This window comes from Camelina sativa, chromosome 20, assembly GCF_030686135.1.
Source record: "Camelina sativa cultivar CO46 ecotype springtype chromosome 20, ASM3068613v1".
Taxonomy (NCBI): Eukaryota; Viridiplantae; Streptophyta; class Magnoliopsida; order Brassicales; family Brassicaceae; genus Camelina; species Camelina sativa.
Genome location: NC_141899.1, coordinates 34407530 through 34478755, shown reverse-complemented (window position 1 = coordinate 34478755; position 71226 = coordinate 34407530). Strand labels below are relative to the sequence as shown.

General features: G+C 35.5%; 7 protein-coding genes and 3 pseudogenes across 8 annotated transcripts in view; 1 reads left to right on the top strand and 9 right to left on the bottom strand.

Annotated features, from left to right (window-relative positions):
- The window catches only part of LOC104771929 (protein TORNADO 2), a 1768-nt gene extending 898 nt beyond the window's left edge, over nt 1–870 (bottom strand). The window contains exon 1 of the mRNA XM_010496549.3: nt 110–870. Coding sequence (XP_010494851.2) covers nt 110–607 — 498 coding nt within the window. The 5' untranslated portion in view covers nt 608–870. The remainder of the gene's footprint in view (nt 1–109) is intronic.
- Nucleotides 871–5859: 4989 nt separating this feature from the next.
- LOC104771928 (transcription factor bHLH71) lies at nt 5860–7932 on the bottom strand. Its single transcript, XM_010496548.3, has 3 exons — nt 7333–7932; nt 6647–7114; nt 5860–6182 (listed from the first exon to the last, which is right to left on the bottom strand). Exons 1-3 carry the CDS (start codon nt 7690–7692, stop codon nt 6024–6026), a joined length of 987 nt encoding a protein of 328 aa, XP_010494850.1. The 5' UTR covers nt 7693–7932; the 3' UTR covers nt 5860–6023.
- Nucleotides 7933–10807: 2875 nt separating this feature from the next.
- LOC104772915 (pentatricopeptide repeat-containing protein At5g46680) lies at nt 10808–12391 on the bottom strand. The gene has a single exon (XM_010497468.3). The coding sequence runs from the start codon at nt 12258–12260 to the stop codon at nt 10854–10856; it is 1407 nt and encodes a 468-aa protein (XP_010495770.2). The 5' UTR covers nt 12261–12391; the 3' UTR covers nt 10808–10853.
- A 2511-nt stretch (nt 12392–14902) lies between these two features.
- LOC104771927 (RING-H2 finger protein ATL30 pseudogene) lies at nt 14903–16088 on the bottom strand (annotated as a pseudogene).
- Nucleotides 16089–18703: 2615 nt separating this feature from the next.
- LOC147919845 (uncharacterized) lies at nt 18704–19087 on the bottom strand. The gene has a single exon (XM_087504131.1). It carries the CDS (start codon nt 19085–19087, stop codon nt 18704–18706), a length of 384 nt encoding a protein of 127 aa, XP_087360257.1.
- A 3285-nt stretch (nt 19088–22372) lies between these two features.
- Nucleotides 22373–23392, bottom strand: LOC147919844 (uncharacterized). Its single transcript, XM_087504130.1, has one exon. It carries the CDS (start codon nt 23387–23389, stop codon nt 22373–22375), a length of 1017 nt encoding a protein of 338 aa, XP_087360256.1. The 5' UTR covers nt 23390–23392.
- A 9608-nt stretch (nt 23393–33000) lies between these two features.
- Nucleotides 33001–35396, bottom strand: LOC104771926 (AT-hook motif nuclear-localized protein 8-like). The gene is made up of 5 exons (XM_087503431.1): nt 34518–35396; nt 34370–34425; nt 34037–34168; nt 33773–33934; nt 33001–33626 (listed from the first exon to the last, which is right to left on the bottom strand). The coding sequence occupies exons 1-5, from the start codon at nt 35068–35070 to the stop codon at nt 33339–33341; spliced, it is 1191 nt and encodes a 396-aa protein (XP_087359557.1). The 5' UTR covers nt 35071–35396; the 3' UTR covers nt 33001–33338.
- Nucleotides 35397–36104: 708 nt separating this feature from the next.
- Nucleotides 36105–39853, top strand: LOC104771925 (casein kinase II subunit beta-1-like; annotated as a pseudogene). The gene is made up of 12 exons (XR_015593982.1): nt 36105–36254; nt 36965–37032; nt 37161–37331; nt 37471–37580; nt 37664–37829; nt 37950–38132; nt 38222–38330; nt 38420–38513; nt 38701–38919; nt 39162–39284; nt 39365–39435; nt 39517–39853. The product of XR_015593982.1 is annotated as a casein kinase II subunit beta-1-like (transcript).
- Nucleotides 39854–68222: 28369 nt separating this feature from the next.
- LOC104772912 (BTB/POZ domain-containing protein At5g47800 pseudogene) lies at nt 68223–69271 on the bottom strand (annotated as a pseudogene).
- Nucleotides 69272–69444: 173 nt separating this feature from the next.
- Nucleotides 69445–71226, bottom strand: part of LOC104771922 (AP-2 complex subunit mu) — a 4179-nt gene continuing 2397 nt past the window's right edge. The window contains exons 6-13 of the mRNA XM_010496541.3: nt 71196–71226; nt 70964–71102; nt 70769–70885; nt 70606–70696; nt 70372–70514; nt 70161–70275; nt 70029–70073; nt 69445–69834 (exon numbers count right to left, since the gene is read on the bottom strand). The exon at nt 71196–71226 is cut by the window's right edge and continues 18 nt beyond it. Of these exons, the coding sequence (XP_010494843.1) occupies nt 69754–69834; nt 70029–70073; nt 70161–70275; nt 70372–70514; nt 70606–70696; nt 70769–70885; nt 70964–71102; nt 71196–71226 (762 nt within the window). The 3' untranslated portion in view covers nt 69445–69753. The remainder of the gene's footprint in view (nt 69835–70028; nt 70074–70160; nt 70276–70371; nt 70515–70605; nt 70697–70768; nt 70886–70963; nt 71103–71195) is intronic.

Here is a 71226-nt window from a genome sequence, read left to right as displayed (position 1 = left end):
TTACCACCCCATACTTTTTTTTCTTATCAATTTACACCCTACCTTCTCTTGGATGAATGAACAATCAATGTTTCATAGCAAAAACCAAAAAGAGAAGAAAAGAACTTACTTGAATGGGACTAAGAGGAGCATTGAAGAAATCTAGAGCCATAGTGAATCTCTGGTTTAGTTCAGGGCAGATAGTAGTAGTACTCAAACAAGTACGGATCCTTTCCCATTTATAAGATCTCTGAACTCTTCTACGTAACCAACCAGAGAAATCTTGAAGACTATACTCAAGATAAGCTCTACTTGGCTCTGGATGACCCGCGCCTCTAATGGTTACCATGTAAATAAACCCGACAAGAACACCTAAAAGTACAATGAGAACAAGCATGGCGATTAAGTAAACAACAAGAAGCCACGTGATTCTCCAAAACCCTCCAATGAAACCAGCGAGACCCACTAGGAGGATTAAGATCCCGAGGATTATAACTGGCCATTGAAGGAGCTTGACGCAGGAGTTTACTGTCCCCATGGCTAGCCAGATTCCGGCGCCGATGACCGGAATGGAGAGGAGGACGGAGATGAAGTTTATGCAACCGATTACATTGTTGCTCAAAGGCATCTTCTTGAGGGAGAGGAAACTATTAACTCTGTTTTTTGTGTTCTTGAAATGGATTTTAGGGTAATAACTTTGAGAGAGGGAGAGAGAAAGAGATAGATAGTGTTCAAATTAACAATAATAAGAGAGATAGAGAGACATAAAAGAAAAAGATTCACATGTGTGAAAAGTGAATAATGTTATATAAATATTTTTTGATTTGAGGGGATTTAGGCAGGGTAATGGTAATAATAACTTAGAGAGAGAGAAAGACTTACATGTGGGGTGAAAATGAAACATGCTATATAATAAATTAACTAAGTATTTGAAAAGGAAAAAAAGTGGATTTATCATTTCTTAAATTAGGTATATTGACTATATCTTTCTTAAAAGAGAAAAAGAAATCCAAACTATAGATTACATTTTTGAAAATATCAAAATTACATATTGCATTTTTGAAAATATATTAAAAAATTAGTGTATAGTTTTCAAATTTTGATTAGCAAAGGTGAATACAAGATAATGTTGATTTTAATGAGTTTTTTTTTTTTGCTAAGATTTTAATGAACGAACTAATCATAAGAAAAATTTCAGAAGATAAGTAGATGACACACAAATTGACAAATACTTAAGTGTATTTATTAAGCTTTCATTATTATTGTATTTAAGATGAGTAAAAGATCATTATTTAATAAATTGAACAAAATTCTTTTTTTTTTTGGTTAAATAATTTCAATAAGCTTATTCTAAATTTGAAAACTAATCCGTATTTTTTTTTAAATCTTGTTTAAGTTTTCGCTTACATTTATGTTTTTAGAAATTTCTGAACAACTTATACTGATAATTTAAAAATTCACGTTAAAAAATATTAAAATTAATTAAAAAAAACCTAGTCAGAATTGCGTCGTTGTGCTAATTGCTGAACATCCTTCATCAATTCTCTCTAGCTATTTTTTATTTTAGATGTACCATTCTTCTCTACAATAAAAATAATAACTTTATTTTAACCATATAATCATCAAACCATAAAAATCATTAACTTTACATATTACCTATAGGATCATTGTTTCAGATGTTTGACATGAGGAACCATTTCATCGCGAGGTATTTCCCTATTTGTTTCAAAAAAAAATCAACACCACTGTTGATCTCTTCTGCTGTATTGATCTTCTCATTTTCTTTTTATAAAAGTAGGCTTCTATCTCGCACCTGCTGTTTGCGGATGATAGTCTGTTCTTCTGCAAAGCTACTGATCAGGAATGTAGGACGGTTATGGAGATAATGGGGTCTTATGGCAGAGCCTCAGGTCAAGAGGTCAATCTGGCAAAATCATCTATTATGTTTGGCAAAAAGGTTACTCCGGAGATTCGCTCCCGGATAAAGTCAGTTATTGGGATTTCTACGGAGGGTGGTATGGGCTCTTACTTGGGTATTCCTGAGAACCTTCAAGGTTCGAAAACTAAGGTTTTTAGCTATGTTAAGGATCGGCTAGATGATCGTGTAAATGGCTGGTCTGCCAAATGTTTGTCGAAGGGTGGCAAGGAAATTATGATTAAATCCGTGGCGTTGGCTTTACCTACCCATGTTATGTCGTGTTTTAAGCTTCCTCAGGAACTAACATCTAAATTGACAAGTGCAATTTCCACTTTCTGGTGGAAATCAAATGATAAAGCTCGTGGTATGCATTGGGTTGCGTGGGATAAATTATGTGCAGATAAAGCTGAAGGGGGACTGGGTTTCCGAGCTCTAGAACAATTTAATGAGGCTATGTTGGCCAAACAATTTTGGCGTCTCATTCACTACCCACAGTCTTTAATGGCTCGGGTGATGAAAAGTCGATATTTCAGGAACAAACACCCTCTTATGGCACAAAAACCATATAATCCGTCCTTTGCTTGGAGAAGTATTTATTCCATTAAGGGTTTGGTGCAGCAGGGGGCTCGTTGGGCGGTAGGCTCTGGCCATTCCATTTCGGTTTGGCGAGATCCATGGATACCGGATGTTTGCCCTAGACCGGCGAATGGTCGAGGGAGGTTATGGCTCCCCAGTTTAATGGTTAATCATTTAATTAACCCGGAGACTAAGGATTGGCATTTACCTACTTTGGAGGAGTTTTTCGATCCGGGGGATATTCAACTAATTCGGAGTATGCCAGTTAGTAGAACTACTCAACCGGATAGATTAATATGGCATTATACTAAATCGGGGAAATATTCAGTCAGATCGGGATACCGATTGGCTAGGGAATTATTAAAGGATGTTGAATTTGGGCCGACGTGTACGGCTTTACGGGCTCATTCTTGGAAACTTGATGTACCCTCCAAAATCCAACATTTTTTCTGGCAGATTGGCTCGGGTACTCTACCTGTGTTGGAGCGTCTCGCATATCGGGGTGTTCGGTGTGATACCGTGTGTAAGAGATGCGATTCGGCGGTGGAAACTATAAACCATGCGCTCTTTGAGTGTCCTAGGTCTCGATGTATTTGGGAGGTGTCGCCTTTACGGCTGGATCAAGGGGGCTTTCCATACACATCGATTTATGCGAATTTAGATTTCATTTTTTGGCGGGCATCTTCGCAATCTGGGGCTTCGGATGTGGGCATTCAACTTCCCTGGATTATTTGGTCCATTTGGAAAGATAGGAATAAAAAGGTTTTCCAGGGTATTGAGGGTGAACCTCTAGGGATTTTGAATCAGGCGACTACGGATAAATTATTGTGGGAGGAGGCCAAATCTTACTCAGTGAATTATCTGGTCCCCCCGTCTTTTACGGAGGATAGGGGATCCTCTCCCCGATGCCAAGTGGATGGTTCTTGGAAAAGTACAGACCCCTACCAGGGTTTGGGCTGGTGGTGCTGCAGTGGAGAGCTTACAACAATCCTGTTGGGAGCACGGAGTCATCGTCGGAGTCCTTCTCCTCTACATGCAGAACTACAAGCGTTGATCTGGGCTATGGAGTCTTTACTGGTGGCTGGAGTCGATTGTCAGGTTTTTGAGACGGATAGTGTGGAGCTAACGGCGATGGTGCAGGCACCGGAAGACTGGCCGACTTTCTCTAATCTGCTGGAGGATTTCTCATTGCTTCGAAGTTCCTTTCCCTCCTTCTCCCTCTCCAGGATTCCTCGCGATGACAATGTCAGGGCCGATTGCCTCGCTCGATCTTCACGAACCCTACCTTCAGTTTCTACCTTTGTAAACTCGTATCCTCCTGTTTGGGCAACCAATCATGGAGTTCTCTTTTAATTTTAATATAGTTTGGTTGAAAAAAAAAAAAAAAGTAGGCTTATATGATGGAATGAATTTGAAAGTTGATATTTTTTGCTGAAATAAAACAAACAAGTAGACGTATTGAATTTAATCCTACCGCCGAAAAAAACTAGTTAAACACAAAAATATTTCCAAACTTCTAATCTATTAAAGACAAGAAAAGTTAAATTTGTAAACTTTTTATAGATTATCTTCAAATTAATAGACAATCTAACCACATTAATGAGATGACTAAGATTTTCACTACTAACTTTTATTTATAAAAATTATATATTTGTATGGTTCAAATTAATTTATTATTGCAATTTTATTGTATTTTCAAGAACAGGAAATAATATGTATAACCTTTTAAAAAAAACTTAACATACAAGTATATAATCTCAGTATAACAAAAGCTATATACTAGATAGAAGTCAACTGCTAGTAACCAACCACAAGAAAATCTTCACAAAACCTAAAAGTTATTGTGTTATTCATTCAGTTTTAATTTCAATTGTTATGAGCATATTTTTCTACTCTTATATTTCATAAAAGGGTGGTGGATGCTCTTATGAGTTGAACAAATTTTTCATGAGAAAATAAAAATAAAAGGTACCTTGGGTTCAAGAGGAGATGGGAACTTTATTTGCGAATGCATCTCTTGTGAGGAAAAGCCAATGCAAATATCTCGTTCCATCGGAAAGGATCATATTTCTTAATCCTCATTATTAGATGACAATCTTAGTGCGATGTCTAATCCAGCATTAGGCTTCATTAAAAAGTGTTTTGCTAATGATCATTTAACCTATTGTTTCAACTTTCAACAAACAGTTATACAAATTTTATCTCATTTTCAAATTAAAGAAACTATAAAGGTACATACTGATAAAATCTAAACAAAAAACTATATCCATCTCTTAATCTCGTTTTATATAGACATTGATTGTATATATGCATACTGTCCAAAAACAAAATAAATTTGTTTCCATTTAATAATAAACAACACAAAACCTTCGTCGTACGAACCAGATAGTATATGAGAAAAATGTGAACAGGTTGACCAAACTCACATATATAAAATCCAAAAGTGACATGACAAAAGAAAAGAATTATTGTGAATAGTTCAAATAATATTTGGAGATAAGAAAGAGAATCTTTATTACGTGAAGAAAAGTCAAGATTTCCACTTCTTTATACGAGTACAAGAATACAACAAGATCATTGGGTTTCGAGTGGAGTAGAAAATGATAAGCAATGAACAGAACAACTTAAATAATGAAAAAGTTCATCGTGTACGTGTATGAATGAGACTGAATGAGTGCAGGATACACAAAACAAAGCCCATATCATAAACTATTAACATGGGCCACTGGTCCATAAAATAGAGTTGTCGATGTAGATGGTAATGGAAGATAAGCAACCGAACACAAAAATCTCACTCGCAATGATGGTGGGGTGTCCCAAATCTTGTGTAAACAGTAGATTTTAAATTAATTTATCACATCATGATTTACATACGATAACACCACGTACGTAAAATACTTATTTAGAATCAGTCGTTTGCATGTTAGAACTTAGAACTTAGAACTTAGAATCTTAAATTGGATAACTATTTCCAAAAAATATCATCTCTTTAGCCCTCGGAATTTCATATATAGGAAATACTTCAGAAGATAGCCTATCTGAAAAATGTGATGATCGATAAATAAATTAAATTCAAAGCAATCCAAAAGGACCAAAACCCTATACAAAGTGTGACAAGTGTACTAATTTATACTCCCTCCGTTTCATAATATAGGATGTTTAGAGGATTATTTTTGTTTCATAATATAAGATGTTTCTAATTTTCTATGCAACTTTTAGATTAATTTTATATTTTCTATTATGCAGTCTTGGGTATGATTGGTTAAACTTTTTAAAAGTAACTTTTTCTTAATATGTGTGTTTCTACTAAAACATCCTATATTTTGAAACGGAGGGAGTACTTACTATCAGAAATGCATGAAAAGAAGAGTCAAACAACGAACATATTAAGGGCCACTATAATCCACATAATTCACATTTAGCCTTTACAAGAGTCAGAAAAGAACCTAGGAAATTAAAAAGAAAGAAGTGAGTTTTCTTTATTCTGAACACAAAAAGATGTAAAAAATAAAACTAAATGTTAAAAAAAGGAACAAAAAAAAAAGCTTTCTCAGAGAGAATGAGTGGCATTTGTGTGATTCAAAGAGAAATCAAAGGGTAGTTCTGACATTGATGAGCAACAAATAGGCTCCTCTTCAATGATACTTAGCATGTGGTGAACTGCTCCTGCAATGTCATCTACTGAACTTAGCTGGCAACTCTCTTCCACCTTTTACAATCCAATTAAAACAAATGATTACAATATTAACCTAAAATAACATTATGTGAATTTGTAAAAACAAAGGGTTTAAATCGTTATTAACTCACGTGGCAATAATTGAACCTGTTTTCAAGAAATAGGTGAAAAATAAGAAAAATAACTCCACCAAGTATGGTAATAAATGTTGGACCAAATCTAGTTAAGAGTTCATAGACATTCCTTTTATATGCTCTGTCCCTTGGACCGCACATAATCTACCCGTCTTGCTTTAAATACCTAACATACATTCTCAAAACCACCCCTCAAATTCGGTTTAGTCCGGTTTAATTTGGTTTTTTGTATACTAAGATGATAAGAACTTATATAACCCTAGTACTGATAGAGTAAGTAGCAGAAATGTGAAATGCTAAACTTGCATTTGAAGTTTTGAACTAATCCAGTTTAGTACGGTTAATTATAAGTTGATTTATTACCTTAGCGCTGATGGAGTAAATAGCGTAAGTGTCCATTGTTGTGACGCTAAGGTGAAGAACCGAGAGTGAAAGCGATTGTAGAGCAGCCACCAGCCTCGAAAGCTGCGGTGGCCTAGCAGTGGCCATCGTGCTCCACCGGAAACCTCTCCTCCTCGACAAGATTCTGATGTTAGCATGAGTTTCGATTAGAGTCACCTCGAGATCTTCCAAAGCGGTTTTCACCGAGCTTGTTGAGCCGTTCCTACTCTCTTGGCTCGGATCGTAAGAGTGAAGAAAGAACTGTGATATCGACAGCGGAGACTGTTGATGAGGATTCTCTGGTTCGCCGTTTGAGTCTTGACTTGTTGAAGTAGTAACCGACTGGTTTAGTTTAGCATTATGAAGCTTTTGAGCTTCAAGAGATAGTAATTTGTGTTCGAGTTCTTTGATGAAATCTATGGCTCCACCTACTATTGAAGCTTGATCACCCTTTCAAGAAAATAAACCCACCAAAAGTATAAGTGAACCCAAAAAAAAAAAAAAAAATTAAAAACACTTTTGAAAGATTTTAACCTTTATAGTGAATCTTTCATAAAAGAAAAGATAAAATTTTAATATTTTTCTGAATTCTCAAAAAAATTGAAACCCTAGTTTAAAATTCGTAAACTTCTTAATAAGAAATATGAAATTATCCATAAGAACTGAACCTTGTGAGCAAAAGGTTGAGGCATGAGAGATCGTAAGACAGAGAGATGTTGATTCATTTGTCTTCTCCTGTTTCTTTCGACGGCAATGTGAGTCATTCGTTGGTTCTCAGCTTCTTCTTCGTTTTTGCAAACCCTAGGTTTCCTCCTCCTCCGCTTCTTCCCTCGATTCGTGGCCGGTGGTGGTCGCGGTGGTGGAGGTTCTTGATGAGATATCTCATCCATAATTGTGTTCTTGGATATGATGACATCATTTCCCGGCAGTGGCTCGAGGTCAACGAGAGACTTGAATGGAGTTGGTGAAAGAGTTTCGGAGAGCAAAAAGTTTAAGAGACCATTTGATGATAAAGCTTCTAGAGTCATTGCTCTTGACGTCGTTTATTCCCTTATTGAATTACCAAGTATCATTGATTTATATAGCAACACTCCAAATCTCTAATTTCTAATATTTGAAAAACATATATATTAAGTTTTTTAAAAAAACTTGCGGGCGAAAACGACATTTTTCGGAAAATTAAAAGGCAATGATTAAATGAGAAAAAAAAATGACAAATGTTGAAGCTATGGTGCTCTGAGTGTGTACATGTGAGACATTATTTGATTGTGATCGGTACTATCATGGAAGGGTTAATTATCAACTTTGCTGAATCACATACTTTTCATTATTTTGTAATAGTTTGACCATTGATAAAAACATGCATATATAATCACATAAATCATTTTTATGTATCCACATATTATCAGTTCGTAAATTTTAGTTAACTTATTACAAACCTAAATTATAATAGGAAGATCATATGATTTCTCAATATACAAGAAAAGATAACTTACTAAAATCTGAGACATCTATCCATTATTTTATAATTTAAACACTCATTTTTAATAAGAATTCGGAAATGAAATTCATAAAGTAGATAATGCTTGACTCTAAATTCAACTGATTTATGCTACTATTGACTTCCGGTCATAAAAGATGTATAAGAGTCCGCAGAATAAAAATGACACAAGCTGTGTAAATTGTAATCATCTTCCAAAATGTATATGTATGAATTCTTATTTTTCTTTTCCAATTCATAGTGTATATATAAAGATATATAAAATGCACATGTATACATTTTCATAGATCAGAAAAGGATTTGAGAAGGAAGGAAGAGCAATGGAGTGCTGGTGGCACGTGAGATGGGTCAGAGAGAGTCTAAGGTCTTGTTATTTTCTCGAAACTCTGGACCATTCTCTCTTTTTCACTTAATTTACCCTTTTTACTACCCTAAAAACCCTCTAGCTATTCTTACAGTTTTTCAAGTAGCAATCCCCTAAAGAATCTTATACATCATCATACATAATTCTTGGTAGTTGCAAAATTCAGAAATCTATACAGAAATGCTAACGCAATTGTTGCATTTTCAAACTCTATATATGGGAGCTTCAAATCTTAGCAAATATGATATTTTTGAGAATTACTGTTTGTATATCAAATTTAATATTTTTGAAGACAAATTAGGATGCAAATATTCGACTCAAGAAGGAAAAACAAATGGGACCAAAACCGGTTCGGTATTTAGCAATGTTGGGCCGTGGGGACCGGACAATAACATACACAAAAAGAGACAAATGAGTGCTGGAAGAAAGCAAAATTTCACATTTCCTATTTATATACTCCTCTTGAATATATTTTTGTGTGCTTAAATTCTGTATAATATCTATAAGATATATATTTTGTATATGTATGATATTGGGAAAAGTGATAAATTATTAATTGCAATTGTATGCTTATAATTAAAAAAGGACTGTCTCCATTTCATCAGTCAGTTTTGTTTGCACATTAGAAGGACCAGAGAAGAACCTATGAAGAAGGTAAAAAACACAACCCGTGATTACACACAAAAAAAATATCTCTATTCATTTTTATTTATTTGATTTAGTTTTAAACTATCTGTACTTTTCTGTGTTTTTTCTGATACAAATGGTCAGATCTCTCAAAAACAAAAACAAAAACAAAAACAAAAAACGTTAACTTTCACGAATTAGACAATAGGTCCGGACACAAGATCTATCAAATAATTTTGGTAACAGAAACAAAACACCCCATGCAAAATTCTACAATTGATCAAACATACAAAGCCAAGTACTTAACAACTAAATAATTAGACCACAACTACTAAAATTTGTTTATTCCTTTTACACTCAACAATGGCCGTTGCTCTAGTATCCATTAAATAACGAGAATATTAACTTTCACGAATTTGACAATAGCAAACGTAAACCAACAATATTGTTTTATAGCATACGAAAATATAACAAGAGTGTGTTTCTTTTAAGAATCAGATTAGTGGCTTGGATTCTTTGGTTAGTAGTACATAGTGTGTGTGTGTGTTTTTATTTCATTTTTATTAAACTTATTAATCTTATTTAATAAAAATGAAATAAATATACTTATTTTGGTTAGAATTGTATAACTAAAATTAGAATTGTATATTGAAATGTATTTTTTTTTTTGAAATGCATATTTGCATATAATTAACTAAATAATAAATTTTAATGGAGTTTGATTGATTTGGTTCGGTTGCAAAAGCTAACTATAAGTATATACACACTTAAAAATTAACAATCAGTCTCTCTATTTATTTGGTTAACCAAACGATTCAAACCTACAATCTGGAAATTTATTTGACAAGAAACAAAGACCGTTTGCTTACCAAGTTCCAAAGTCTCTATCTATTCTCAAGAATTTATCTTGAAGATTCCTGTGAATGTTTTTCCAAACCTATAAAACGTGTCTACTCTAATCTGATTCGTTGCATCAACAAACAAACACGTGTTCATGTCTCTTAACATTTCTGATAAATGCATCATCTCTAACATGCAATAGATCTTTGTACTTATGTATATAGAGATTAAGAGTAAACAAAGTGTATCAAATTTACGAAGTCCGAGAAAGAGAGAGACAATAACAACAAAGAGGACGAAGAGCAGAAACTGTTGTTTTGTCAGATATGTCCACGTCGAGAGAGTAGACTCAGTCTTATCTTTAGTCCTCTGCCAAAAGAAAATTTCTTACTGTTTTCTGTTAAAAACAAAAAGAAACCCAAATAGTAAAAAGTCGTCTAGAGAAGGTTCAAAGTTCAAAGTTTAGATTTTTAACTGTGTTCAGAAGCAGCACATGAGTAACATGGTTTCATTTTGGGACCAGTTGTTCCAAAAGTGGCGTCTTTGGTCATCTTTCCTGAAGTTGCTTTGATCTCTTTAGAGACTCCGAACCAAAACTAATCAAATAACTAAATTAAACACCAAGATTATACACTGCCTTACAAGTTATCAAACTTAGCTATAGTTAGGAGCTCTTAAACATATAACTAAATCTCTAGTACTCTCACTGGTGTTGTTAAACAAGGTTTGGTTAATATTCTCTAATTTCATGAGGGTTTATTGACCGATAACACTATTTTACCTAAAGTCCAATAACATTTAGGGTCATGGATGAATCAATAATTTTCTTCTATATAAGATACACTTTCTAATGTCTATTAAGGATACATTAATGCATTGGATTCAATAGCTGCTTTGATTTTAAAATGTGTCTTCCTTGCAGCCTGGTAAGATACCGTCGTCCGTAAACCGGACAACACAGCTCGTCTAGCCGATGACGGAATCTTCATCCCTTTATTGTAACAAGACAAGAGCAGCTTCGAAGCACATACAAGCTGCCCATCTTTACATAGATTATGCACAACAGAAGTATAAGTAAACTCATCTCTAACTTCCATCGACGCAAACAACCTCATGGCACGATCTACATGACCCGCTTTGCACAACCCATCAATCATACAGTTACAAGTAACAACACTAGGCAGCGTCCCCATCTCTCCCATACATGCCATATGCTTCTCAGCTCCTCCTGTATGACCTATGTTTAACAAACCATTGACTATAATCGTATGCGTGTATTGATCAAGTTTCAATCCTTTAACCTCAATCTCCTCCAATAAATCCTCCACCGCATCCAAATTCCCATCTTTAAAATAAAGATTCAACAACGTGTTGTACGAAACAATGTCTTGACTCCGTGTACCGCTTCTAACCAGCTCTTCCATACACTCGTAAGCCTCCTCTGCTCTTCCTGTTTTAATCAAAGCACTAACAACCGCACAGTTCGCATACCCGTCAAAGGTATACCCTTCTTTCTTCATTTTCATAAACAGTTGAAGCCCTTTCTCAATCCTCCTAGTCTTAAAATACATTTTAAGCATTGTTGTGTACGTAACCGCATTAGGAGTGTAACCTGATTTCTTAAGCTCTCTCAACATCCAATTTAAAGAACCAACCCTTCTAGCTTTACAAAGACCGTTAATGAGAATGTTATAAGTCATAAGCTCTGGTTTAACTCGAGTCCTCAGATGCTTAAAGAGCTCAATCGCGTTACCCGTGTGACCACTTTTGCAAAGCGCATCAAGAAGGATGTTATAAGTATCAACACCAGGAACCAACCCAGCTAACTCTATATCCTCGTTAAGAATACGAAACGCTTCTCCGTGTTTCCCTAATTTGAAGTAACAAGACATCAAAGTGTTATAACTCCACATATCAGGAGACAAACCTGAGTGAAGCATTTCGTCGAACAGTTGGAGTACACGATTTAGCATCAACTGTTTAGCAGCTCCGGAGATCAATGAATTGTAAGTAGCAACGTCAGGTTCGATCCCAGCTTCTCTCATACGACGAGTTACAGCGTAAGCTTCATCGATTCCGACGAAACGTGAGTACCCTTTGATCAAAGTGTTGTAAGTGATAACGTTGGGGAGAACACCTAATCTGATCCCGTCTACGAGTAAAGATTCAGCTTTCTCCAAGTTTCGGAATTTGCAGAGAGAGTCGAGGCATATGTTCATTAGCTTCGTTGAGATTCTTGGGAATTTCATCAATCCACGAACCATTTGTTCGAGAGATGAGCAACTATAAATCGAATCCACTACATTGTAAAGAAACTTGAATTTGGAAACAGAGCTTGACGAACAAGAAAAAAAAGAACAAAATGAATCTTTGGTCTTTTCAATAAACAACGTCGTATAATACTTAAGTAGAATACGTCGTCGTTTGTCAACCAATCACACTCGTAACTGGACGGCGTCGTATTTTACTAACAAAAAAACATTTGTTGTGAATTTCAACGGAAACATTAGTCGGTTTTTATACATCTGAAAAAATTGGTATTGTATTGTACTATTCAAATAAACTATCTTAACTTTTATTAATGGTGTCAAAATTAGTATTGACTAATTTAACCATTTATTAACTGTAAAAAATAACGACGTAGACGCTGACGGTGCATGATTAGAACGCTGATAAGACATATTATAATTATGAAAATTACCTTTGACAAAATTAATATTATCTTCTTAACCAAATAATATTATTTGGGTAAATCTTTTTAAAAAAATATCTATTAAATCATGAAATCAATAATTTTATAAATATATTGCATAACTAAGTTCAATGAATATTTATAATTACATCTCTTATAAATTATTACATCATTGACTTTTTTAAGCAAAATTTATTATTTGGATAAAGCAAAATAATATTATTTGGATAAAACAATTACAAAAAAACTTTTCTTAACACATGAAATCAATGATTTATCAACCTATTGCATAATTAATTTCAAAAACATTTCTTAATCAAAACACATAGCCAATGATTTTTTTTTGTCAACAACTTTAATTGATCAGCTTAAATAAGCCAATGTGAAGAAACATTGTTTACATACTGCTTTTGTCAATAATTTCTGATAAGTTTGATACCATTTATCAACTAATTAAGAAATATTCTTTTGATTTTCTTTAAAAAATCATTGATGTAATAACTAATAAGAGTCATAATTAAGAATATTTTTGAAATTAATTATGAAATATATTTTAAAAATCATTGATTAATTTTTTAAAATATTTTGTGAAATTTTTATGCAAATAACATTATTTATTTAATAATATTAATTTTGTTAATAGTAATTTTTGTACTTATAATTTTTACGTCATGCCTCGACAATATTATTTGGGTTGAAATATACCATTTTCCCAATGATTTGGAGGAAGAATACATATTTCATCCGCCACAACCTTACAAAAATTCTAAATTCAGGAGATTGGAGCTAGCTAATGGTTTGTCTGTTTTACTTGTTGTTTCTTCTAATTTTGATCAGCCTGCTGCTGCAATTTCAATTAGATGTGGTAGTTTTGCTGATCCTTGAGATATGCAAGGCTTAGCCCATCATATGGAGCATGTCCTGTTTTTAGGATCAAAAAATTATCCTATAAAGAATGAGGTTGGTACACTATTTTAAAATAAAATTTTGTCGTTACAAATAACTATAACTCATAATTACATTGGTGGATTTTTAATTTTTATTTTTAGTTCAATGATTATGTTCATAGACATAATGGTCGGGTATATTCAGAAACTGAATCTGACCATTCAGTCTTTTCAATACGAATTGATCATGAACACTCTGATCTTGCTTTCAAGATGTTTGCTGATATGTTCCATAATCATGTCTTCGACTTGAAAGTGATTGAAAAGGAGCTAATAACTATCAATTCAAGTATTTTAACTCTTCCAATAAATTCATTTTTTTTGACATCATTTCATTTTTTTTAATTTGTTTTAATATTTATATCATTTGTTTTCAGAATCTAAATTACACAAATACATATTTGGGTCGCTATGATCAACCTTTTTGCCATACAAATTCAGAAGTCCACACCTTTTCATAGATCTACCTAGGAGAATAAGGATTCTCTTACCCATTCCGGACATGACCTTTAATCTAGTTTGGAGAAGCTATTCAATGATTGTTACATAGCTTCAAACATGAAGCTTGTAATAATTTCTCCTGATGGTAATGTTTTCATATATCATATTTGTTTTCTCATTCACTTGTAAGTAAGTTTACAGACCGTAATCATTCACTTGTAATATTTCATATTTTGTGAAATTTTTATGCAAATATTATTATTTAGTTTAAAAATATTAATTTTGTTAAGAGTATTTTTGTAACTATAATTTTTACGTCATGCCTCGACAGCGTCAAGTCATGCATCATGAGCGTCCAGATCATGCCTCGTTAGCATATTTATAGTTGACTAATGTTTAAATTAGTCAATGCGGATTTTGACACTACTAATAAGAGTTCGTGTAATTTATTTGAACTTTGTTATTCAAATTAAAAAATACACTGTTTTATTGTATAGGTATTTATTTTCTAAATTGTTTGGGTTGAAGTATAACAGTTTTCCCTGTTAAACAAGGTTTGGTTTATATTCTCTTATTTATGGGGTATATTGATCGATAACATACTATCAAATAAATACGTTATTAGTGATATATTCAGAATAACAGTTTCGCAATAACAATCCTAACCTCGATCGGCTGCAAAAACATAGAGGACAAAGCACCGTTTTTGTCGAGCCATTAGACACAATGATAACATATGAAGCTTAACAAAGGTATCAAACAAATTTTTCTTTCTTTTTTTGATTTCGGTTCGGTTCTTCGGATCCAAATTTGTGCCCAATATAAGTGTCTTTAATTAGATGTTATCATTATTACTAAACAACATACAATAAATTTAGGTTAAAGTTGACAAAATTTGTTTGACATGAACTATTCAACTTTTCTAAAATCATTTGAATATCTCTTAAAACCTATATTTTGACCCCCAAAAAAAACCTATCTAATTAAGAAATACAAAAAACAACAACAAAATGGACTAGTTAATTTTTCAAAAAAAAAAACAACAAAAACTGTAAATCTTCTTTAACTTCCTGATTCCGGTACAAGTGATTGACCAGAAACTTCACCAAACCGGCCTCCTTTGTTTCTCATAAGCTCACCAAATGAAATACAACTCTCTGTTTGATTATTGTTATATCTTCTCGTAACCTTAATCTTTACATGATCCGGTAACCTCAAAGTATACCTATCTTCTTCCTCCGGTTTATTCCTAACAATTGAATGACCCGTCGTTTTCGATCTCGAGAACTTATCCGGTAACGTCTCGATCTTTCCTTCGTTGTTACTACTACTGCTTTGTCTCGACAACAAACCCTCGTTTGGAGGAGATGGCGTTTGATCGCGGTTTTCATGTCCGTTCTCTTGTATGACTTCGATGATCAACTCTTTGATGTTTTCGGGTGCGTTCGGATCTAAATTCCGGCGACAGACAGGACATGTTTTGTTAGATTCAAGCCATCGATCAATGCATTCTTGATGAAAAACATGGTAACAAGTTGACAAGAGTCAAAGAAGGATGTGTTCTTCTTCGAATTCAAGAAGACAAATCGCGCATTCGAGACCGCATTTGTCTTCCCTAAGATCTTTGACGGATGAGAATGGAAACGTAGGGAAGGATTGGATGACGTGTGGCTCTAGACCAGGGTTAGCCGGTGGTGGACCGGGATTATTGTCTTGTTGAGTTTGATTTTCGGACAATCCGTTGCGGTAATGGTGATTCCATGCTTCGGTGAGAGTGTGGAAGAAACATTTGCAAAAATAGAGAGCGAAGAAACCTATAAAAAAGACGACGAGGAGGATCACGGTTAGGATTATGACTAGAGGCGGTTTGTTGTAATGTGGTGGTGGCTATTGAGAAGTAGTGTTTCCATTGATCGGTTTTGCAATCGGCATTGAAGAAAAGTGTGTCGGAGATGGTTTATCTCCGACAAAATGTTTTATTTGGTTTTGTGATATATATTTTCCGTTTAATTTAATAAGTTTTCTTAAGTGTGTTAAAATTTTGTGTATGGTGACAAAGTGAGAGAGTGTATGTGCTTAGGATTTGTTTACTTAATTTAGAAATGAGTTTTGTAAGTCGTGTGTTTGATGATTGATTTAAGTTGCATTGAACGAGTCTTTAGTGACACTGTTTTTTTTTTTTTTTTTGTTAAAGGGCATTCAAATTAAAAAAAAGAGGAAACAAAATGTTTACAGGGCGAGGCCCAAAAGGAAGCCCAAATTAGGAATACTCTAATTAAGTAGTAGCTAAAATTAAATCCATAGTTAGGACAGAACCAATATTGAACCGAGGAGTTAAAATTGAACCAAATAGTTAGGAGTGAACCAGATAGACGGTTGGGCGGTATAGACACTTCAAACCACCTTAAATAGCCATCAATGATTGAGAGAGAAAAATCTTCGAGCTTTAGATCTCATGGCCTCCAGGGGCGATTAGGGTTTCAAACCTGGTCTGTGTGCAGATCCTGCAAACCATTGGAGAAGTAAAGATGAGGTGAGGGCAGGATTTGAGTCGCGGAAACTTAAGGCTCTGTTTCTGATCAAGGTGTCAATCTGACGGATGATAAGATCCGCCGATTTGAAAGAGTTTCTGTGAAGTCGATGGTTCCTCTCTGTCCATAGAGCGTAGATCGTGGCTTGCCAAGCGATGAGGAGCAGCAACCTGGCGTTTCGACTTCCTCTGAGGGAGATAAGGCTCTGAATTGTTCCATTCCATGATCGAATTGCATTATGTGAGCAGCGTCGAGCTGTGGTGTGCCAGATGGTCCAGCTGAAAGGGCAGTTAAAGAAGAGATGGTCTCGGCTTTCATCCTCGCCATTGCAAAGTAAGCAAACTGGGTCGACTTGCAGTCCCCATTCTCTTAGTCTGTCCCGAGTAGGGTTTCGATTCAACACAAATAGCCATGTGAGAAATTTATGTTTCGGGATCCCTCTAGAGAACCAAACTATCTTATGCCATGGAACCGTAGGGAGGTTACATTTGAGGGCTTGACATATTTTTCCTGTTGAGTGGGCATCCTTTAATTGATCGTCAATCCACCAAGTATGTGTGTCAGGATCGTCTGAGAGATGAATAGTTGAGAGCTCTATGTGGTAGTTGACCTGCGTTTCTGACCGTGCAGGAGGCAACCTCCATGCTCCTCGATGCCATAAGTCTGCTATAGTGGCTCCTTTCGGGATTCCTAAGATGCCTTCACGGTGGAGGTAGGTTGACATTCTTCCCAGTTTCGACCAATGGTCACTCCAAAAACTACAATTTTGTCCATTTCCCACTTTCAACTTGATCCAGGGGTAAATCTCTTCTCTCATTTTTAGGAGTTTATTCGCGAGCCAGGAGTACTTGGTGTTTGGCTTCCGCGTCCAGAAGTTACTAAGATTACCCGAGAGAACAGATCCTCTAAACCAAGCTACCCAAACAGAGCCTGAACAAAAGAAAAGGAGCCAGATAAGTTTGATCATACATGCCTTGTTCCAACTTTTCAGATCCCGTATTCCTAACCCTCCTTCACTTTTTGCAGCTGTTACCGTCTCCCAAGCCACCCTTGCTGAGTGATGGCCCTCCGTAGTTCCTTTCCACAAGAACGCACCACACAAGGAGTTCAGGATATTAATGCATCTCTTTGGCAGTACAAACGCAGAGGACCAGAAGTTTGTGATCCCGTTTATGACTGTATTTAACAGTTGGAGTCTGCCTGCGAAGGAAAGGGTCTTAGTTGACCACGCATTAAATCTGCCTTTCACCTTTTGGATAAGCGGAGCACAGTCTAAAAGGGTGAGTTTCTTTGTGCAGAGGGGAACTCCTAGGTAGCGGATTGGGAGTTGACCGTGAGATAAGCCTGTTTCTGACTTGATTTGATTGATTTCAGGGTCCGAGAGGCCAGAAGTGAAGAAACTTGTCTTTGGGAGGCTAATTGCTAAGCCCGAGACTTCTTCAAACTCTTTTAAGACTTGAAGAACGCTTTGCAGTGAGTTTAGCGAGCCATCTACGAAGATAAGCAAATCATCTGCAAAGCATAAGTGAGTTAGCTTTTGATTTTGACATTTATGGTGGTAGTGAAATTTGCCTCCTTGTGCAGCTTGGTCAAGCATGAACGAGAGACAGTTCATAGCAATGACGAAGAGGTAAGGAGAGAGCGGATCTCCTTGCCGCAACCCTCTGGAGCCTTTGAAATACCCGTGCACATTACCGTTGAAACCCACTGAGAAAGAAGGGGTGCAGATACAGGCTTGCAACCAACGAATGTAGAGTTCAGGGATTTCAATGTCTTTAGTGACATTGTTTTGACGATTAAACCGCATAAGCTACTTACTAGTCTAAATACTGAGAATGGTATGCACGTTGTAACAAGGGTCGATTAAATTTCAAGTTATAATTTTTAATAGCATTCTGAAAAGAAAAAAAAAAGAAAAAAAGCTTTTAAACGGTAACGACTACTTTTTTTTTTTTGCTAAGCGAGTAAATATCATTAAAATGAAAAGTTTGGATTTACATAGGGGATTACCAATATATTGGTCCCTTGGCAAAAAAGCTCAAAAAACAAGGAAGCAACAATAACTCAATTAATAGCCAGATAAACCTAGACACGAGTCAATGGACCCAGAGAGTGAAAAACTTCTTGAAGCTCTTCTTATGGCCTTTGGCAATGGTGGTGTTAATGATTTCTCGGTCAATTGATTTGAAGATGGTAGACGGAGGAATGGCTTGAGAATTATGAAGGATGTTGTTTCTCTGTTTCCAAATTGCATAAACTGCTGCCTGAGCTACCAGCTTTCGAAGCGCAGAGGGAGAGGAAGCATTACTTAATCTGAGCCAGTCCAGCAAACTTTCCCAGTTACGGAAATTGGTTGGTGGGAGACCCAGTCTGAGTTTGATGGCTCGCCAGATATAGTCACTGAAGTTGCAGAAAAGGAGCAGATGATCCCTTGTTTCCACACTTTGAGAGCATAAACAGCACAGGGGGGAGTTATGCATACCCCAAGCAAGCAAACGAGATCTTGTGGGCAGTCTATCGAGGTGAGCAACCTAGAAGTGGAAGGAGTTCCTCGGTGTAGCACCCTTAAACCAGATGAGGCTTGACCAAGGTTTAGGGGAATCGGTTTGTCTTATAGCCTCCCAAGTCAACGAAGAAGAGAAGCTGTTAGTCACAGTACCGTTCACAGACCAGCCATATAAGTCATCAGTGTGAGCTTGCAGAGGAAGTGGAACAGTGGTAAGGAAGGCATGGAGGTCGAGAGCTTGTTGCGATCGAGGAGATGGGAGAATCCAGGTGGCACCGTTTGTAGCCTCAGCAACCGAAGCAGAGAGGGGAATCCTTAGATGTCTAGGGCCCTCTACACCAAACACCTCAAGTAGAGGCCCCAAAGGTGTCCAAGAGTCATGCCAGAAACTTGCAGATCGGCCATTACCAAGGGTGATTGATAAGAATCTCTGCGCAAAGGGTCTCAGCCGCAAGAGACAGCGCCAGTTCCAAGTATCAGTGGCGCTCTCCTTGATGAACCAAAACTCAGACAAACGACCTGAAAGCCCTGAGGGAAAGTGGTGTAAACGATGCCAAGAAACCCACAGAGAAGAGTTATTTGCGAAAAGAAGCCAGATAAACTTCAAGTTCAGGGTTAAGTTCCACTCAGTAAAACGCCTGAGACCTAGTCCCCCTTCAGCCTTCGGGAGACAAACCTGGGCCCAAGACACTTTTGCTTTTCGATGATTCTCAATGCCACCAGACCACAGGAATCTAGAGCACAAGGATTCGATTTCCCGGATACATCCCCTTGGGAGCTTGAAAGCGGAGATCCAAAAAACCACCGTACCAGAGATAACAGAAGCTAGCAATTGGAGCCTTCCTGCAAAAGAAAGAGCTTTGGTGGTCCAATGATTGAATCTGCACTTGAGTTTATCCAACAGGGGGGCATACTCAGTTATCTTTAGTTTCCTGCACATAAGAGGAAGCCCCAAATATCTTATGGGCAGAGTGGCCTGAGGGAAACCATAGTTCGATATTGCAGCTCTTTCTATATCATCCACACCCGCCAGAAAAAGCTCTGTCTTGTCCCGATTCATCGTTAAACCAGACCAACCAGCAAAATCATCCAAAGTCTCATTTATACCGTGAAGAGAAGAACTCCCTCCATCAAAGAAAATCATAACATCATCCGCAAACATCAAATGTGAAAGATTCAGTTCTGATGTTTTAGGATGATAGAAGATGTAACCTGAAGAGTACCGAGAGGAGAGGAGCTTTGAGAAAACTTCCATTGCTAGGTCAAAGAGGTATGGGGAGAGGGGATCGCCCTGTCTGAGGCCTCTGGTACTTTTGAAGAAACCTCCGGTGGCTTCATTTATAGCTATGGAGAAGGTCGGGGAGGTGAGACATTCCTCAATCCACTTTATATACTTATCTGGGAGGTTAATTGCACGAAGAGTGGAGATGACGAAATCCCATATAATCGAATCAAAAGCTTTGCGGAGGTCCACTTTGAGCATACCACGAGGGGTTATGCCTGCTCTGTTGTAACCATGGACAATCTCCGTAGCAAGCAAAACATTTTCTGACAGGCTACGACCCTTGATAAAAGCGGTTTGGAAAGGGGAAATGACGTCAGGCAGAAGTAACTTTAGTCTGTTGGCCAGGAGCTTTGAGATGACCTTGTAAAGGGTATTGAGGCAGGAAATAGGTCTGAACTCTGAGGGCTTAGAGGGAATTGTGATCTTGGGAATTAAAACCAGGTTAGTGGCATTCCACTGTTTGAGGAGCTTCCCTGAAGAGAAAAACTCTTTGATTGCAGCTAGAACTTCTCCTCCGACAATACTCCAGCAATGAGTGAAGAACTCCACCGGATAACCGTCAGGTCCGCTTGTCTTATTTTTAGGGAGGGAGCAAAAAGCCTCTTTAATCTCTTCTGAAGAAAAGTCCTTGGAAAACATAGCCTGTTGTTCCTCCGAACAGCGGAAGCCAAGCAAAGAGGTGATGTCATCCTGAGTAAATAACGGAGGAGAGACAGGACCACCAAGCAAACCAGTGATATAATCCCTACAGATTTCCTGGATACCCTCGGGAGAGTCAATTTTTACACCATACTCGTTCTCTAGGAAGTGAATATGGTTTATGGCTTGGCGAGAGTTTGCCATTTTGTGGAAATAGCTGGAGTTGCAGTCTCCATCTCTCAACCAAGTGACACTTGACCGCTGTCTGAAAAACTTTTCCTCTGCGGAGACCAGGAATTGCCATCTGCATTCATCATGAAGGAGCTGGGCTGCTGCTTGAGAAGAAGGCGAGTTTAGCATCTGATTCTGACTCTGAATAACTTGCTCATGTGCTTCGATAACCCTTTTCTCAATCCCAGAGTAATTTGATCTGCTAAAATCACGGATAGGCTTCTTTAGGCCGCGGAGCTTTTGAGAAACTCGATACATATCAGAACCCACAAGATTGAAAGAGAACCACTGTTCACGGATGAGATCAATGAAAGCAGTGTCCTGCAGAAGGTAATTGTATAGTTTGAAAGCCCTTTTGTGGGTGTGCTTAGGCGTGGAGAGGGTTATTGTAGAGCACGCATGATCAGAAAAATCCGGTTCAGTAAAGAGACCAAAAGAAAGAGGGTAAGTAGCAGACCATAGATCATTTACTAGAACTCTGTCTAATTTTTTGGCGATGGGTTCTTCTCTTCTTTTATTCCACCAGGTGAACAGGCAGCCTCTAAAAGTGAGATCATGGAGAGAGGCGCTGAAAAGGCAATCTCTGAAGTCCCTACAAGGTCTGTCCATTGAGAAACCATCTGAAGTAGAGTGCTCTGAAGGGTTCGAAATTTGATTAAAGTCGCCTAGGACTGACCAGGATTTACCTTGAATCCCCGGGTCCCTAGAAAGTGAGAGAATCTCGTCCCAGAGGAGACCTCGCTCTGCCTCGTCGTTTGAGGCATAGACAAAAGAAACCACCATTGTAAGGGCGGAGCCAGGAAGTTGAGCTTCACAAGTGACCATTTGGTGGGATTTGGACAAAACAGAGGCTTTGACACTGGGATGCCAGAGGACCCAAATCCTCCCATAAGCTGAAAAATCATAGTTATTATCATGCAACCAGCCCGGTGCTACACTGCCGAGGAGCTTTGAGCACTTTTGCTGTTGAACATGGGTCTCTACTAGACCACCAAAAAGTGGCTTATTTCTTCGAAGCCATTTCTTAAATCCGGTACGATGGGATAGCTTATTAAAGCCTCGGACATTCCAACAAAAAATATCTACACTCATTGAAGGAGGGGATTAGTGGAGGCCTTTGCCTCGCTCACGCTTGCGTTGCCTTTGGGACACCACCTTCGTGAACTGAAGATCATCATACTCCTCTGAGCGAACAGAAACCTCAGAGTCGCTATATTCACTTGACACGACATCTGATGAGTCTGGTTCAGCTGCAGAGACACCAGCTGAACTGGTGGATTTCACAGATTTAGACGATTTACTGGACTCTCCAACTAGCGTGGGACCTCTCAGGACCGAAGAGGTATGGGATAAGATACCTGATTCCTTTGGGGTATCTCCAGAAAATCTTGGAATTGGCAAAGGTGAAACAACTGGGGTTGCTTTAACGCGATAGACCGGGACCTTTTGCTTTTTCTTTGCTCTGGGACAAGTATCAGCAGTATGCGCAGAAGAGTGGCATCCTGAGCAAGAAATAGGAGCAAGTTTGCACCGCTTGATACTGTGTCCTATCTCCTTACAGTGCGAACATATTGGGGGCATCCAGGGGCTTGAGACAAGAACTCTTTTGATCTCACCTGACTGGAACTTCACATTTACAGCCTCGGGGAGTGGTTTCCTAGGATCAATAATTGTGAAGACTTTTGCGACCTCTAGGTTGGTCTTGTTTATAGTGGAGGGATGCAAGCATTTTGGATCCCCGACCAAGCTAGCAATTCGTTCAAGACCATCATCATTGAAGCATTGCAAGGGAACGTTCCTGAGCTCCAACCAAATAGGAGCAGAGGATAGCTCCGGCTTTGTCGGGATAACTCCAGGTGTCCAATCCGCAACAAACATAGTCTGGCCATCAATACTCCAAAGTCGCTGGGTAAGGACTCGAGAGCGGGTCTGGGCATTGGGAATCCTAAAAAGGAAAGCATTGCCCTCAAACTTAGAGACCGAAATATCTCTAAACCTGTTACTCCAGATTCCATTAACAATGGTGTGGATTGTTCCTTGGGAGGGGGGGTCAGAATAAAATTGGCCGATAATGAAGGAATCCCAAGATTTTTGATGCTTTTCAATGATGGAGTTTGGCATCTCAACACACGCTTCGCCGGAAGGGAGAGTGAAAGCCTTACCCTTCTTTGAGAGTGACTTTGCTGGTCCTTTAAACAGCTTGAGCCAATTATCCTCTTTGTTTCCTTGTTTTTGTGAAGCTGGATCTCGGGGCTGAGCCGACGAGTCAGGTTCAGTGTGGGTGGTTCCCTGTTCTGGTTCCCACTGAGGGGCCGGGGTGTTTTGTGTTGGTAATGGGAGAGCTTTTGGAAGAGGACTCACATTAGCAATTTGTGTCTCCAGATCTAGGGCGTCCTTTGGAGGTGTGGATAGATCCGAGGGGGCAATGGCTGAGACTGAAGACTGCGCTTCAGCTGAGGCATTATGGTTGGTGACAGGTGGAGCGGATTCAATTTGGGTTGGAGCCAAAGTCTCCGGTGGAGGTGGAGGAGAGGAGGGTGGGGGTGATTCCGAGTTCGAAGGTGAAGCAGAACCCGGGGGTTTCTTTTTTTTGGGGTTTTTTTGCTTCCCCATGAGGAGGGGAGGGCCTGAAAGAGAGCCTGAAAGTGGCTTCCGCCGCCGCGGATAGCGATGGAGAAGGGTGGAGAAGTGCGACACTGTTTCGCTCTAGGGAGAGAGAGAAAAGCACTTTTTAAGCATCAAATCCGTGCTATGTTCGGTAGCCGGTAACGACTACTTGAATACAATTTTAACTTACACTAAACGCAAACAACAGAGGAGAGTGAAAGCTTATATACGAGTAAGACGGTAGATGAGTGCAACTATTCGAGCTGGCTTAGTGGTGCAGCTAAGATATATATGGGAGAGTGAGCTTAACTTAACTCTGTCCACAGTTCGACGAATAGTGTGCGCCTTGTATAAGCATAGTCTCTGCACCTTTAAAAACTATGTAGTACTCTCTCTTAAATGAGGGGGTCTATCCGATCATCATAAACAGCTTTCCCACCTAATTAAGGTATTCTAAAATACCTTTCTCCATAAATAAATAAATAAACAAAAAACAAAAAATATAAAATGAGGTGTTCTAAAATACCTCTCTTCTTTTTGTGTATATAAATATATATATATATATGACTATATTATTTATTCAATAATATAACGTTAATTTCTTAAAAATTATGTATAATATGCGTTTAAACTTTTAGGAATTATGAATTGCATGAGTCTATATGTTCATACTTTGAAATTTGTTTTTGATCATTAGTAATCTTTGGCTCAGCAGTGGATTTTATTCTTATTTATCAGTTATCACAAGAAAAAGCTTCCCACTTTAGATACTATTGTCATACATCATACATGCTAATTAAGTTACTTATGGACAAATGCTGAACAATAGTGCATGTACTATATAATATTGGTTCATACGTACGTTGAAGGTTGAAGAAGAAAGTGCAAAAATAAAAAGAGGAACAAATTGCCATATAAAAGTTTTTTGGTTGTTCTTCTTTACGCGACTATTCTAACAGTTTGGTGGTATATGAGCATGTGTCAATGCTCTATATAGTAGTTGCGCCATCTCCATCACCAAATACAAGCTCCTCTCTATTATTATATACCTAGATAAATAAGGTATTTTAAAATACCTTCTCTTTTTTTTTCCAGATTACTAGTGTATATTTTGTCATGTAATTAAATAAATTGTTCAATTTGTAAGTCAATTTGATGGCTAAGAAAAAGAGATAAAGTGAGCAAGCTAGAAAAATTGATGAATGCTTTTGATTTTCAGAAGTAGACATATTTATATTTATTTTATTTATATGAAAAAAGAAGAAGGTATTGTTTTGAAAAGTTTGTGACTGATGAGAATGTGAGTGTGTGTGTTATGATCCGTTTACTTAATTTGGAAATGAGTTTTGATAGTTGTGTCATGTGTGATTTGCGTGAGTTATATTTTTACAGAATGATGTATTTTGGCTAAAGCATTTCTTTTTTACCTTATATATGGCCAAACGTTAAACGACAAAAGATATAACCTGTTATATATTTTACGTGGATCCGCAAATACTGTGACTACTCGTGGGCTAGTGGTGCAAGGTTGTGATATTGCCTTGGCAATTACAAGCGTTCGAGTAGTTGCGTCTGTCGAAAACCAAAGTCAATGTCGTCTCACTAATTTCTATTAGGGGATGCAAATGAGGTATTTTAATACCTTTCTTTTTCTGTGTACTAGAGATTGCACAACACTAAGTAAATAAGGATTTTTGGGGGAAGAGTGAAGATGATTCTTTATTAACGATGAAAATGTGAGGTCGTCAATAAAACGAGTCAAGATTGAGCTCGTCAGTTCACAGGAGAACTAACAAGCTAGTAATGACGAGTTCGGAAGCTAAAAGGAATTATACAGAAAACAATAACAGTCTTTAGACACAAAGTATTGCTCTCGGGGTATTGTACGCGAGTCTGATGGATATTCTCCAATGAGTACTGTTTCTTTATATAGTGTACTGTTGACCGAGGGTTTTCTAGGATTTCCGTCGTGAATTCCCGAGATTGCCCTTTACAGATTATTAATGACTTGCATCCAATTTTGTCGGACTGAAATCGCAATTATCTTGTCTTGTTGGGCCGAGTGGCATATTGGGCGCAGCCCATGTCCAACATAAATTGATTTTTGGTTAGTGCCATTAAAGCTTTATATATTGATGTTTTTCCAAGCATTTTAACAGTAAATTTTTTTAAGTTAGTTGGCAAATAAATAATAATTAATTACCACATACCTTTCCTTTTTTAAAATGATGGGATTTAAACACCACCAAATAGAGAAAACACACCCCAAAAAAAAAACTATTTAATCAAATGTGTAATCATTTTTTGGAAATGGAAAATTGATGCTGAGCCCAAAAAAAAAAATCAATCAACTCCCCAATAAATAACCGATGGCAAAATTACCCATCATAAAAACTGAAAAAAAAATAGAAGAAGATATGAACGTAGGCAGCAGCTAAGAAATGAGACAAAAGACATGCCATGTCAAAATACGACTATAAAATGATGCTGGCTGCAAATTGGCTGCAGTCGTTACTTTCGGCTCGTTGGTCTAAACATGTTGTGAGTCAACACCAGACCAGAGTTCGAATAGAATCGACTGCATTTCACGATGTGATGATGATGATTGATGATGATGATGACGATGAGTATGGTTTCAAAATCAGAGGTACTCTAAAGTACCTTTTTTTTATTTTTTTGATCGCAAAGTTATTATTAATTCTTATAACTTTTCAACGGCAGAAAAACCTTCACAGGTCATCATCACATCCAACGGCTCAGCTCTGTCTACGAAGTACTAAATTGAATTATAAATATTAACAAGAAAGATGCAAAAACAAAACCTTCACAGGTCATCATCACATCCAACGGCTCAGCTCTGTCTACGAAGTACTAAATTGAATTATAAATATTAACAAGAAAGATGCAAAAACAAATAATATTCACTGTGGATGATAAATGAATTTTAAGTAGAAGGTCAAGTTAATCTATACTAATAATTTCACAGCAGTTTTTGCTCAAAAATACTAATAAGAAAAGTTTTAGCAATTAATACTACTAATGCAATTAATTCTATCGACCTCTAGCAATTTTATATGGATCTATTAGTATTTTATGGGTCTCTTGATAATTCATAATTTAAGAGCCTCCATTTATTTAGGTTGTAGACAAAACGATGTCTAAAATTTCATAGGACCCGCGAAAATATACTCTTTTGCTAATAATCTAGACAAAATTTCCGGAAAATAAATTTGTAGACAAAATTTCTGGAAAATTACATTGCAATAACTACGACATTAATGATATTCTCAATTGCCAAAATGATTCTGAATACAAATGAGTAGACTCTTGATTTATCAGGCATTCAAACTTTAAAAACTTTTATTTGGTTTATTTAAAACTTTAAAGATTTTAAAGATTTTAAAACTTTTGTTCCTTATTTTAAAGATTTTTAAAAGGTTAAATATGAAAAATATTTAAAACTTTTAAAAAGTTAAATATGATAAATATTATACCGTAAAAAAAACGGGATGAGTTGTTTCAAAATTTCACATACAATAATGTTGTTAAAATTATGAAAATAAATTTTTAACCGTTTTGAAGTATCTGATTAATGATATATATTTTTTTATTATTGATTAAAAATCATCTCATCATATATATAACTTGTCATGTAATATAACTCGTCATGTAATAGAACTTGTCTGTGTTTTTTAAGATTTTTAAATATTCATAATTTTAAATGTTTTATTAAGTTTAGATATATCATTTATATTTTTTAAACGTCTTAAAATTTTAAAATTTACTATATATGTATGTTGAACACACACTTCTTATATTAATTAAATAATATGTTTGTTTTAAAAAAAATCAAATCACAATATATGTAGAAAATATATATTTTCATATTTATGTATTATATAATAATTCACCATAACTAAAAATTAAATTCAAACAAAGATGATAGGAGAATAAAAAAAAATTTAAATCTGGAATAAATCTTGAGAATTTGTTAGAAATGCCCTTTTTGGCATACCCTTTTTCAAAAATGCCCCCTTTTTTGAACATTTTCATTTTTGTCCTATTTACACAATTATCATATGTTAAATTAATTTTTAGAATTTGTTTTCTTAGGTTGGGTTCCCAATTTACATTTAGGGTATAGTTTTTAAGGGATAGAGTTTAGTATTAGAGGTTTATGATTTATAATTTTGACATTTTATATATTAAAAAGGGTATTTTTGAAAATGGACACCATCAAAAGGTATTTTTGAAAAGTGAGATAGAAAAAAGGATATTTTGAAAATCCCCCATAAATCTTCTAAATATCTATATTAATTTTAGAACATTTATATATAAATATATATGAATATTTAAAATATTTTAATTGTGTTTGGTTATAATAATAGTAGAGAATATTAACTAAATTTGTTTAGATATAGATTTAAACAATTAATGTCTTCAATTCTAATAGTTTCCAAAACAGACTTAATTCTCAAAAGACTCTACAAAAATACTAGTATAGTCGTATAGATTTGTTTTTAATCGTTAGTAATCTTTTGGCTGAGCAGTGGATTTTATTCTTATTTATCAGTTATCACAACTTCACAAGATAAAAACTTCGCACTTTAGATACTATTGTCATACATCATACATGCTAATTAAGTTTCTTATGGATAAAAGCTAAAGAATAGTGCATGTACTATAATATTGTATAAAAAGGTAAAAAGAGGAAGAACAAATTGCAATATAAAACATTTTTGGTTGCTCAGCTTTGCGCGACTATTCTAATAGTTTGGTGGTATATGAGCTTGTGTCAATGCTCTAGAGTCAGCTGTTCGAGTTCTTGCGCCATCTCCATCCATCACCAAATTCAAGCTTCTCTCAATTATTATATACCTCGATAAATAAGGTATTTTAAAATACCTTCTCTTTTTATTTTATCTTCAGATTAATAGTGAATATTATGTCATGTAATAAAATAAATTGTTCAATTTGATGGCTAAAAAAATTGAATGCTTTTGATTTTCAGAAGTAGACATATATATCTTACTGTATTAATTGAAAAGTACAAATATGAAACTAACCTTAAAATATGTAAAAAATTGAGAATTTGCTAAAAATACACCTTTTGATATACTCCTTTTCAAAAATACCCTCTTTTCTGGCCATTTTTATTTTTGCCCTCTCTTAATTTTTAATGACCATTTTACCCTTAGATAAAAATTATTTTATTCAATAAAAAGAAAAACAAAATTTTCCCGCCAAAAAATTTCCGACATATTTTCCCGCCAAAAAATTTTCGAAAAAATTTTCCCGCCAAAAATTTTGTTGTCAAAAAACTTTTGATAAAAAATTTCGACAAAAAAAATTTCCCACCAAAATTTTTCCCGCCAAAAAAAATTTACAAGGTTTTTAAAAGGTTTTATAAGGTTTCTACCTTATAAAAGCCTTCTAAACACCTTGTAAAGGCTTTTACAAGATATTTTAAAGAGTTTTAAAAGGTTTTTTAAACAACTTGTAAACGCTTTTACAAGATTTTTAAAAGGTTTTAAAAGGTTTTTAAAAGGTTCTCAAATAGTTTTTAAAAAGATTTTTAAAAGGTTTTTAAACATCTTGTAAACGCTTTTACAATGTTTTTAAAAACCTTGTAAAAGTTTTTATAAGATTTTTAAAAGGGTTTTAAAAGGTTTTAAAAGCATTTACAAGCTTTTTAAAAGTGTTTACAATGTGTTTAAAAACCTTGTAAACGCTTTTAAAAGTTTTTTAAAAGTATTTACAATGTTTTTAAAAGGTATAAATTTTAATATTTTTGGTGGGAAAAATTTTCGATTTTGGCGGGAAATTTTTCTTTTTGGCGGGAAAAAATATTTTTTTTTCGGGAAAAATTTTCGATTTTTGGCGGGAAAAAAAAATTTTTGGCGGGAAACTTTTTTGGCGGGAAACTATTTTCGATTTTGATGACTGTACATTCTTGCTGTCACTCAAAAAGGGTAATTTGGTCATTTTGTATATAAAGAGGGGTAGTTTTAAAAATGGTCAACATGAAGGGATATTTTTAAAAAGGGGTATGGAAAAGGGGTATTTTTGAGAATGCCCCTAAAAAATTACATTCAATTGCCATTAGAAAAATTTAATTAATCTTAGTTAATTAATTAAATAAAAACAATAATTAAAAAATAAAAAACGCTAACAGATCAAATATAAAAAACTCTATAAAATAAAAAAATATATTTTCTCTCTCTAATAAATTATGGTGAAAAATTACTAAATATATTTTTGAAAAATATAAACCAATCAGAATTTCAAAAACTAAAATTTTCTATCCAAGTACACAATATAATTATTTTTAATAACTAAATTTTGAAGATTTTGTTAAGATTTCAAATTATGATTCTCCTATTATCTTTATTTTTTATTATTTACAAATTTTTTGGAATTTTTATATAATACTTATGATTAGTAAAATGCAGAATTTTTTCTGCATATGTTGTAATTTAAATTTTTTAAAACAAAAATATATTACTCAATCTAAAAAAATGTGTGTTTTAATTTCCACATTGGCGGGTTGGTAAAACTAAATTTATATAGATAATAAATTAATAATTTTTATTTGTTCAAAATTATAATATTTAAACTACTACTTCATATTTCACAAAATAATGATGCAAATACAACAAACAAACAAACAATATGCAAATATTAGAAAATTCTAAAATAATTAGTATTCAAAAAGACTAATAGATTTACAGATTAATTAAAATATATATTATCTCAAACAAAATAACTTTTTTAAAAATATATAAAAATACTTTTTTTTATTATATTAGATTATTTTTTTTTAAAATGTTGACCCGTGTATTATAGAAAAGAAGGTGTATACCTTATTATTATAAAAAAGAAGGTGTATTCTGTTTTGAAAATTTTATGACTTAATTTGGAAATGAGTTTTTGATAGTGGTGTGAATTACCTAAGTTATATTTTACAGAATGGTGTGTACTTTGCCTGAAGTTTTTTTTTTATACATAATATAGGTTTAGTCCGATGTTAAGATTTAAAATTCATCGTTTTAGATTTAGTTCTCTCAGTTTTCTTTCTGTCAAAATTTAATAAAAGAAATTATGTTGCTGAAAAAAAAATTATGTTTTTACTCAAACTTAATAATTACTTGTTGATGGAACGGGCATGACTAATTACAGTAAAACCTCTATAAATTAAAAGGTCAGGACCATGAAATTTTATTAATTTATAGAGGTTTTAATTTATCGATAAATTAATAATTATTAATTTTCTCATTTTCATAATTTTGAAAATTTTCTATTACAAAACAAGGTATTTTTCTTATCATTCAACTTTTTTTTTTTTTTTGAATTTGTAATCTTGGCTATCGTAATAAGATGAATGTCAATTGTTTACTATATTATCTAGGTAAAAATAATAAATGTTAGAAGTTTAGAGTTTAAAAGAAATTGTTACTACTATCCTTCTTGGTAATGATGAAGTCGAAAAAGATATAGCGATACTTTTAAAACCAATTACTAAAGAAGCAATTATCGCATCTAGGACTCTCCATAATTTTTGGATGCGATTTGAGAAGATAACAATGAATAAGATTAGATATGAGCTCCAACAATAATGCAAATTCAAGAATATGAAAACAACAATAGAGTTATATTTCACTAGATTTTTTAGATATAGGCAAATAACAGTAGAGTCATATCTCACTAGATTTTCTTATATATATATATATATAAGTTTATTTGATTATTAATTTATGATATCGATGAGACCATATTTTTACATAGGATTTCTAAAAAAAATATTATTTTATTATTTTATCGAAATGTGTCATTTTTTACCCCGACTATATATTTTAGTTTATTTGATTATTAATTTATGATATCGATGAGACCATATTTTTATATAGGATTTTTAAAAAATATATTATCTTATTATTTTATCGAAATGTGTTATTTTTTATCTGGCCCAACTCGGGACCAGAAAAATTTATTAATTTATAGCGAGTATTAATTAAAAGAGTATTAATTTATAGAGGTTATTATTAATATATTATACAATTTTTTCTATTGGTTAATACATTAAATTTTTAGGGATAAAATTGGAAAATTTATCAAACATCTACGTTGGAAATACAAAGTGACACTTATTCTGAAACAAAATTTTCAGGCTAAAATGACACTTAATATGAAACGGAGGAAGTATTATTTATTGGGTTTGAGTTGATTGATTGATTTGTTTTTTTTTTTGGCTCAGCAACAACTTTTCGTTTCCAAGAAACGATTACACATTTGCTTAACTAGTTTTTTTTTTTTTTTGGGGTTTGTTTTCTCTATTTGGTGGTGTTTAAATCCCATCTTTTTAAAAAAGGAAAGGTATGTGGTAGTTAGTTATTTTTTTTGCCAACTAACTTAAAAAGTTTTACTGTTAAAATACTTGGAAAAACATCAATAGATAAAGCTTTAAAGGAACCAACCAAACGATCTCCTTTAATATTTGAAAGATGAAGAAATTTAGAAAGCGAAATAAGTGTAAACTGAATTTGTATTAGACCAAATACTTGTAGAAAACTGAAAGAAAATAAAACGGATCATTTATATCATTATACAGTAAGGGGTAAAATTGAAAATTTAATAATTTTCTTAAGTGTGAGAAATCCTAAAATGATACTTAATATGAAACGGAGGGAGTAATAACCCATGGCAAAATACTTCGCATCACAGAAATTGAAAAAAAAAAAAAAAGAAGAAGATATGAACGTAGCTAAGAAATGAGACAAAAGACATGTCATGCCGACATTTTACTATAAAATAGTACTCTCTGCAAAATGGCTGCAGTCGTTACTTTCGGCTCATTGGTCTAAAACATGTTGTGAATCAACACCAGACCAGAGTTCGAACAGAATCGACTGCATTAGACATGATGATGACGATGATCAAGCTGTAAGTTTCTATTCCACATCTGAGGTGCTCTAAAGTACCTTTTTTTTTTAATAATCGCATGGTTTAACGGCTCAGCTCTGTCTGACGCACTTCGAAACTTACTACGAAGTACTAAATTGAATTATAAATATTAACAAGAAAGATGTAAAAAAACCATATAATATTCACTGTGGGTGATAAATGAATTTTAAATAGAAGGTTTTTATTTCTTTTCTAATCAATATCATAGCAAAAAAATATAAAAGTAAAAAGATAATTATATGACTGAGAAACTAAAGTCCCAAAAACAAAAACAAAAAACCCTGAAAGAAGACTAATTTCAAGATCTCTCTATATTTTTTTTATCTAATAACCCCTAAAAAGAAAAAGCTACAAAGAACGACATGAAGCTAGTCTCTTCTTAAGATTGTGTAAGCAGCAGAGAAGAGATCAGACTACGGAAAGAAAGATCAATTCCACCCTAACCATAACCATAACCATAACCAAAACCAAAACCGAGATAGGTTTCCGCAGCAAATTCATTTCATTGACCATGATTAGACCAAAGATGTTGGTACATTTGCATCTGATGAGGATGAAGAGGTTGTTGCTGTTGTTGAGCTCCATAAATCCCATTATTACTGTCACGGTGCATTGCTGGAGAACCGCTCTCATTCTCTTCTGATGACTCGCTCGATGGTCCTTGAGAGACTGATCCAAAGTTCAACATGTTAGCAGGCGCTGAAGCCGGTTCAGGATTCTGTCCCCGAGCATTGTTAACGCTACTTTGTTTAGGTTTCTTTGCTTCCGCAACAAAGCTTCCCACTACGACCTATATATCACATCACGAAACAAATGAACATCAAATGATTAAACAGATTGTGATTATATTTGCGCTTCACCTATTAAACCATCTTCCTAACTCTCGAATACAATGAAAAAGGCTAGGCTTCCGCAACAAGAGTTCACGTTCTGTACCTGGACTTGTGTTGCGGCTACCAGTGAACCAACTACACTGCCACCTACAATCCGGCCATCAGGTCCAGCCAAAGAGACACTCAAGCTACCACTTCTGTTCATTGAACCATTTACCTCATAATTCAAGAACGAGCCTGAGAGAGTAACGATCTCAAACCGTCCCTGCAAAAAGAACACATATTTAAATCTCAACACCAAAGACACACTAAGACTAAAGCTTAACACTAAAGACAGCAAAAAAAAGAAAAGATCATAATTTTAAACCTCATAAGAAATGATTCCACCAGAATGAGAAGCTTGACGAAGCGTCACTCTACAAACTGCACCACTTGCAGAGAGAATACATATTGTTCTTGGCCCTTGATCTGAAAAAGCCATGACCTTTGCCGCTATGTCCTGAAAAAAATTGTTAAGTAAATTTCATACCAATTTCACAAAAGAACAACATCCAAAACTCATTCTGCCATCTAAATTCATTGAAACAAGACATATTACAATCTTGAAGCATGATACAGTCACATTTTGAGATTTACTAATCTTGAAGCATGAAACAAAAACACATTTTGAGATTACTGAAACAGAACAACAACACTTTACCTCTCCTGTCTTAACCTCAATGACATGAGGTGTAAACCCAACTCCAGCAGTTCCTCCTACAAAAAGAAACCCATAAAATCAAATTGCATGTAATCCAAAACAAAAATGTGTTAAAAAGATTCAAACTTTTAGAGTTTTGTTTCTATACCTAAAGCATCAAGCTGTTTCTTGCTAGAACCAGGAGGTCTTCCCCTGTTTCGTTTAGCAGGTGGATCAACAGAGTTAGTACCATTGCCTCCACTATCTCCAACACCACCTTCACCACCACCACCGTAAGAGTTAGAAGCGGCGGAGAGAAGAGGAGACGTGGGAGCTAAACCCAACGCAATGCTACCATCAGGAGTGTACTTCCTAGGCCTACCTCGCTTCTTCTTGGCTTGTGGTTGATGATTCTGATTCTGATCCTCGATCCCAAATCGCATCGGTTGAGAAGAAGGCGACGATCCATCACCAAATCCAAGAGATTCAAGCGTCTTCTGATCCATTTGTTGTTGTTGAAACGTTTGAGATTGTTGTTGTTGTTGAGGATGACCAAAAGGTAGACGATGTTGATGATGTTGGATCGATTGAGATGTGGAAGTGGGAACCATCAATGCAGAAGAAGCAGCGGCGGCGTTAGGGTTACGGTAATGATGAGACATTAACATACCAGGTTGAAGGTGTGACGGTGGTGGTTGTGGTGGGTTATCTCTGGAATCCATTAGAGAAGAAGGGAAGAGAGAAGAAGAAGGAATCCAAAAAAAAAAACTCAAAGATTGTTTCTTTCGGCCTAATTTTCGTAAAGGTTGAAACTTTCTGTTTTGTGAATTCCGAGAAAATAGAAATTACAAAGCTAAAAGCGTGTGAATGAGCTAACAACTTTGAGTCTCTCTCTTCTCACACACATACAGAGAGAGAGAGAGAGAGAGAGTCTCTCTGGAGTTGAGAGACAGAGAGGGAGGAGATGAAGAAGTGTGGCGGAAAATGTAATTTTTAATAGGGAAATGAATAATAATATTTTGATAGGAATAAAAATGAATATATATATATATATATATATATATATATATTTAGGGTTTTTAGGAGATTTTATTTGGGTGTTTGGTTTTTTAACTTTTTTTTTTTTTTTTTTTTTTTTTTTTTTTTTTTTTTTTTGGTTTTTTAACTTTAACTGAATTGATTTGGTATTACTCTACTTGAAGCATTCGATCAAGTAAATATTTTGGAATCCTAATTAGATCTTACAGTAGTTTGTTTGTTTATTATTGTCATCCAAAATATAGCAAAGAATATTTGTGATCATCTGTTTATTTTAAGAGTTTAAAAAATTAGAAATAAAAATACTCTTTGGATGGGAAAAAATACTCTTAAATGAGTAAACATATACCAAAACCCAAACCTGAAAGCAAAACAAATCAATGCTTAAAATAGAGAAACCAAAACATCAAACTCTACCTTACCGTTCTTGCATAATCCTATTTTAGATCCAATTCGGACAATCTAAAGCAAGATAAGAAGTAAGTTGTTCTTCTCTTGTGGCACTAGAGAGGGTGAGACTGAGAGAGATGGGTCGAACCAAACCAAAACCACTAACTTCTGGTTCAACACGTGGCAGATTACTATACAGCCACATTTTTTTGTTTTAATGAGAAGAACAGTAAATTTGTGTAAAAGAAAAAGAAAAAAAAGCCTAGAATGAAAATACGGGCTGGGCTATAAGCCCAATAATACAAGCATAAGCGAGGGTTGAGAGAGCACCACCACCGTTCTTACGTAAGTAATTTCACAACGGTCAGTAGAACTAGGATCTCTCATCAAAATCTCAAAATTTTCTTCTTTTCTTTTTCTTTGGGAGAGCGGAGCAGAGCAGAGCGGAGGAGTTTTTTCAATTCTTCATCATCTTCAGGTTTTTGTTTGTTTATTTTTGGCGATTTTATTATGTTTACTGCATATACAGAGTAGTCTTTTGATTGTCTGATTGTGTGATCTTAGAATTTCGAAATCTCTCTGTTGCAGATTCAGAAACTTCAATTTTGGCTTCTTTTTTTTTTTTTTTCAATTGATTCAGAAACATGTCATTAATTTGAATTTGTATGTGGATTCTGTAATTGAATTTCTTAAAGAAAAAAAAAACCCCTTTTCGCGATTTGTGTTTTCTGTAATTTCGTTAAGGTTTTGATTTCAGTTTCGTAGTTTCCACTTTCTACATCTCTTCAAAATTCTTTTTACGGTTTCATCCTACAAATTTGCGATGTGCGATTCTCTTTTTTTTTTTTAATTTTCTTCGAATACCATCTTCATCATCACCAGGTTTATCTTCGCTCTTTAAAATTATTTAGGGTTTTTTTTATAGTGATTTTATGTTTATTCCATATTCAAATCTCTCTTTTGATTGTTTGATTTTGTGTTATTGGATTTCGAAATATCAATTTTGGCTTCTTGTTTTTTGTTTCAATCGATTCAGAAACTTCTCATTAATTTGTATGTTGCTTCTGCAATTGAATTTTAAAAGGAAAAAAAAACCCTTTTTTATTTAGCGATTCGTGTTTTCCCTAATCTCTTTAGGGTTTTATTCGTAATTGCATTTTTCTAATGTTCGAAACCTTTTGTTTTCAGGTTCTGCAAGTCTTCAAATTTCCAAATCCAAAAGCCCTCTTTTCTTTATCGTATCAAGTTCTTCAAAGGTTTCATCTTTTTTTGTTTGTTACAAATTAGGGTTTCTAATCAAAAACTCTCTTTCTAATTAAATTTTCGTTTATTTAACTCTCTGGAGTTTTTGATGTGACTGATGAGTTGTTTTGTGGGAATATAGATGAATCAGATACAGATAGTGAGGAATCATATGTTAGTGGGCCTGATGGAGAGGACACTTTTTGATGATGATTACATTCAAGATATGACTTCAACTTGTGTGGACTCAGCAGTCTAGTTCCCTACTACGAGTACGCTCTTGATTTGATCTTGGATGTTGAATCTTCTCACGGTAAGTTTGTTTACTGTTTTCTCTTATGTCAATTCAGTTTTAGATTCTAGCTCTAGGGACAGAATCTGCATTTAGGAATAGTAGTGAGACCAATACATTGTGTCTCTTGAATGTCTGATATGGATTGGGTCGGTAACAGGAGAGATGTTTACAGAGGAACAGAATGAATTGATCGAGTCAGCTGCTGAGATGCTTTATGGACTGATTCATGCTCGTTACATATTGACAAGCAAAGGGTTAGCTGCTATGGTAAAGAAATCTTTCAACTCTGACTTTTTTTTTATCTATAACATCCTATAAAAGATGCACTGCTTGATTCTGTTTCTTTGCAGTTAGACAAATACAAAAACTATGATTTTGGTAGATGCCCAAGAGTTTATTGCTGTGGCCAACCTTGTCTTGCAGTTGATCAATCCGATTTACCTCGATCTAGCACAGTGAAGATATATTGCCCAAAATGCGAAGACATTTATTACCCACGATCAATGTATCAAGGCAGTATCCTTTTCTTTCCACACATTCACTTCTTGCTGATACATAAAGCAATGATTATGTTGAGTTTAGATAGGTCTTGCAGGTATTCTCTTTTTTTGGGGTTTTCCTTGAAACGATAAACAGACATTGATGGAGCTTATAGATTAAAAAACGTGCGCTTTGTTTTGTTGGAGGTAATGGAGGGACCAAAAACGTGGGTGCAAGTTCGAGAATCGGTGCCTCATTCGCTGCCTCTAGTTCTAGTACATCGGCTGCATCAATGTCGGTGATGTTATTTTTATTAGTGACTTGAACTCGCAAGACAAGGTACTTTACTTACTACTCCTTTAGTCTTGTTAAGATTTGATTTGATGTGGTTGTTTTGGTCTCAGTTAAAGAAATATTCTTTGGTGTAGGATCCTGTAAAGTCTATCCATATCAGCAATTCGAACCCTATGTGTCATGCGTTTGATCCAGATGCTAAGGATGGACATGATCTACTTATTGGGCTGAATTCTGGGGATGGTAATGTACAACTTTGAGATAAAGTTTGTTTACTTATGCTCTAGATGAAAATTTGTCTTGTTCTTTATTCTTTTGGTGAATTTTTGTAGTCTACACCGTATCACTAAGACAGCAGTTACAGGATGTCAGTAAGAAGCTTGTTAATGCTCAGCATTATAACAAAGATGGTTCTGTAAATAACAGGCAAGATTTTTTCCCTGTAAACTTCTCTATTTTTCTGAATTGACATGTGGTCACGTAGGTTATTTTTTTGTCATTTTACTGGATATATGCTCTAGTTAACGCTCAGTTTAGCTGAATCTAGCAAATTCATTTGTTTAAGTCTCTGGAGTATTTGATGTGACTGATGAATTGTTTTGTGGGAATATAGATGAATCAGATACAGATAGTGAGGAGTCAGATGTTAGTGGGTCTGATGGAGAGGACACTTCATGGATATCTTCGTTCTGTAATCTACGAGGGAACGAGTTCTTTTGTGAAGTTGATGATGATTACATTCAAGATGACTTCAACTTGTGTGGACTCAGCAGTCTAGTTCCTTACTAGGAGTACGCTCTTGATTTGATCTTGGATGTTGAATCTTCTCACGGTAAGTTTTCATACGTTTCTTGTCATTTCAGTTTTAGTTTTTGTTGCGGTCTAGCTCTAGGGACAGAATCTGCATTTACGTAATCAATTGCTTTCAAGTTCACAAAGAATGTTTCTCGTAACTGTCTTCTTGGAACTTTCAGAATCGTTTTGGAGCCCATTTACTTTGGTAACAAAATGAGTAATTAATATCTGTTATCTATAAAACGGATTTATAACAGGTTCTATCGTATCATTGAGCAGGTTAGTGCGGCAAAAAGTGTCCTTCAGAAGCCCATCAGCTTGATCCAAGGTCCACCTGGCACGGGTAAAACTGTGACTTCTGCAGCAATTGTGTATCACATGGAAAAACAGGGCCAGGGACAGGTAAAGCTGTTTTTTTATCGACCCCCTTAAGATGCTTTTTGTAAGTTGACTACCAGATATTTATTATTACTGCATGACAGGTTCTCGTTTGTGCCCAAGTAATGTTGCTGTAGACCAACTAGCTGGAAAAATTAGTGCTTTTGGCTTAAAGGTAAACTCTTGAACCTCCACGGCCCAGTTTATCTATAAAAGGTTATACTGCTTCTTTTGAATCTTCCTACTATGATGTCAGGTTGTTCGCCTTTGTGCAAAATCAAGGGGAGCTGTAAGTTCTCCAATTAAGGACTTATCACAGTAAGACTTGTCATATAATTGTCTCCAAGTAAGGCAAGCATGTGTTTATCACTGTAAGTCTTGTTGTCATATAATTGTCCCCAAGTAAGGCAAGCAAGTGTTTATCACAGTAAGACTTGTCATGTAAATTGTCCCCAAGTAAGGCAAGCAAGTGTTTATCACAGTAAGACTTGTCATGTAATTGTCCCCGCAAGGCAAGCATGTATTCATCACAGTAAGACTTGTCATATAATGTTGCCTAAGAATGTGAATGAAGCAGAGATATATGTCCTTAAGCATGTGTTTAACACCGTAAGACTTGTCACATGATCTCTGCGATTATCTTTTAATCATTGCTGGCTGGGCAGCATGATAGTAAATTCAATATTTTGCTGGAAAAACTCTCAATGATCTGCTATGAATAATGAGTTTTAAAACTCTCAATGATCTGCTTATTAATGGAGATATATTCAATGATCTGCTTATTAATAGAGATAATATTCAATGATCTGCTTATTGATAAAGATATATTCAATGATCTGCTATGAAAAATTGAGTTTAAAAACTCTCAATGATCTGCTTATTGATTGAGATATATTCAATGATCTGCTTATTGATTGAGATATATTCAATGATCTGCTTATTAATGGAGATTATATTCAATGATCTGCTATGAAAAATTTTGAGTTAAAAAACTCTCAGTGATCTGCTTATTGATGGAGATATATTCAATGATCTGCTTATTGATGGAGATATATTCAATGATCTGCTTATTGATAAAGATATATTCAATGATATGCTATGAAAAATTTTGAGTTTAAAAATTCTCAATGATCTGCTTATTGATGGAGATTTATTCAATGATCTGCTATGAAAATTTTTGGGTTTAAAAATTCTCAATGATCTGCTTATTAATAGAGATATATTCAATGATCTGCTTATTAATGGAGATATATTCAATGATCTGCTTATTGATAGAGATATATTCAATTATCTGTTTGTTGATGGAAACATATTCAATAATCTGCTATGAAAATTTTTGAGTTTGAAAACTCTCAATGATCTGCTTATTGATGGAGAATATATTCAATGATCTGCAATGAAAAATTTTGAGTTTAAAAACTCTCAATGATCTGCTTATTAATGGAGATATATTCAATGATCTGCTTATTGATGGAGATAATATTCAATGATCTGCAATGAAAAATTTTGAGTTTTAAAACTCTCAATGATCTGCTTATTAATGGAGATATATTCAATGATCTGCTTATTGATGGAGATAATATTCAATGATCTGTTTATTGATAAAGATATATTCAATGATCAGCTATGAAAAATTGAGTTTAAAAACTCTCAATGATCTGCTTATTGATTGAGATATATTCAATGATCTGCTTATTGATTGAAATATATTCAATGATCTGTTTATTAATGGAGATTATATTCAATGATCTGCTATGAAAAATTTTGAGTTAAAAAACTCTCAGTGATCTGCTTATTGATGGAGATATATTCAATGATCTGCTTATTGATGGAGATATATTCAATGATCTGCTTATTGATAGAGATATATTCAATGATCTGCTATGAAAAATTTTGAGTTTAAAAACTCTCAATGATCTGCTTATTGATAGAGATATATTCAATGATCTGCTTATTGATGGAGATTTATTCAATGATCTGCTATGAAAATTTTTGGGTTTAAAAATTCTCAATGATCTGCTTATTAATAGAGATATATTCAATGATCTGCTTATTAATGGAGATATATTCAATGATCTGCTTATTGATAGAGATATATTCAATTATCTGTTTGTTGATGGAAACATATTCAATAATCTGCTATGAAAATTTTTGAGTTTGAAAACTCTCAATGATCTGCTTATTGATGGAGAATATATTCAATGATCTGCAATGAAAAATTTTGAGTTTAAAAACTCTCAATGATCTGCTTATTGATGGAGATATATTCAATGATCTGCTTATTAATGAAGACATATTTAATGATTTGCTATGAAAATTTTTGCGTTTAAAAACTCTCAGTGATCTACTTATTGATGGAGATATATATTCCATGATCTGCTTATTGATGAAAACATATTCAATGATCTGCTAAATGATGGAGATATATTTAATGATCTGCTTATTGATGGAGATGAAAATTTTTGAGTTTAAAAACTCTCAGTGATCTGCTAAATGATGGAGATATATTCAATTATCTGCTTATTGATGGAGATAATATTCAATGATCTGCTATGAAAACTTTCGAGTTTAAAAACTCTCAATGATCTGCTTATTGATGGAGATATAATCAATGATCTTCTTATTGATGGAGATATAATCAATGATCTGCTTATTGAAGGAGATATATTAAATGATCTGCTATGAAAAATTTTGAGTTTAAAAACTCTCAATGATCTGCTAATTGATGGAGATTATATTCAATGATCTGGTATGAAAATTTTTGAGTTTAAAAACTCTCAGTGATCTGCTAAATGATGGAGATATATTCAATGATCTGCATATTGATGGAAATAATATTCAATGATCTGCTATGAAAACTTTTGAGTTTAAAAACTCTCAATGATCTCCTTATTAATGGAGATCTAATCAATGATCTGCTTATTGGAGGAGATATATTCAATGATCTGCTATGAAAACTTTTGAGTTTAAAAACTCTCAGTGATGTGCTAAATGATAGAGATATATTCAATGATCTGCTTATTGATGGAGATTATATTCAATGATCTGCTATGAAAAATTTTGAGTTTAAAAACTCTCAATGATCTGCTTATTGATAGAGATATATTCAATGATCTGCTTATTGATGGAGATTTATTCAATGATCTGCTATGAAAATTTTTGGGTTTAAAAATTCTCAATGATCTGCTTATTAATAGAGATATATTCAATGATCTGCTTATTAATGGAGATATATTCAATGATCTGCTTATTGATAGAGATATATTCAATTATCTGTTTGTTGATGGAAACATATTCAATAATCTGCTATGAAAATTTTTGAGTTTGAAAACTCTCAATGATCTGCTTATTGATGGAGAATATATTCAATGATCTGCAATGAAAAATTTTGAGTTTAAAAACTCTCAATGATCTGCTTATTGATGGAGATATATTCAATGATCTGCTTATTAATGAAGACATATTCAATGATCTGCTATGAAAATTTTTGCGTTTAAAAACTCTCAGTGATCTACTTATTGATGGAGATATATATTCCATGATCTGCTTATTGATGAAAACATATTCAATGATCTGCTAAATGATGGAGATATATTTAATGATCTGCTTATTGATGGAGATGAAAATTTTTGAGTTTAAAAACTCTCAGTGATCTGCTAAATGATGGAGATATATTCAATTATCTGCTTATTGATGGAGATAATATTCAATGATCTGCTATGAAAACTTTCGAGTTTAAAAACTCTCAATGATCTGCTTATTGATGGAGATATAATCAATGATCTTCTTATTGATGGAGATATAATCAATGATCTGCTTATTGAAGGAGATATATTCAATGATCTGCTATGAAAAATTTTGAGTTTAAAAACTCTCAATGATCTGCTAATTGATGGAGATTATATTCAATGATCTGCTATGAAAATTTTTGAGTTTAAAAACTCTCGGTGATCTGCTAAATGATGGAGATATATTCAATGATCTGCATATTGATGGAAATAATATTCAATGATCTGCTATGAAAACTTTTGAGTTTAAAAACTCTCAATGATCTGCTTATTGATGAAGATCTAATCAATGATCTGCTTATTGGAGGAGATATATTCAATGATCTGCTATGAAAACTTTTGAGTTTAAAAACTCTCAGTGATCTGCTAAATGATAGAGATATATTCAATGATCTGCTTATTGATGGAGATTATATTCAATGATCTGCTATGAAAAATTTTGAGTTGCTATGATCTGCTATGATATGTTATGAAAATATTTGAGTTTAAAAACTCTCAGTGATCTGCTAAATGATGGAGATATATTCAATGATCTGCATATTGATGGAGATTATATTCAATGATCATTCAATGATCTGCTATGATGGAGATTATATTCAATGATCATTGAATATATTCAATGTTCATTAAAATGGAGATATATTAAATGATTTGCTTATTAGTGGAGATATATTCAATGATCTGCTTATTGATGGAGATATATTTAATGATCTGCTTATTTATGGAGATATATTCAATGATCTGCTTATTGATGGAGATATATTCAATGATCTGCTTATTGATGGAGATACATTCAATGATCTGCTATGAAAAATTTTGAGTTTAAAAACTTTCAATGATCTACTTATTGATGGAGATATATTCAATAATCTGCTTATTAATGGAAACATATTTAATGATCTGCTATGAAAACTTTTGTGTTAAAAACTCTCAGTGATCTGCTTATTGATAGAGACATATTCAATGATCTGCTTATTGATGGAGACATATTCAATGATCTGCTTATTGATGGAGAAATATTCAATGATCTGCTATGAAAAATTTTGAGTTTAAAAACTTTCAATGATCTGCTTATTGATGGAGATATATTCAATGATCTTTTTATTGATGGAGACATATTTAATGATCTACTATAAAAACTTTTGAGTTAAAAACTTTCAGTGATCTGCTTATTGATGGAGATATATTCAATGATCTGTTTATTGATGGAGATATATTCAATGATCTGCTTATTTATAGAGATATAATCAATGATCTGCTAATTGTAGGAGATATATTCAATGATCTGCTATGAAAACTTTTGAGTTTAAAAACTCTCAATGATCTCCTTATTGATGGAGATATATTCAATGATGTGCTTATTGATGGAGACATATTCAAGGATCTGCTATGAAAAAATTAAGTTTAAAACCTCTCAGTGATCTGATAATTAATGGAGATATATTCAATCATCTGCTTATTAATAGATATATATTCAATGATCTGCTTATTGATGGAGATATATTCAATGATCTGCTATGAAAAATTGTGAGTTAAAAAACTCTCAATGATCTGCTTATTGATGGAGACATATTTAATGATCTGCTATGAAAACTTTTGAGTTTAAAAACTCTCAATGATCTGCCTATTGATGGAGATATATTCAATGATCTGCTTATTGATGGAGACATATTCAATGATCTGCTATGAAAAAAATTTAAGTTTTAAAACTCTCAGTGGTCTGCTAAATTATGGAGATATATTCAATGATCTGCTATGAAAACTTTTGAGTTTAAAAACTCTCAGTGATCTGCTAATTGATGGAGATATATTCAATGATCTGCTTTTTGATGGAGATAATATTCAATGATCTGCTATGAAAACTTTTGAGTTTAAAAACTCTCAGTGATCTGCTTATTTATGGAGATATAATCAATGATCTGCTAATTGAAGGAGAGATATTCAATGATCTGCTATGAAAACTTTCAATGATTTGCTTGTTGATGGAGATATATTCAATGATCTGCTTATTATTGATGGAGATATATTCAATGATCTGCTATGTAAAAAATTAAGTTTAAAAACTCTTAGTGATCTGCTAATTGATGGAGATATATTCAATGATCTGTTTATTGATGGAGACATATTCAAGGATCTGCTATGAAAAAATTTAAGTTTAAAAACTCTCAGTAATCTTTTAATTGAAGGAGATGTATTCAATGATCTGCTTATTGATAGATATATATTCAATAATCTGCATATTGATGGATATATAATCAATGATATGCTTATAGATGGAGATTATATTCAATGATATGTTTATTGATGGAGACATATTCAATGATATGCTTTGGAAAATTTTAAGTTTAAAACTCTCAGTGATCTGCTAATTGATGGATATATATTCAATGATCTGTTATAAAAACTTTTGAGTTTAAAAACTCTCAGTGATCTGTTAAATGATGGAGATATATTCAATGATCTGTTATTGATGGAGATCATATTCAATGATCTACTTTGAAAACTTTTAAGTTTAAAAACTCTCAGTGGTCTGCTAAATGATGGAGATATATTCAATGTTCTGCTTATTGATGGAGATAATATTCAATGATCTGCTATAAAAACTTTTGAGTTTAAAAACTATCAATGATCTGCTTATTGATGGAGATATAATCAATGGTCTGCTTATTGATGGAGACATATTCAATGATCTGCTATGAAAACTTTTGAGTTTAAAAACTCTCAATTATCTGCTTATTAATGGAGATATATTCAATGATCTGCTTATTAATGGAGATATATTCAATGATCTGCTTATTGATGGAGATATATTCAATGATCTGCTATGAAAACTTTTGAGTATAAAAACTATCAATGATCTGCTTATTGATGGAGATATAATCAATGATCTGCTTATTGATTGAGACATATTCAATGATCTGCTATGAAAATTTTTGTGTTTAAAAACTCTCAATTATTTGCTTATTAATGGAGATATACTCAATGATCTGGTTATTAATGGAGATATATTCAATGATCTGCTTATTGATAGAGATATATTCAATGATCTGCTGTGAGAAATTTTGAGTTTAAAAACTCTCAATGATCTGCTTATTGATGGAGATATATTCAATAATCTGCTTATTGATGAAGACTTATTCTATGATCTGCTATGAAAACTTTTGAGTTTAAAAACTCTCAATGTTCTTCTTATTGATAGACATATATTCAATGATCTGCATATTGATGGATATATAATCAATGATCTGCTTATTGATGGAGATTATATTCAATGATCTGCTTATTGATGGGGATTATATTCAATGATCTGCTATGAAAACTTTTGAGTTTAAAAACTTCAGTGATCTGCTTATTGATGGAGATATATTCAATGTTCTGCTATGAAAACTTTTGAGATTAAAAACTCTAAATGATCTGCTATAATTGGAGATTATATTCAGTGATCTGCTATAAAAACTTTTGACTTTAAAAACTGTCAGTGATCTGCTTATTGATGGAGATATATTCAATGATCTGCTATGAAAACTTTTGTGTTTAAAAACTCTCAATGATCTGCTTATTGATGGATATATATTCAATGATCTGCATATTGATGGAGATATATTTAGTGATCTACTTATTGATGGAGATTATATTCAATGATCTGCTATGGAAACTTTTGAGTTTAAAAACTCTCAGTGATCTGCTTATTGATAGAGATATATTCAATGATCTGCTTGTTGATGGAGATTATATTCAATGATCTGCTATGAAAACTTTTGAGTTTAAAAACTCGTAGTGATCTGCTTAATTATGGAAATATGTTCAATGATCTGCTTATTGATGGAGATTATATTCAGTGATCTAATATGAAAACTTTTGAGTTTAAAAACTCTCAGTGATCTGCTTATTGATGGAGACATATTCAATGATCTGCTATGGAAACTTGTAATCTGTTTATTGATGGAGATATATTAAATGATCTGCTTATTGATGGAGATTATATTCAATGATCTGCTATGAAAACTTTTGAGTTTAAAAACTCTCAATAATCGGCTTAGTGTTGGAGATTATATTCAATGCTCTGCTATGAATACTTTTGAGTTTAAAAACTCTCAATGATCTGCTTCTTGTTGGAGATTATATTCAATGCTTTGCTATGAAAACTTTTAAGTTTAAAACCTCTCTGTGATCTGCTTATTGACGGAGATATATTCAATGTTGTGCTTTAAAAATTTCTTGAGTTAAAAGACTCTCAATGATTTGCATTTTGATGAGGATAAATGATTTTAATCAAGACTTGGCAAATGTCGTCTGATTGAGAAATCCATTTGTATGGATTGAGACAGCATGAAAACATTTTATATTATGCTCTATGCCTAGCTCTCGAAGCTCTTCTTGTTAGCGAAGGCACATTATTGTGCAACGCTTGATGGGATTGCGGCTTGAGAAAAGCACTAAAGAGAAACAGAGAAAATATGACGTCTTACTAGAGAGGTATGTATCTCATCATCAACTAGATTGTACTTGTCTGTGTACTTATTACTATATGTTGTATCAAACCAGCTCAGTGTTGATGACAGTCTCAAATTCTTTTTACTTTGTTTGGTAGTCTTTTTTTGACTCAACTGGTTCATTTGCGTATCTAGCTATAGAAAATGATTTGACTGGTTCAACAATAGTGTGGGCTCCTGCATTTTAAGGAACTGGCCACAAACCGTATCCTTTCAGCAACATAAATATATACATTTTTGGATCGGTAAAGATACAAGTCAGGTACCTATCACCACCATTCTTTTATTTGGTAACAACTGTTTTTGGAAGAGAAGCTAAGGTGAATCAGTGTTATACTAACTTATGGTTTGATATTTTTAAGATGAAGCTGGAACAACATCTGCTAAAACAGTTAAACTTGATGCTATTCTTGGAGGCCGTGATGTCCAACACCGGGAAATTCAAGGCCATGAATATGACAAATTTCTTGTCTTTTCTTCACTTCTTCATCTACTTTTGATTTCTCTTTTTACTGATTCCTCCATCTTCTCATTACCAATCCAACCACTTTCAGCAGTAAGGCCTAATCTCTGCTGCTCCTCTCTAATCCGAGTAACTAATGTTGCTTCCTCTGCTTTTCTCATCAACATATCTGACCAAAGTTCTCCAGGCCTAGCCATATTCCTTCCCGTTAATCCTGAAGTGTCCCGACATACTCGTGGTGTAGATACGACTCTCTATCTCTCATACCCTCCCTCTGAGAAATACTATCCTTCTGATACAAGCCAGTCTTCTATTCCTAACATCTACAGACCTCGATTTCAGCTCTTCTGAAGTCGGACTTAACTTCTTTTGCAGGTGTTTTAAGTGCCAATCAACCTTGTAGTCATGTTTTAAAGCATCAAACTCAGCCAAGTCATCTACACTCATCTCTAATCCATATCGCTACACTCATCTCTGTTTCATATCCAAAATCGAAGTCCAATAAGGTTTCAGTTTAAAATTAAAACGCACTACACAATACTTAGATGATTAAAGAAGCTAATAGAGGATAGACAAAGAGGAAACAATATACCAATGCCCTAGATATGGGATGTAGACATTAGAGGAGAAGAAGAAGAAGAAGAGTTGCATAAATCTATTGTTCAAAATCAGTCAGTCACCGAACAGGTCATCGTTAATTCGTTGTCATCATCTCTTCGCCTACCCTTCTGCATTCAGTTTCTTCCTTATCTTTGGCTGTTGGTTCATTCAAAGAAGCCTATGACGTGCCGACGGCCTTGGTGGTTGAGTCACTACCGTAAAGATCATTGTAAATCCTTTTTTTGGACCCCCTTTTAACAACGCCATCGTTTCCTGGAGTTGATCAGTCACACCTCTGGTTCCTGTAAAAGATTTATCTCCCTTCCCTTTGCCTTTGGTTATCAGTGTCACTTGCACCAGTGTTTCATATTTCCCAACGTGGCTTTCTTCTTCCACCTATGCTCTATCTGACATCCCAATAACCTCAGCCAGCTCTCCTCCTAGTTTCTCCCGGAAGCTCACTCTCTCTTTCTTCATCCTCTTAGTCACACTCGCTTCAGATGCGGGCTTCTCTAAGCTAGAAATAATCTCATATATATGACCAAACATTGCATTGGTAACTATCTGTACGTTTTGTAGGCATCAACACGAGAGCAACTGAAGGACATTTGAGATGTATATTAGCGATCGTCAGAGAAAAAAAATTCAAAGTTTGTTAGAGATTATCTGAAAACTTTATTACTCTGATAATTATCCACAAATGTACAGTTGTTCTCTTATATACAAGTATACAAGTAAGATAACCAAACTGCCAAACCAATTAATTACAGTGAACCATAAGTAAACCGGTCCCTAATCTCAATAGTCCCCCTCAAGATGAGACAAATATGTTATGAAGACTCATCTTGGATATCAAATGAGAAAACTGATGAGGAAACAGAGGTTTGGTTAGGATGTCTGCAACCTGATCTTCAGTGTTGACATGAAGCAGCTTGAGGCGTCCTTGATCCAACTTTTCCCGAACAGTATGGCAGTTAATCTCAATATATTTGGGTACGCTCGTGGAAGACAGGATTAGTGGTGATGTAAATGGCAGCGGTACTATCATAAAATATGATAGGCACTGATCCTGTAGAGATTCGTAAATCATAGAGCAATATACCAAGCCAAGCCATTTCACAAGATGCTAGAGCTAAAGCTCTATACTCTGCCTCTGCAGAAGAACGAGAAATCGTCGGTTGCATCTTAGAACGCCAGAATATAAGAGAAGAACCTAGAAACATGGAGAACCCTGTTGTGGATCGTCGACTATCACGAAAAGAACCATAATCTACATCAGCATAACCCTTGAGGGTGAGGTCAGGATCTGCAAAGTAAAATAAGCCTTGACCAACAGTTCCTTTAATATACTGCAAAACATTAAAGACATCAATGAGATGAGAAGACCGTGGAGCCGAAGAATACTGACATAACTTGTTCACAGCAAAGGTGATAGCCGGATGTGTGATAGTCAAATACATCAGGCGACCAACTAAACTTTGATACATCTCTCGATCCTCCAACAAATCTCCATCTGTTTTGGACAGTTTCAAATCTGGAACCATAGGAGTGGATGCTGGTTTACAAGCCAACATACCAACAGAAGGGAGAAGCTCCAAAGCATATTTCCGTTGGCAAATACCTTCAGTATTACGAGCAATCTCCAATCCAAAAAAATACTTTAAAGGACCAAAATCTCTCAACTTGAAACTAGTCATCAAAGCATTTGTCAATTGTTTGGCAACACCCTCTATTGTACTCGCAATGACAATATCGTCGACATAAACGAGGACAACAAGAAACTCAATACCAGAACTGCGAACAAAGAGTGTGTGATCACCATGGCCTTTCACAAAACCCACTTGCAGTAAACAAGTCGAAAACTTCAAAAACCATTGCCTAGAAGCCTGTTTAAGACCATATATCGATCTCTTAAGACGGCATACTGCATTCTTAGGAAATTGGTCCCCCTTACGTTCAACATAACGTTCTGGTAATTTCATATAGATTACCTCGTCAAGATCTCCATTTAAAAAACGCATTCGAAATGTCTAACTGATGGAGAAACCATTTCTTTGATGCTGATACTTTCAAAAGTAATTTTACTGTAGCCCTTTTAGCAACAGGGGAGAAAGTCTCAGTATAATCCAAACCCTCCTTTTGTGTGTATCCCTTGGCAACGAGTCGTGCCTTATATCTCTCCAAACTCCCATCAGCATGAAACTTCAAAGTGAAAACCCACTTACATCCCACTGCTTTCTTCCCTGGTGGCAAACTTGTTATATCCCATGTGTCCTTATCCTCCATAGCTCCAATCTCCATATCCACTGCATCACACCATTCTTTGGAATCCTTTGCCTCAGAAATTTTTTGAGGGATTGAAATATTTGTGATAAGATTGATGTAAGACAAATAATAAGGATAAATTTTGGAATAAGAAAGAGAAGAAGAGATGGGATAAGAAACATCATTATCAAGAGAATAGCAATGATAGTCTTGTAAGTGAGCAGGAATTTTCTTAGCTCGAGGTGGTAGAGAAATTTGTGAAGGTGAAGAAATTTGTGAAGGTGGAGAAATTTGTGGAGGAGAAGAAATTTGTGTAGGAGAATGAGGTAATGGTGTACCTGAAGGCAAAGAATCCATCGGTGTGAACATATCTGCAATCAAATCATCTGGAGTCTTCTTAGCCAAGGGAAAAACTTCCTCACAGAACTCAACATGTCGAGAAATAAACATTATGTGGCTCTCCAAATCCATTACTTTATAACCCTTATAACCAGCAGGGTAACCAAGGAAAATACAGGCTCGAGATCTTGGTGAAAACTTATGGCGCTGCTTAGGAGAAGTAGAGCTATAACAAAGACAACCAAAAGTTTTGATTTGATCATAAGCCGGTTTCTTCCTAGTAAGGACCTCAAAAGGAGTCTTGTTAGAGAGCAATGGAGAAGGTGTTCTGTTGATCAGGAAAACAGCTGTTAGTATGCAATCACCCCAATAATGTAAAGGTACCTGAGATTGAAATATTAAAGCCCTTGCCACATTGAGAATGTGTTGGTGTTTGCGTTCCACCACCGAGTTTTGTTTGGGTGTCTCAGGACAAGAATGATAAGAAACAACACTATTTTCTTGATAAAACTCAGTGAATTTTAACTCCGGTGTATTATCTGATCTTACAGCCTTTACTTTCACATTATACTGATTCTCAACTTGCTTGATGAAGGCAGGAAAAACAGTTAAAACTTCTTTGTTTTGAGAAGATAAACCCATGTTGCTCTTGAGTGATCATCCACCATTGTCAGAAAATATTTATACCCATCAAATGTCTCCACTGAAAAAGGTCCCCATAAATCAATATGTATCAACTCAAAAGTCGAATTACAAATATTGTTCATTGAGGGAAAAGACAACTTCCTCTGCTTAGCCAAATGAAAAATGTGGCAACAAGCAGGGCCTTTATTGTTGTGTTTTGGTGTGCCCAAAACTCCTGTATTTCACAACAAGAAGGATCAAAAATCACCCGAGTTCCTAAACTGGTCGTCAAAGAATTGATGCTGAGCAAGTTCAAACGAAATTCCGGTATAAACATAACATTGCAGAGAAGAATCTCTTTAGTGATTTGTACTGTCCCCACACCACTGATTTTAACAGTATGGCCTGTTGGTAAATTCACACAGCTCTCCACAGTTGTATCTAACAATACAAACTTGTTTCTGTCATAGGAGACATGGTCAGTTGCACCATAGTCAATCACCCATGTTCCATTGGACAAAGTGTGTTTCGAAACTGCCAAGATGCCAACAAAACTATAGGTAGTAGGGGAGAAAGAGATACCAGTGTAGTCAATCGGAGTATGAGAAGGACCAGCATCAGTATCTATTCCAGCAGAAGGTGTTTGCAACTTAGAGCTGAACAAAGCAACAAAATGTTGAAGCTGATCTTTGGAAAGATTACCAATCAGACTCTCCAGGTTAACATTGGAAGTAGTAGGAGGTGTGGAGAGTGCAACTTGAGCTGTCACTACTGGAGGCTTTTGTGGTTTCTCAGAAATCTTCCCTTTATATCCTGGTGAAAACCATGCTTCTTGTAACACCATTTTGCAATATGGCCAACCTTGTTACAGAATGAAAAGATGGGACGACCTTTGTTTGGTCCATTCTGGACATAACAGATCGTGGTTGGATCCACAGAAACATCACGCACGGTGGTACTCATTTCAGAAACTTGAAATGCAGTTGGCTGAGCAACAGGTGTAGAGAAACTCTTCTGGTTGTCATCTTGGTCAAGGATGTTGTAGACTTCTACCAAAGCGGGAACAGCCTTCTTAGCAATGCTCTATCTCCGAACAATTGCAAAAGAATCATTTAATCCTGCCAAAAATTTCACAGTCTCTGCTCTCTCTGCCTTCTGTTGCAGTCGTGCCGCTTTACCACAAACACACGACTCATCTAGCTCTTCTGTACTGTCAAGCTGATCCCAAAGAATCTTCAGTTGAGTAAAATACTCAGAAAGAGATCTGGTTCCTTGGCGGAGGTCTTGAATCTCTTGTGTCAGATTGTATGAGCGTGGTAAGTTGGTTATGTGGAATCGACCATACAAATCATGCCATATAGAACTAGCATCACGAATACGAAGGATACTACGATAGATCTGAGGAGACACAGAGTTCAACAACCATGACTTGACCACATGCTTTTGCATCTAGACCACAAACTAAAATGTTTATCCGTAGCTAGAGGCCTAGGTAGAGTTCCATCAATGAAACCGATCTTGTTCTTCGCATCTAAAGCTACCAACATAGCTTCGCTCCAATCATCATAGTTGGTCTCATCTAAGTGATTAGGGACGAGATTCAAACCTGGATGATCAGCGCTGTGCATAAAAAGCAGAGAATGACTCGGATCTAGCAGATCTGATGGAGGTTCATCTCGTGGAGCTACGATCGGCTGAAGACCAGCTGCGACGGGCAAATCCGGAGGAGAAACATCAACATCGGTAGATCGTATCATCTTCCGTGTGTTTGAGCTCGTCGAAGACTTCGAACGAGCTGTTTTCCGAGTTACCTTAGCTGTCACCATCGATGCCTGTAACAAATGAGTGGGATGAAACTTCGTGATCGGAAAAGAAAAAGAGAAACATGATCGTAATCAGAGTTGATCGGAGTTTGATGGCTCTGATACCATATTAGCAATTGTCAGAGAGAAAGAATCCAAAGTTTGTTAGGGATTATCTGAAAAACTTTATTACTCTGATAATTATCAATTGTTCTCTTATATACAAGTATACAAGTAAGATAACCAAACTACCAAACCAATTAATTACAGTGAACCATAAGTAAACCGGTCCCTAATCTCAATAATGTTTGATATCAGGTAAATCCATGTTGCATAATAATTGATTTCTTTCTATGAATGGGAAACAAAGATAGGAACAAACTCTACTACGTATAATTCCATGTTGCATAATAATTAATTTCTTAATATACAAGCTACACGATAATGGTTGAGCAGGAGCTTGAGCTCTGCACTGTCTTAATACAAGATTATGCCACTGGGTTCTACAATCATCACCAGATGTCTGGTGAATGCAAAGAAGACACTCAGTTTTTGTGGCCTAAGACGTTTAGTCCACTACCTGTCTCTACTTATATGATGCTTATGCTCTGATCTTGTTTCTTTCCGCACTATCTTCTTGGGGTATGTACTGGATTCGTTCTCTTCTCCTCTTTTGGCTCCCTCAAGTATATTCTTAGCTTTCCCTTATAGAAGCTGTTTCCGCTTGACCTAGGTGAAGCTTGTGCATATTGCTTTGTGATAGAATTGATGAGAGTAAGAACACATAATGTGTTAAAGAAAAAATTGTATTAGACTCATTATTATAAAGTTATAACTTATGTTCTCTTATATACACAAGAGATTTCCTAAACTAGGATAATATAAAGGTAAAAAATAAATTTAGATAAATGTATATATTCCTAAACTATATCTTCTAGATTCTTCTCAATCTTCATAATTTACATATTCTTGGGTTTGTCATCTCGGTCGATCTCCGGTTCCCCATCTCCCAATACCCCCGGCAAGCTTATACGTGGTAACACGGGTGATATTAGACAAGTTTTCAAAATAACGGCTTTATACCCGGCTGTCAGGTCATTATCGACATTTATACTCGTCGTAGGGTCAAAGCGGCTACAATACCCAGCCGTTAGGTCATCTACATTTATACGCGGTCGTAAGGTCATCAAACGGCGTTTATACTCGGCCGTAAAATCATCTTCATGGCATTTATACTCAGCTATAGAGTCAATTCCTTAGGTTATGCTCGATTAAGCAATAAACCCATAATTAGGATAAACTTAGTGAAATATCATCACCATCAAACCGTTAAAACAAGCATCTAACATGCTTAAGAATTATCATCACCGAACAAACCGATTATGGTTTATATTCATAATCATATCCACCATCCACCAAAAGATAAGAACACGTCTCTCTCTTTTTATTTTCTTACCAAGAGGCCTAACACCATCGTACGTAAACCAAATCATGGCCACGCATCAAAAAAAACAACACACTACGTGAGTGTCAAGACCAAATTCCAAATTTTTTTTTTTTTTTAATAAAACTCAGAAGAAGCTTGCTTCTTGCATAAGAAGCAAGCCACAAAAGGTTAAAAGAAAACAGATAGAACATCATAAAACGGAAGCAAACGAAACCCTATCCCAAAGTAATAGAGATCCACATGATCGACTGCTCTGATACCATGATAGAATTGATGAGAGTAAAAACACATAATGTGTTAAAGAAAGAATTGTATTAGACTCTCATCATTATAAAATTACAACTTATGTTCTCTTATATACACAAGAGATTTCCTAAACTAAGATAATATAAAGGTAAATAATATATTTAGATAAATATATATATTCCTAAACTATATTTTCTAGATTCTTCTCAATCTTCATAATTTACATATTCTTGGGTTTGTTATCTCGATTGTCGATCTCTGGTTCACCATCTCCCAATACTTTGTATATCTGTGGACGTCTCTTTACCTCTTGAGAAGAGTTCTTGGCTATCTAATCGACTTTGATGCTCCTTTAGAACTGCTCTCTTGGTCGAAGAAGAGGGCTTGGACAACCGTTCTTAATGGCATCCTCTCATTTTTCACATCGTGTGCACGTACCTCTGCAGACAATTTCTGGCAGTCAAGACTTCGGCATAGTTGTTTCTTCTCTTCTTTGCTTATCTGGGGATGCACCTGCCATGCAACCTGATATATCATGGTTTTTATGGTTTTTAACCATGATATAAGGAGTCTTTTAATGTCTTTTCATTTGTTTCTAGATTGTTTTTGAGTCTTTACAGGTTTTTAGCATTTGGATGATTCTGGAGCATTTAACCGGAAGAATAAATTTGGTCTCGGATCAAAGCATGGGCATCGATCGACACCAAGATATGGAACATCGATTGACACCTTCCTCAGGCAATGAAGAATCACAAAATTGGAAGTTTTACAATTCTGCCCCAAAGTCTTCCATAATTGCAACACAAGTCTCTGACGTGTTTTAGGACATATAAATAGTGTTTTTAGGTTTTCCAAACCCTTAAGTTTTATTCTATCAAGTTTTATTTTTCCTGCAACCCTGAGAGATTTTTGAGAGTTTTTGGAGAGAAAGAGATCAGATCTGCTTTGTAGAGAAGAATTCTTGAACTCCCTCTTACTCTTTTAATATATATTGCTTATTATTCAGAATCATGTCTTGTTCTTCACTGATTATGTCTGAGTAGTTTGCTTGTTAGGTTTAGGGTTTTTCACAAGGATTTTATGATTTATTAGATCTGTTTATTTAGGATTCTTTATCTATCTAGATCTTCATCTTAGGTTGTTCTTCATATTAATTCTTGATTGATCACCTAGAATTAATACTTTAGGAAAATAAATTGATATGAGAATATAATTGATTTTCCTGATAAAACCTTTTGATGAGCAAAATTATTACTTGCAAAGAGATTTGATTTAATAATTTTGTGAACAATCTAAACCTGATTTTATTGCTGATTTTTAACCTAAAATTTTACAAAGAGATTTGGATTTTCTGGTTTTAAATTTAGATATTATTTGCAGTGAGAACTGATTTAATTTACAAAAGTGTTTAGAGTTCTAGATCTATTCTTAATTGTTTGCATCCTAATTAATTAATTGATTTAATATTTCATAATTTCCTGAGAAATTCCCTAGACCTAGCTTTTTGATCCATTGAATTTACAACAGTTTTCATTTAATATTTTGCATTGCTTTTCTTTATTTAAATCAATTTGTTTAGCATAATTATAAAACTCTATAATTTATTGTGTAGTCTTGAGTCCTTGTGGAATTCGACCCTTAAGTACTGCATTGATCTCTTAATTTGAGAGAGTAGCTCAGGGTTAAATTTGAGCATATCAAATTTTGGTGCCGTTGTCGGGGACTCTTTGATCTACCATTAGATTTGAGTTTTAGATTTTGTCTAAATTTTTTTTTTTCAAACTAACACGCTTTTGTTTTCTTCTCTCTTGTGTGTTTCAGGTGTATGCCTAATAAGCCTAACACAAGGAGCAACAAGACTGGTCCAATTCTGAAGCTTTCAAACCAAGAGTTGGGAAAACTTGAGCGTGAGAACAGAAAAGCAGCCAAATCTCTGAAGATGGTTAATACGATCATTCTGATGCGTGATGAGGCTGGTGTTTTGAGGGATCAAGAGGGCCACTTGCGCAATGAGCAGGGCCAAAAGCTTGATGCGGAAGGAAACGTGATTGCTGAACCTGTTGTCAACGAGCAGGCTGTCGTGAACCAGCAAGCTGGTGTCGTTGATGATCCAAACCTTGGTGTCGATCGACACCAACCAGGTGGCATCGATCGACACCCACCTGCAGCAGACGGACGTGGAGCTGCAAACCACGTCCAGAACCCAGTTCGAAGACAGGACCAAAACTGGGACTTGATCAGGACCATTGCTGACTACAACCGGGCTGATCTGGTGTATGAGAACCGGTCTGCAATTGTTCCTCCTCCATTCTAGAGGAACGATTTTGAGTTGAAACCTGCGTACTTTCAACTATTTGGGCAGAGACCTTTCTCTGCTTTGCCCAATGAGAAGCCTCTAGACCATATTGAGCATTTTGAGGATCTTGTGACCAGTATCAAGGCTAATGGAGTGACTGAGGACTTTATATTCTGCAAGCTCTTCCCATACTCACTTGCAGGAGAGGCATCTCAGTGGTTGAAGCAGTTGCCAGCTGGATCTTTGACATCTTGGCAACAATTCAAAGTGGCTTTCCTCAACCATTTCTATGATGATGCAATGTTAGATGAGTTGAGAGTCAAGCTATCCACTTTCAAGCAAAGACCAGATGAAGCTTTCAAGGCAGCTTGGGTAAGATTCAAAGCTTATCAGAGGGATTGTCCACACCATGGTTTTTTAAGGGTACAATTGCTGAGTATCTTTTTCAGAGGGTGTGACTGGAAGTATCAGTTAGCTTTGGATGCTGCAAGTCATGGGAATTTCAAAACAAGATTTCCAGAAGATGCTGAAGTTTTAATTGAGAATTTGGCTTCTAGCAATAGCACTAAGGGAGCAGATGCTGAAAGGAATAGATTGCATGGAGGATTTGATTCAAACCAGTTAGCTTCTGTTAATGCTAAGCTGGATTCAGTGCATAATCTCCTTATGGGTAAGAAATCTGTTCATTTTGCTGCTGAGGTTGAGACATATGAGCAAAAACCTGATCAAGGACACCAAGAGGAAGATGTGAACTATGTGTATGGGAATCAGGGACAGCGGTTTGGAAATCAGCAAGGCAATAGGCCTTACAGGGGGAACTCTTCAGGCTACACTTCCAAGCCAGAGTATCAGCAGCAACAACAGAACAATGGCTATACAAGGACATATGGAAACTCATCTTATCAGTCTCCACCTCCTAAGAATTCTTCAGAGAGTAGAATGGAAGCCATGCTTGAGCAGCTTTTGCAAGGACAGGAGCAATTGACAGTGACATTCAATGGGAAGATTGACAATGTCTACACTGAGCTGAATGGGAAGATTGATGCATTGAATGTTCATGTTAAGAAGCTGGAGATTCAAGTTGCACAGACTGCTGGGTCTGTTAAACGGCAAGTGAGTGTTCTTCCAGCAAGAACTTAGTCAAACCCCAGACATGCTTGTAATGCCATATCTGCGAGGGATGAAGATGCAGTTGAAATTGCTTCTGCAGAACAGGAAGAGAAATCGACCAAATTCTCGGGTTCAGATGATGGTGTCGATCGACACCACCTGGGTGTCGGTCGACACCCTTCTCAGACAGAATCGGAAAACACAAAATCTCAGGTTCCAGCTGTTGTTGAAAGGGTCTACAAGCCTAAGGTTCCTTTTCCCAAGCCAAGAAGGTTTAAGCAGGAGCTTGAGGAAGCTAGATGCAAGGCTATGATGGACAAGGTGATGATTGAGATGCCATTGATTGATGCAGTGAAGCTTTCACCACCACTTAGGCGCTATGTCAAGAGAATGGTATCAAATGGTTTGAGCCCTGAGGAAGGAGCACTGCTTACTAAGGATGTCAGTGCAATTCTGTTAAACCAGCCTCCACAGAGGAAGAAAGAGAGGAAGCATGAGGTGGTTGTCTCTAAGGAAGTGAGTGCAATCATTCAATGTAGGACTGCTAAGAAGTTACCAGATCCTGGAAGCTTTGTACTTGATTGCTCAATCTCCACAGGAAGGTTTGCACACTCACTTTGTGACCTTGGTTCTAGCATCAACTTGATGTTACATTCTGTTACTGTAAGACTTGGGATGACAGAATTCAAGCCAACTCAGATTTCTCTTATCTTGGCTGATCACTCCCGAAGAACTCCTGAAGGTGTTTTAGAGGATATTCCAGTTAAGGTTGGCAACTTCATGATTCCCACTGACTTTGTGGTGCTGAAGTATGATCAAGAGCCTAAAGATCCTCTCATCTTAGGAAGATCTTTCTTGGCTACAGCTGGTGCCATCATTGATGTGAAGAAGGGACACATAGCACTGAATGTGGATGGTTTGAGTTTGAATTTTGAGATGGATAAGCTGAGGAGGGCTCCTACTATTGATGGACAGACTTTTTCTGTTGAAAAAGTTTCTGCAACACGAGCATCAGGCTCAGTGTCGATCAATGCCACCAAGAGGGTGGCGATCGACACCCCTCCACGACCGCGACAAAGCTTGTCCAAAACTGATGCTCCAAGTCAGAAACCTGTTCCCAAACAGAAGAGTCATCAATCCACACTCCAGAGCCCTCAGGTAAGGCCAAGGTATGCATCTTCTTCTCTTAAACTTCCTCCTATCATCAACAAGAATTTTAAAGAGATGAAAACTGTTTTGCAGTTAACCAAGCCACGAGATTATCGTAGAGCGCTTGTTTCTTCTGTTGATGATTTTCCAGGACATAAGAGAAGCAAACCCATCCCTAAATCCCGCCCTGGTCCAGTTCCTAACATCCTTGGCAGACCTCATGCACCTACAGCTTATACACCACCTTGGATGAAGAGGACTTCAATGCCATGTTCTGCTCCTCCGGATGCCTGAGCTCCAACACAGTCAAGCTAATGACTGAAAACAAGCGCTTAGTGGGAGGCAACCTACTGGTAGGTTTTTCTTTTTCTTTTGATTTTGATTTTTGTTTATTTTATTTCTATTTTTGCTTTCCTCTTACTTGATAACACTGGGGACAGTGTTGTTTAAGTCTGGGGGAGGTTAGTTACTAACTATGCTTTCTGTTTTTGAGTTTCAGTTGTGTCAGTCAAAACCATAAAGTTTGAGTCAAATTTTTCAAAATTTTTCTTTTTGTCTTTGGGAATTATGATCTTGACTAATGATTTCTCTTATTTGGCTAACACTCTAATGATTATTTGTTTATGCTTGATCTCAGAACTGAAGCTTAGAAAGACTATGAGCCTTATCAAAAATCCTGAAAGCCCTTATTCAATGGATATCTGATTGATCTAACGTTGTCTCAACTTTTATCAGGATTTTAACCGGACTTAATCTCTTACTTTGGGGTTGGAAATCAGTGGACTAGACTTCTTCTTCAGGCCATACAAGACAGTGCAATTTTTCAAAGTATGTCTCCCCTCTCTCTTCCCTTCAGTGCTTAAAAAAAAAAAGAGAATAAAAGATGAGATTATTTTGATCAGTTTAGAGAGGTAGGTAAATTACCAGTGACCTCATTATTCTACTCTTGAGTCAAATGATCACACAAAGCTTGGAAGTGAGGGATAGGTAAATTACCGATGACCCCGGTATTCGCTTACACCTTTGCTTATAAAAAAAGAAAAAAAAATAAGAAAAAAAAAGAAATTGGAAGTGAGAAAAGGGAGAGGAAAGGAGATGTAAGAAGAATGTCTTGGCCTGAAAAGAGTCCATATGCCACTGATCAATACACCCAAGGTAAGAACTCACCTGTACTTGCTTAAATTTATATAATGAGATGACAATGGGGATTTCAGAGATTCCAAGGGATTGTGGGATTTGAGTAAGGAATGTTGATGCTTATCATGGTTAAGTATAAGAAGTAAGTTCTTGAGTCAGGTAAATGAAGAGTGTAAATAAGAGTAATCTGCAGTTGAGTGAGTTCTCTGTTTTCAAACCTCTTTCACAGGTCTAAGTTTATGTTTTGCTTGAGGGCAAGCAAAGGCTAAGTCTGGGGGAGTTGATATATCATGGTTTTTATGGTTTTTAACCATGATATAAGGAGTCTTTTAGTGTCTTTTCATTTGTTTCTAGATTGTTTTTGAGTCTTTACAGGTTCTTAGCATGAAAGGAGCGAAATTGAGCAATTTGGATGATTCTGGAGCATTTAACCGGAAGAATAAATTTGGTCTCGGATCAAAGCATGGGCATCGATCGACACCAAGATATGGAGCATCGATCGACACCTTCCTCAAGCGATGAAGAATCACAAAATTGGAAGTTTTACAATTCTGCCCCAAAGTCTTTCATAATTGCAACACAAGTCCCTGACGTGTTTTAGGACATATAAATAGTGTTTTTAGGTTTTCCAAACCCTTAAGTTTTATTCTATCAAGTTTTATTTTTCCTGCAACCCTGAGAGATTTTTGAGAGTTTTTGGAGAGAAAGAGATCAGATCTGCTTTGTAGAGAAGAATTCTTGAACTCCCTCTTACTCTTTTAATATATATTGCTTATTATTCAGAATCATGTCTTGTTCTTCATTGATTATGTCTGAGTAGTTTGCTTGTTAGGTTTAGGGTTTTTCACAGGGATTTTATGATTTATTAGATGTCTATTTAGGATTCTTTATCTATCTAGATCTTCATCTTAGGTTGTTCTTCATATTAATTCTTGATTGATCACCTAGAATTAATACTTTAGGAAAATAAATTGATATGAGAATATAATTGATTTTCCTGATAAAACCTTTTGATGATAAAAATTATTACTTGCAAAGAGATTTGATTTAATAATTTTGTGAACAATCTAAACCTGATTTTATTGCTGATTTTTAACCTAAAATTTTACAAAGAGATTTGGATTTTCTGGTTTTAAATTTAGATATTATTTGCAGTGAGAAGTGATTTAATTTACAAAAGTGTTTAGAGTTCTAGATCTATTCTTAATTGTTTGCATCCTAATTAATTAATTGATTTAATATTTCATAATTTCCTGAGAAATTCCCTAGACCTAGCTTTTTGATCCATTGAATTTACAACAGTTTTCATTTAATATTTTGCATTGCTTTTCTTTATTTAAATCAATTTGTTTAGCATAATTATAAAACTCTATAATTTATTGTGTAGTCTTGAGTCCTTGTGGAATTCGACCCTTAAGTACTGCATTGATCTCTTAATTTGAGTAGAGTAGCTCAGGGTTAAATTTGAGCATATCAAATTTTGGTGCCGTTGTCGGGGTCTCTTTGATCTACCATTAGATTTGAGTTTTAGATTTTGTCTAAATTTTTTTTTTTTTTTTCAAACTAACACGCTTTTGTTTTCTTCTCTCTTGTGTGTTTCAGGTGTATGCCTAATAAGCCTAACACAAGGAGCAACAAGACTGGTCCAATTCTGAAGCTTTCAAACCAAGAGTTGGGAAAACTTGAGCGTGAGAACAGAAAAGCAGCCAAATCTCTGAAGATGGTTAATACGATCATTCTGATGCGTGATGAGGCTGGTGTTTTGAGGGATCAAGAGGGCCACTTGCGCAATGAGCAGGGCCAAAAGCTTGATGCGGAAGGAAACGTGATTGCTGAACCTGTTGTCAACGAGCAGGCTGTCGTGAACCAGCAAGCTGGTGTCGTTGATGATCCAAACCTTGGTGTCGATCGACACCAACCAGGTGGCATCGATCGACACCCACCTGCAGCAGACGGACGTGGAGCTGCAAACCACGTCCAGAACCCAGTTCGAAGACAGGACCAAAACTGGGACTTGATCAGGACCATTGCTGACTACAACCGGGCTGATCTGGTGTATGAGAACCGGTCTGCAATTGTTCCTCCTCCATTCTAGAGGAACGATTTTGAGTTGAAACCTGCGTACTTTCAACTAGTTGGGCAGAGACCTTTCTCTGCTTTGCCCAATGAGAAGCCTCTAGACCATATTGAGCATTTTGAGGATCTTGTGACCAGTATCAAGGCTAATGGAGTGACTGAGGACTTTATATTCTGCAAGCTCTTCCCATACTCACTTGCAGGAGAGGCATCTCAGTGGTTGAAGCAGTTGCCAGCTGGATCTTTGACATCTTGGCAACAAGTCAAAGTGGCTTTCCTCAACCATTTCTATGATGATGCAATGTCAGATGAGTTGAGAGTCAAGCTATCCACTTTCAAGCAAAGACCAGATGAAGCTTTCAAGGCAGCTTGGGTAAGATTCAAAGCTTATCAGAGGGATTGTCCACACCATGGTTTTTTAAGGGTACAATTGCTGAGTATCTTTTTCAGAGGGTGTGACTGGAAGTATCAGTTAGCTTTGGATGCTGCAAGTCATGGGAATTTCAAAACAAGATTTCCAGAAGATGCTGAAGTTTTAATTGAGAATTTGGCTTCTAGAAATAGCACTAAGGGAGCAGATGCTGAAAGGAATAGATTGCATGGAGGATTTGATTCAAACCAGTTAGCTTCTGTTAATGCTAAGCTGGATTCAGTGCATAATCTCCTTATGGGTAAGAAATCTGTTCATTTTGCTGTTGAGGTTGAGACATATGAGCCAAAACCTGATCAAGGACACAAAGAGGAAGATGTGAACTATGTGTATGGGAATCAGGGACAGCGGTTTGGAAATCAGCAAGGCAATAGGCCTTACAGGGGGAACTCTTCAGGCTACACTTCCAAGCCAGAGTATCAGCAGCAACAACAGAACAATGGCTATACAAGGACATATGGAAACTCATCTTATCAGTCTCCACCTCCTAAGAATTCTTCAGAGAGTAGAATGGAAGCCATGCTTGAGCAGCTTTTGCAAGGACAGGAGCAATTGACAGTGACATTCAATGGGAAGATTGACAATGTCTACACTGAGCTAAATGGGAAGATTGATGCATTGAATGTTCATGTTAAGAAGCTGGAGATTCAAGTTGCACAGACTGCTGGGTCTGTTAAACGGCAAGAGAGTGTTCTTCCAGCAAGAACTGAGTCAAACCCCAGACATGCTTGTAATGCCATATCTGTGAGGGATGAAGATGCAGTTGAAATTGCTTCTGCAGAACAGGAAGAGAAATCGACCAAATTCTCGGGTTCAGATGATGGTGTCGATCGACACCACCTGGGTGTCGGTCGACACCCTTCTCAGACAGAATCGGAAAACACAAAATCTCAGGTTCCAGCTGTTGTTGAAAGGGTCTACAAGCCTAAGGTTCCTTTTCCCAAGCCAAGAAGGTTTAAGCAGGAGCTTGAGGAAGCTAGATGCAAGGCTATGATGGACAAGGTGATGATTGAGATGCCATTGATTGATGCAGTGAAGCTTTCACCACCACTTAGGCGCTATGTCAAGAGAATGGTATCAAATGGTTTGAGCCCTGAGGAAGGAGCACTGCTTACTAAGGATGTCAGTGCAATTCTGTTAAACCAGCCTCCACAGAGGAAGAAAGAGAGGAAGCATGAGGTGGTTGTCTCTAAGGAAGTGAGTGCAATCATTCAATGTAGGACTGCTAAGAAGTTACCAGATCCTGGAAGCTTTGTACTTGATTGCTCAATCTCCACAGGAAGGTTTGCACACTCACTTTGTGACCTTGGTTCTAGCATCAACTTGATGTTACATTCTGTTACTGTAAGACTTGGGATGACAGAATTCAAGCCAACTCAGATTTCTCTTATCTTGGCTGATCACTCCCGAAGAACTCCTGAAGGTGTTTTAGAGGATATTCCAGTTAAGGTTGGCAACTTCATGATTCTCACTGACTTTGTGGTGCTGAAGTATGATCAAGAGCCTAAAGATCCTCTCATCTTAGGAAGATCTTTCTTGGCTACAGCTGGTGCCATCATTGATGTGAAGAAGGGACACATAGCACTGAATGTGGATGGTTTGAGTTTGAATTTTGAGATGGATAAGCTGAGGAGGGCTCCTACTATTGATGGACAGACTTTTTCTGTTGAAAAAGTTTCTGCAACACGAGCATCAGGCTCAGTGTCGATCAATGCCACCAAGAGGGTGGCGATCGACACCCCTCCACGACCGCGACAAAGCTTGTCCAAAACTGATGCTCCAAGTCAGAAACCTGTTCCCAAACAGAAGAGTCATCAATCCACACTCCAGAGCCCTCAGGTAAGGCCAAGGTATGCATCTTCTTCTCTTAAACTTCCTCCTATCATCAACAAGAATTTTAAAGAGATGAAAACTGTTTTGCAGTTAACCAAGCCACGAGATTATCGTAGAGCGCTTGTTTCTTCTGTTGATGATTTTCCAGGACATAAGAGAAGCAAACCCATCCCTAAATCCCGCCCTGGTCCAGTTCCTAACATCCTTGGCAGACCTCATGCACCTACAGCTTATACACCACCTTGGATGAAGAGGACTTCAATGCCATGTTCTGCTCCTCCGGATGCCTGAGCTCCAACACAGTCAAGCTAATGACTGAAAACAAGCGCTTAGTGGGAGGCAACCTATTGGTAGGTTTTTCTTTTTCTTTTGATTTTGATTTTTGTTTATTTTATTTCTATTTTTGCTTTCCTCTTACTTGATAACACTGGGGACAGTGTTGTTTAAGTCTGGGGGAGGTTAGTTACTAACTATGCTTTCTGTTTTTGAGTTTCAGTTGTGTCAGTCAAAACCATAAAGTTTGAGTCAAATTTTTCAAAATTTTTCTTTTTGTCTTTGGGAATTATGATCTTGACTAATGATTTCTCTTATTTGGCTAACACTCTAATGATTATTTGTTTATGCTTGATCTCAGAACTGAAGCTTAGAAAGACTATGAGCCTTATCAAAAATCCTGAAAGCCCTTATTCAATGGATATCTGATTGATCTAACGTTGTCTCAACTTTTATCAGGATTTTAACCGAACTTAATCTCTTACTTTGGGGTTGGAAATCAGTGGACTAGACTTCTTCTTCAGGCCATACAAGACAGTGCAATTTTTCAAAGTATGTCTCCCCTCTCTCTTCCCTTCAGTGCTTAAAAAAAAAAAAGAGAATAAAAGATGAGATTATTTTGATCAGTTTAGAGAGGTAGGTAAATTACCAGTGACCTCATTATTCTACTCTTGAGTCAAATGATCACACAAAGCTTGGAAGTGAGGGATAGGTAAATTACCGATGACCCCGGTATTCGCTTACACCTTTGCTTATAAAAAAAGAAAAAAAAATAAGAAAAAAAAAAGAAATTGGAAGTGAGAAAAGGGAGAGGAAAGGAGATGTAAGAAGAATGTCTTGGCCTGAAAAGAGTCCATATGCCACTGATCAATACACCCAAGGTAAGAACTCACCTGTACTTGCTTAAATTTATATAATGAGATGACAATGGGGATTTCAGAGATTCCAAGGGATTGTGGGATTTGAGTAAGGAATGTTGATGCTTATCATGGTTAAGTATAAGAAGTAAGTTCTTGAGTCAGGTAAATGAAGAGTGTAAATAAGAGTAATCTGCAGTTGAGTGAGTTCTCTGTTTTCAAACCTCTTTCACAGGTCTAAGTTTATGTTTTGCTTGAGGGCAAGCAAAGGCTAAGTCTGGGGGAGTTGATATATCATGGTTTTTATAGTTTTTAACCATGATATAAGGAGTCTTTTAGTGTCTTTTCATTTGTTTCTAGATTGTTTTTGAGTCTTTACAGGTTCTTAGCATGAAAGGAGCGAAATTGAGCAATTTGGATGATTCTGGAGCATTTAACCGGAAGAATAAATTTGGTCTCGGATCAAAGCATGGGCATCGATCGACACCAAGATATGGAGCATCGATCGACACCTTCCTCAAGCGATGAAGAATCACAAAATTGGAAGTTTTACAATTCTGCCCCAAAGTCTTTCATAATTGCAACACAAGTCCCTGACGTGTTTTAGGACATATAAATAGTGTTTTTAGGTTTTCCAAACCCTTAAGTTTTATTCTATCAAGTTTTATTTTTTCTGCAACCCTGAGAGATTTTTGAGAGTTTTTGGAGAGAAAGAGATCAGATCTGCTTTGTAGAGAAGAATTCTTGAACTCCCTCTTACTCTTTTAATATATATTGCTTATTATTCAGAATCATGTCTTGTTCTTCATTGATTATGTCTGAGTAGTTTGCTTGTTAGGTTTAGGGTTTTTCACAGGGATTTTATGATTTATTAGATCTGTTTATTTAGGATTCTTTATCTATCTAGATCTTCATCTTAGGTTGTTCTTCATATTAATTCTTGATTGATCACCTAGAATTAATACTTTAGGAAAATAAATTGATATGAGAATATAATTGATTTTCCTGATAAAACCTTTTGATGAGCAAAATTATTACTTGCAAAGAGATTTGATTTAATAATTTTGTGAACAATCTAAACCTGATTTTATTGCTGATTTTTAACCTAGAATTTTACAAAGAGATTTGGATTTTCTGGTTTTAAATTTAGATATTATTTGCAGTGAGAACTGATTTAATTTACAAAAGTGTTTAGAGAGCAATCGCAATAATCGGGTTCATTGATATTCCTGGTATAGTAGATGCTATCACACATACAATCATACTCAATTTGATGGAATTGTTTGATCTTAAAGGGGATATTCTATAATTTCGCACGTGAGGGGTTATTTCTTGGTTTCGTCCAGTGTTCTAGATCTGTTCTTAATTGTTTGCATCCTAATTAATTAATTGATTTAGTATTTCATAATTTCCTGAGAAATTCTCTAGACCTAGCTTTTTGATCCATTGAATTTACAACAGTTTTCATTTAATATTTTGCATTGCTTTTCTTTATTTAAATCTATTTTTTTAGCATAATTATAAAACTCTATAATTTATTGTGTAGTCTTGAGTCCTTGTGGAATTCGACCCCTAAATACTGCATTGATCACTTAATTTGAGAGAGTAGCTCAGGGTTAAATTTGAGCATATCACAACCCAAATGTTTTTTCAGTTCCAAATATTGTATCCATGTTTTGTGCATAAAATGGATGATTGCTAAAAGTAGTAGACTGGTGTGACTCTCAACGATAGTTAGTAGCAATTCTGCACTGAAATCTTGAGATATATGTTGATCGCTTTGTAAAGTCTGTCATGGCTCTCACGTGGAATGTAGGGCACTGCCTCAGCAAGAAAAACGAATTTGGAAACTGACATATGGACATCTTGTGCCACTGTCTGAAGATAAGAATCAATAAGCTTTGCCACCTTCCTGATTGAATGCAGCAATTGACTGTTGTTACTAGAAAGATGCGCAGAAGATTGTCTTCTCCAGAGCATTAACAAACTCTCAAGAACTGTAGCAACCAAGTCGGTATCATAGCGACGGTGATGAGAGGATGAGTGTGAACGCAACAAGAGGTCATCAGGAGTTGCCTCGTCGAGTTGCAGACCAGCTTTTCTAATCAACTCAGTCTTTGTTGTGAGAGATGCTCCCACATAACTCGCTATGCTAACAAGTCTCAGCAAAAACCCCTCTGAAACCGATCCTTTATCTGCAGGAATCATATTCACAACTGTGTTAACAACATGCCGATGCCTTTCCAGCGCTGCTTCGTTTTCTTTAACTGAGAAACCTGAATGGCTTTTTGATTTCAAGTATGGTAACCAACGGCAGGTGTACACATGCAAAGCTTCACCAATGAGCTGAGGCGGAAGCGTGAAGGTTGACCTGGCTGCTGTGATAACACAGCGGAATAAGTCCAAGTCAAAGGTCTGATATGTATTCTGTCCACCAGACTTTTGGAACAGAGTGGTGTTGTCTTTTTTGCGTAGCCTGGTCTGGTGTATGTATGAGACCAGGAGACCTGCAAAACGAAAAGATAGATCAAGCGGATGTGCAAGTATATCGTCTGGACTCAAAAGAGGAACTTGAACAAAAGATAGATCAAACGGATGTGCAAGTTTAAGTGTTGAATGTTGTTTTGGTAACAAGCAACCTGTTTTTATAAGCCCTATAGGTTTGTGACATTTTGGTTCACATTTGCAAGAAACCTGTTTTGACATTAACTTCAATATATATATATATATATATATATATATATTTTACATTCCCCGTTGGTTCCTGAAGAAGTAGCAGACATATGATCACTTCAACTTGGCAGAATTCCAAAAGATATTAGAATATAAACAATTTTTAACGTGGCCGGTGGATTCCGTATTCGTCCTCTAGTTGTAAGTTGTAACAAGCTTCGAGCTATTCTAAAGTAAAGCTAGATTTCATTAACATATTGCACCTAATTATACTCTTAAAAACAAAACAAAAAATCCGACTGCTTTTACAAATACTCAATATCACGTTCGATTAATCGATTACACCAAGATTAATCTAAACTATAAACTCGTACAATTTCACAAGCAGAGAAAATAATAAAAAAAAAGAATTCAATACCAAATTAAGGCATAAGAAATCATATTAACACAGATATCTCTAATGAAAACAAACATAAAAAAAAGGTATATAACATATTTAACTCTTCATTTTTTTTGTTTTGCATAAGGAATAAAAACTAGAAGCCATGAAACTTTTTTGTCTGATGTCACTGAACCTGAACGTTGTTTCTGTTCAGCATCTGATCTCGTACGATCCCGCTTTCGTTATGTATCGAACCCACTCGACTGTGTTGTAACCGCTCTTCTCCCATACCTGTCAATCATTCCAGTTACCAGTCAGGTCCAAGCTAGTAAAGCAATCAATTTTTTCCAAGACCATAAGCAGAGATGAAGCAAAGCACAAATCACATAAAGAAATGAACGGGTTTAATTGCACAATGACTTAAAAAATCTGCATTGTATTTTTGGAAGGATGGTAATATCAAAAGTAGAGAAATCAAAGCGTACCTTGAGAAAGCGAACTCGCAAACCAGATGCTGTAAACATTGGGACCTAGAAAAGAACCAAGCTAAGACGGTTAATAATCGCTTAAAACAAATCTCCTCTATTTAATAGTGCCAACACGAGAAGAAGATTGACCTGAAATTCCATTTGGATTGGTGGTCTTGTCCAAGATTTCTTCTCTCCCATTGTTGAGATCAACTCAATTTCTGCACTTAGTGTCGACTCTGTTTGTCCTGGGAATTTTCTTATCCTAAAGAGTAAAAGAGAGAAGCCAAATTATTGGAAAAAAAAAGACAAAGAAATAGAATTATAGAGATGAATCTGAGGGAAAATTATATAAACGCACTTCCAAACCAAGCAATCGATTGATGGATTGTATTTAGCGCGACCAGTTGTCACTTGGAAATTGGTCTTGGCTGTTTGTTTTGGTACTGGAATTTTAACTACGACCCCAAGGGCAAACATTTTAGCACCAAACACACTTTTGACCTGAAAAGATAAAACACGGGAACAGATTTAAGAAAGCAAAAATCAAGCCATTTTTTTTTGTTTGCTTTAATCTTTGAGAAAAGCTATGTACCTTGACATTTACTTCCATACGTGTACGACCAAGTTCTTTGATTGTTGGTAATACGCGGAAAGGCAGATTTACACCCTCTGTTATTCGATACCTGAGACATCATCAAGTTAATACACATTTGGTACCAGAACAATTTGCAACAGCGGACATTTTAAAAACTTACTTCATCAATTCAAACTCTCCATCCGGTGGTACAAAACTGACCGTCTTCTCGGAGTTGAATCTTGTCAGGTTCACACACTGGTGAAATGTGACATCATCAAGCTCAATGGTTTTACCACTGCACAAGACGAGCGAGTCAGTTAACACAAAAGAAAAGTCAGTGGCTACTGATATTCGCTGTTTTAACAAAGCCTACCTCTTTGCTGGGCGAGATTTCATTTCTGATTCCTTCTCAAGACCAATTTTATCATTCAACCCCAACTTCAAATCAGGCATTCCCGAAAGGAAACATTTCATTAAAACTTTCCCCGTCACATCACACCGAAGAACGTTGCCTAACCGTTTCCATAATGTACAAAACCAGAGTCATACAAAGCGAATCAAGAAGAAAGACAACTTCAAAAACTTTAGAAAAGGCAATTATTTACCTTTAGAGGACATAAGAAGGTTTACACTTTC

Excerpts from the sequence above, each read along its gene's own strand:
- LOC104771928 (XM_010496548.3), bottom strand. The coding sequence starts at position 7,692 with ATGACTCTAGAAGCTTTATCATCAAATGGTCTCTTAAACTTTTTGCTC. Across the intron at positions 7,115-7,332 it reads CTCAACCTTTTGCTCACAAG|GGTGATCAAGCTTCAATAGT; the intron begins GTTCAGTTCTTA and ends TTTTCTTGAAAG. Across the intron at positions 6,183-6,646 it reads TTTACTCCATCAGCGCTAAG|GTGGAAGAGAGTTGCCAGCT; the intron begins GTAATAAATCAA and ends GGATTGTAAAAG.
- LOC104772915 (XM_010497468.3), bottom strand. The coding sequence starts at position 12,260 with ATGGTTCGTGGATTGATGAAATTCCCAAGAATCTCAACGAAGCTAATG.
- LOC147919845 (XM_087504131.1), bottom strand. The coding sequence starts at position 19,087 with ATGCATAACTCCCCCCTGTGCTGTTTATGCTCTCAAAGTGTGGAAACA.
- LOC147919844 (XM_087504130.1), bottom strand. The coding sequence starts at position 23,389 with ATGCCAAACTCCATCATTGAAAAGCATCAAAAATCTTGGGATTCCTTC.
- LOC104771926 (XM_087503431.1), bottom strand. The coding sequence starts at position 35,070 with ATGGATTCCAGAGATAACCCACCACAACCACCACCGTCACACCTTCAA. Across the intron at positions 34,426-34,517 it reads GAAACAGCTTGATGCTTTAG|GAGGAACTGCTGGAGTTGGG; the intron begins GTATAGAAACAA and ends TTCTTTTTGTAG. Across the intron at positions 34,169-34,369 it reads TTGAGGTTAAGACAGGAGAG|GACATAGCGGCAAAGGTCAT; the intron begins GTAAAGTGTTGT and ends AATTTTTTTCAG.